At 43.9% G+C, this 72,089-nt stretch overlaps 1 long non-coding RNA gene across 1 annotated transcript; it reads left to right on the forward strand.

Moving 5' to 3' along the window:
- Positions 1-22,401: 22,401 nt before the first annotated feature.
- Positions 22,402-28,702, forward strand: LOC143840752 (uncharacterized). The gene is made up of 3 exons (XR_013232377.1): positions 22,402-22,483; positions 25,459-25,638; positions 27,091-28,702. It is a non-coding gene; the product is annotated as an uncharacterized LOC143840752 (long non-coding RNA).
- Positions 28,703-72,089: the final 43,387 nt, after the last annotated feature.

The raw sequence follows: 72,089 nt of genomic DNA on the forward strand, positions 1-72,089 counted from the left end.
GTCTATGAATTTGAATTGGCAGAAGAAATCTTGCTGAATTTAAGCTTTAGGAATATTGCAAACTAATTTGACCTTGTGAACTTACTAATATCCTTCAGCAGAGGTATTATTAATTGGGCTCAACCCAAATTCTGACAATTCATGACTATACACAGTCTGATTTCTGCAGTTTTGATGGGACAAACATTTTACCTTACCCAACAGCAAACATATATACCCTAAACCACGGGTTGTCAACCTGTGGTCGTCCAGATGTTCATGGACTTGTAGTCCATGAACATCTGTAGGACCGCAGGTAGACTACCCCTGCCCTAAACAACACAAGATGTAAGAGATCAAGATGTAAGAGAGAACCACTAACTGACTGATACAAAGATTATCTCCATATCTTTAAATTCATTATAATGACAGTAGTGTGGCAGCATGGGCTAAAAATATGGCCAGAAATTATGTACAAAGCTAGTTAGAAGAGAAGTAGAAGAGTTGGATTTTATACCCTGCTTTTCTCCACTCTGAGTAGCTTACAAACATATTCCTTTCCTCTTCCCCAACAAACTCTGTAACTCACTCTACGCTGGCCTGGCCTTATCCTTGATCCGGAAACTGCAATTAGTCCAAAATGCATCTGCCAGGGTCCTCACATCAACACCTTGGACGTCCCACATCCAGCCCATTCTCCAGCAGCTGTGTTGGCTCCTGATTGAATTCTGGATCAGGCTTAAGGTTTTGCTTATCACCTTCAAGGCCATATGTGGTCCGGGTCCAGTATACCTGAGGGATTGCCTCTCCGCCTACACCCCTCAAAGAGCCTTACGCTCTACCTCCTCCAACCTCCTGGTGGTCCCTGGTCCCAAGGAAGCCCGCTTGACCTCAACCAGGGCCAGAGCCTTTTCCCTTCTGGCCCCCACCTAGTGGAACGAGCTCCTAGAGGAGATCAGGGCCCTGACAGAACTAAAGCAGTTCCACAGGGCCTGCAAAAGGGAGCTCCTCCACCAGGCATTTGGTTGAGGTCGACCTGTCCATCGCTTCCAATTGGCTCCCAAGCTCTCCCCTCCTACCATAACTGTAAACAAATCCACCCAAACCCTGGATCTCAGTACGAGTTGAGCTAAGGCTCTGGCAATTGCAGTTTCACCTTCCTTTAATGCTATTGTTGTTATTGTTATTGTGTAAGTGTTGTTATCGTTGTTGTTACCACCTTTCTGTTACTTGAATGATGTTACCTGTACGTTTTTGTTGTTTCCTGTAAACCGCCCTGAGTCTTCAGGGAGGGTGGTATAGAAATACAATCAATCAATCAATCAATCAATCAATCAATCAATCAATCAATCAATAAAACACCTTGAGAGGTAGATGGTGCTGAGAGAGCCCTGAGATAATTGTGACTGGCCCGAGGTTACCCAGTAAGCTTCTTGGAAAGGAATGGGAAATCAAACCCAGTTCACCAGATTTAGAATACGCTTATGTTCTCCCTCCCCTATGGCGGGTTATTAGATTGCTGGGTGGTGGTGGTGGGGGGGTCAAGTTGTTTTTTCGCTTAGTTTCCTTTTTTATCATGTTTATTGTATTTGGAATGTCCTTTTAGTGGGGGTTAATGGGTTTTTATTGAGGACTTTGTGACCCATCACGAGCCATTGGAATGGGAGTGGCGGGATATAAATCACATCATAAATAATTAAATAAATAAATCACTACCTCAAAGTGGTTCTCAAAAGGCATCGATTTGGGGAGGAGAGACTCAGTGCATAAGAATCACATACAGAGCTGGAAAATACCACAAAGGGCCATTCAGTATAGCTTCCCACACCTTCTCTGGGATGTACAAAACACAAACTCCTGACAGGTGCTCATCGAGTCTCCTCCTAAAAATTTCCAATGAAGGAGACTCCACCACATTCTGAGGCAGCATATCATATCTACAAGCAGCCCTCACTGTCAGAAAATGCTTTTTAATGTTTAAGTAGAACCTCCTTTCCTGTAAATTGAACCCACTGCTCCTAGTCCTTGTCTCTAAAGGGGCAGCAAAAAAGTTGGCACCTTCTTCAACATGTCTACCTTTTACGTAGTTGATCACAGCTATCCTATGACCTCTTGCCCTCTTCTCCAAACAACACATACCCAGCTTTCTCAGCCATTCCTCTACTCTGATAACAGGCAAATACTGTGCATTGTAGAACAACAGATATAAGAATGTGAATTCCAAAAGTTCACTTAATAGGCAGTTCTGGAGAGTTAAAAACAGTTCTTTTTATCAAGAAGTGCTCCTATGAAGGTATTGCAGGAACTGCATTCAGCCTGCAGTTCAGGTAAAAAGGTAAAAGTAAAGGTATTCCCTGTGCAAGTACCAAGTCATGTCTGACCCTTGGGGTGATGCCCTCTAGCGTTTTCATGGCAGACTCAATACGGGGTGGTTTGCCAGTGCCTTCCCCAGTCATTACCGTTTACCCCCCAGCAAGCTGGGTACTCATTTTACCGACCTCGGAAGGATGGAAGGCTGAGTAAACCTTGAGCCGGCTGCTGGGATTGAACTCCCAGCCTCATGGGCAGAGCTTTCAGACTGCATGTCTGCTGCCTTACCACTCTGCGCCACAAGAGGCTCTGCAGTTCAGGTAGGACCATGGAAAAGAATTTTAAAAGGGGAGTGGGGAAGAGAGTGGGTGATTTAGGCAAAGTAACACTCTCCTAAACCCACTGAAGTCTACAGGCATAAAGAGGGAACTAGCCTGATAGTGGGCTGGATATGAAATGATTGAAGAGACTGATCAAACCCAGATTATTTGGGGGTGGGGGGAAGGGGTATTATTATCTCTCCTTTCGATGAAGTGATTCCAAATGGTGATTGGCGGAATGCTAACTAATGTACACTAATGTACACATGAGAAGGTCTCTCTCTTCCTGCCTTTAGTATCTTGGTAGCGGCTTCTCCTGAATGACTACGAGGATTGTCTCTGGGTCTTTCAAAAGCAATCCATTCATAGGGATGCTTTTTCTTCTTCACAAGACATGTTCTCAGCTTCAGCATGGCTTCCTGCCAGGAAAGCAATTTCCTCTTTTCGCCTTCCCTTCTTTTCGAAAAAAAAAGAAAAAGAAGGGGGGGGGGGAAGAGTCTGAAAAACCATCAGCTTATATCAAGGAGTATTTCAATCCTAAAGGTGAAATAACATTTGCTCCTTTTACACAATTAATGGAGGAAATAGGATCTACTAAGGAAAGTGAGCAGGCAAGGCAATTAAAAATACCCAGAGGGGATAGGGCCCCGGTCTATCCTCAAACAAATTAGGATGGGGATATTTTTAAGGGTGGGGGGCTTCATCCACTCCAGAAATGTGTTGGCTTTCAGAATTTGGTTTTCCAAGGCTGTTTCCATATGGATGCTTTGTTTCAATGAGTCTTATTTACATGGGTGCTGTTCTTGGGAGCATTAATATGATGTCCTACTTTTCTCCTTCTGTCATGCTCCCCCCTCTCACACATACACAGAAACTTTGCTTTTTGGAAAGACCACAGTTCAAGTGCATTTTGTTGCTATGTAAAAAACACACTTTTGCAAGTCCCGCCTAGATCAGTACTGTTTCATTTCTTTAACCCCTCACCCCAGCCACCAAGTCAGTGCTAGGCCACTATAGTGTAGAGTTGCCAGCCCTCTGCTGGAAGGAGGAATCCCCTACCCCTGGTCCTGGCCCTCCATTGCTGATCAGCTGGCTGTCAGGGAGACTTATGAGGAACATGAAGAAAGCCAGCAGTGTGGAGACATCACTTCTTGTATGTCCTAGAAATGTCATCATCATATTGGCATTGTCAAGGTGATACTTTGGCATTTGGATAAATCTCTATGGTAGAAGATATTTTTATCATAGAGGTTTTGTTGAAAAATTCTGGTAGAAGACTTTTTTATCATAGAGTTTTTGTCCAAATGCCAGAGTACCACCAGGATGTCCCAGGTTGATGATGTCACTTCTGGTACATACTGGAAATGATGTCACCAATTACCAGTGGCATGGCCTGCACCACCCTCTTGCTGCTGTTATCATGTGATACCCATCTAGTAAAATGACCAACCACCTCCTGGTTTCCTTTTCTTTCTTTTTTAAAGATTCTAGGCTGAAGACTTTTTTTGATCGTTTGTTTGTTTATTTATTTCTACACGGCCATTCTCCAACAGTCTCGAAGGCGGTTTCCAACATCAGTAAATACAACAAATCCCATAAAACATCCCATAAAACAATTACAAATGATCACAATTAGACAGATGGTGAATCAATCTTATAGGCGCCCTAACCCTCACTCCCCTCTGTTCAGTCCAACGGTCAGTTCTCTTATAGTAGGAGCGAGGGCTCCATGTCCTTGGTATCTCACTGGTTGATGGCGAGTAGTTTATGCTTTCCCCAAAAAATCCAGAAAAAAGATTGTGCAGGCTGCAGGGTAAACTGGTAGGTCGAAGCTCCATTATTACACAAAAGGCCACTGCATTCCGTGCAGCAAGGAGAGCTACACAGAGAATCACCTCTGTTTAGAATCAGCCCGGGAGCCCACATTATATATCTGAAACCTTAATAGTTGCCCTTTTCTAAGTTACCCTTTTCTTGAATTGGCTCTGTGCTAATGGTATCTTTAAAAGAAAACACCCTAGTAAATAAGGCATGGGCTTATTTTATAGATTCCTTCCTGTATTTATTCATGTGTTTGCTTAAAGCATGGTGCTACTTGGATGCAGCTTTAGGAAAGAAAAAAGAAGAAGAAGAAGAAGAAGAGTTGGTTCTTATATGCCGCTTTTCCCTACCCGAAGGAGGCTCAAAGCGGCTTACAGTCGCCTTCCCATTCCTCTCCCCACAACAGACACCCTGTGAGGTGGGTGAGGCTGAGAGAGCCCTGATATCACTGCCCGGTCAGAACAGTTTTATCAGTGCCGTGGCGAGCCCAAGGTCACCCAGCTGGTTGCATGTGGGGGAGTGCAGAATTGAACCCGGCATGCCAGATTAGAAGTCCGCACTCCTAACCACTACACCAAAAGGCCCCAACAGAACATCCTGCGAAACTATGGCACTCAGCTGAACACAAAGTAAAATCGAGATGCTTCAGAAGTGGCTGTGCAAAAGCCACAATGATTTGCAGGCGACCTCAACTGGGATTTGAAAATGTCTCTGGACATTTTAATTGCTTTTGAGGCAAAAAAAAAAAGACTTCCGAGCTGCAAGCCACAACTCATCCGGTTTTCATAAGCTATTCATGCTCAGTAATGCATCTCCGGAGCAATAAATATGGCATCTTCTTGGACCTGTTTGGAAAGTAGAGAAGATTACCTTAATGGAATCTATCCGTGCTTTGAAATTTTGGATTGGATGAGGTCTTCTCGCTTGGTGACACTTGCACCATTTATGCAGATAAGAAAAGTCCATGCTCAACATTCTGCTCCATTCCCTCAACATTCCTCTGCACACCATGCTTAAGCAAGCCCTAAGAACACAACAACAACAACAACAACAGTTCCCAGCAGTGAGCTGAGCTTGTGAAGAGCAACTTCATTTTTAATGGCTGGGGTCATCAGAGGCTTGGAGCAGGATTGCTTTAGGCACCAGTGGCTTTTGTTCATTCTTCTTGAAACAGGTAAATGGCTGCCATTCATTCCTATGGGGAGATATACTTAAAATCAACATTGTGCTATGGCAACGTGCCCCCATTACCTTGAATACTTACTGACCCAGCTACAACAATGCTTACTTACAATGCCTTGGGGACCCTGAACAGGTAGAAAGGAGGCATAGAATATTTCAAATTTTGGTTTTAATCTTCAAAGCCATGCACAGTCTAGGTCCAGCATACCTGAGGGATTGTCCCTATGCCTCTTGCAGAGCATTACACTCTGCAAATTTAAACAGGTTAGTAATCCCTGGCCTGTGAGAAGAACACCAGGTCTCAGCCAGGGTCCTTTTGGTCCTGGCTCCCACCTGGTGGGATGAGCTCCCAGAAGATCTAAGGGCCCTGCCGGAGCTTTCACAGTTCCACAGAGCAATTCCACCAGCTGTTTGGTTGTAGGCTGTGTGGTGGAACATTGACTGGGACCCTCCTCTGGCCACCCTGCCAAGAGGCAATGGGTGTGGTTCATGAAGTTGACAGGAGGGGAGAAAGGGAAGAGAAAAGTGGGTGGGGTTGTGGGTTGGGAATGTGAGTCAAGTTACTTTTAATTGATATTTTAGACTGATATAAACCATCTCAAGCCAGCTGGCTGGGAGTGGTGGTAAATAAATGCAACAATCAACAAACAAACACACATACATATTTCTCCAGTTGTGACAGGAATGTGGCCACTCATATCTATGCCACTGAGTGAGGCTACTAATAGACTCTCTCTCCCTTAGCAACTTAGAGTGCCTGTCTCAAATTCTAAATGAATACAGTGCCAGATATCTTCTGTGACAGATGGAACGTCCACGTGAGAGGTGTTTTTTTTCTCCCATGCTACTTTCCTCCCTCAATGAAAACCATGGGGGTGGACAGACAGCTGGCCAGGAGAGCCCCTTCCCCCCCCAATGTCCTCTAACAATGAATGGTCCTGCATTTTCATTGGTGACTCAATGGCTCAGTCCCCATTGGAGGATGCAGCCCTCTAGCAGAGACACCTGCCACCCTAGCGATCATGAACGTGACACAAACGTCAGCAGTTTTTAAAAACAAAACAATTGCTCACGAATGAAACATGTACTCATGTAAGTATTTTCATTTATAGTCTGCCTTTCTCACTGGGACTCAAAGCAGATTACAAGTACGATTTAACTATTAAGTTTATCGGTGGGCCGAGGGAAAAAATATGCCAACATTTTGAATGCTAAGAATATCTACATCCAATTATAAAGATAAAACAAACAAAAAAAACCCAGAACAAAACAAAGTAAAAATAAATAAATAAAACGATTCAGTCAACCAGTAAGCCAAATTGCAAAATATGAGCACAACCGTTGAGTTAAATACTAAAGATTTCTTCTTTCTCAAGCAGATCTGTCCCTGAGCCTTGGAAATGGGAAACAGGACCTTCGACATAGGGCAGTAGCTGCAGAATTAGTCCAGCTATTCAGCTTTCTCCACTGTTATAAAAAGGTGGAGCTTTGCTGAAATACACATTTATTTTCCTTAAACATGACAAGCAAATCATGAATAGATAGGAACCCCCATTTAAGGAACTCCGTTTTCCATTTCAAAACACATTTCAACAGTAGTTCTGGATTCGCCTAGCGTAGAACAACGAGGCCATTTCAGGGCTCGTGTTTCATGCTCTCGGTGTAATTAATTTTTCTGGAATTAATGTATTAAAAGACCCTTGGAGCCAGCTGTAATACATCTTCATATTAGTTCACCTCAGATTACATTCCTGTTTTCTCCATTTATTTGACTAATTTGGCTGTAATGGGACAGATCTTATCATGTTTCGCAGACTCTGTTTTGACACCGTGCAAGTCTTTGCTTGCAAAATATGACATTCCGTAAGCGCCCAGTTTATTGGTTTAGTCATAAATATTTTTAGGCCTCTCTTATAGATTTTTATGGATTTGAATGAGTTCACGCATATCTGCACACGATGGGCTTTTTTAGACTTATTTTTGGGGGGGCAGGGGGGATATGAAGTAATTCTTTAGGTGTTCCCCACTTGGGTTTCAAAAGCATCTTTTGATTAACGGCATCTAAGTCTGAGCTGAATGTTCTCTATCAAATATTCACAGAAGGAAGGAAGAGTTGGGGGAGGGGAGTTTCCTGAACACCTCCTCCAGTTTGCAACCAGAGAGCTATTAAGTTGCAATTTCCAAGTTTTTGTTTTGTTTTGTCTGTTTGAAAGCTGGCTTCTCCCGGCAACAGTGCAGCATCACCCAGCCAATTGCATTTGGCTACATAATGACATCACTGAAAACCTACCAAGTTAATTCAGAATGAGAGCAATGAGGACAGAGTGAGGGCCTCCTCAACAGGTATGATCCTAACTAGGTTAACTTTCCCTCTATGATGCCAGAACATGGCCAAATCCGGTTGGCTAAAGGATTTCACTAGGATGAAATTCTATTTTTCTGACTGAAACGGAGCTTGAAGTGGCATCCAGGTAGGGCTAAGGGAAATGGAGGGCTACGGCAGCCACCCAAACCCCAGGCACAAAGGTAATGCGTGTCACTTGAATATAAATCATCCAGCACCCCTTATCAAAATCATCTACAAAAATCTCCAGGCTGATCCATAGCCAAACAGAGAGGACAAAATGTTTGCAAATTCACTGTATCTAACAGTTCCTTGCTGCAGTGGAATTTAAATTTGTTTTTTTTAAACATCTTTTACCCTCAACTGCCCTCCTGTCTTGGATTAATTTAGAGCCCAAAAGTCCCTTTGAGGCCAACACATTTTTATTCAAGTTATGAGCTTTTGTGTGCATGCACATTTTCACTGATACAATAGGAATTGTGTGCACATGAAAGCTCATCTGTTCCACTTAATATTTCTGGTAAGGGCTTGGAGGAGGAGCTGGTCTCATGGCTTAAGTGCCATTCAGCACTTAACACCCACTCAGGGTGGCTGTCCCACCCCTGAGTACCTCCTCCTCCAGTGGCCAGCCAATCACCTTCCGTCCTCCACCCCGATGACCCCTCCTCCTTCCACTTCCCTCTGAGGCTCAGAGGCTACAGATCCCTGCTGTGTGAAAGCTGCCCCTGCTGGTGAGTTCCCTTCCCAGGGGCCTCTAGCCTGCAGCCCTTCCAGGTCCTGGGGGGAGGAAGAAGCCACCCACAGAGTTCTTCCACCCCATTCCCCCAATCTAATTTCCATGTATCCCTGAATGCAATGGGCTTTGCCCCTAGTACCTAGAATAAAACTTGGTTGGTCTTAAAGGTGCCACTGAACTCTAAATCTGTTCTGCTGCTTCAGACCAACATGGCTACCCACTTGAATCTGTCTAGGATTGCAAGAAAGAACAGCAATGGAGAACCTGTCAGGCTATAATATAAGATTGCTCAGTTGTGGAGGTTTTTTGCATATCTCCTTTAGAAGGTTGGCTCCAGGATAAGCCAGTTGGTTCCTTGAACCCATAGCCCTTGAGCTGATACAACTTATAACTCATCTCTTGGCTCCTACATGAACACGTGAGGCTGCTCTCTACAGAGTCAGACCACGGGTCCGTCAAGATCAGTACTGTCTGTTCGGATCAACAGCATCTCTCCCGGATCTCAGGACCTTTCACATCACCTAGGTACCCGATCCTTTTGAACTGCAAATGCCAGGGACTGAACCTGGACCACTCTGCTTGCAAAACAAACCTTTTAGCCATGGATCCCCAAACTCCTATGGCAGACCCAAAGATCTTTTTTTTTCCTTAAAGAGAAGCTTCATTCGGTGATGCACGAGGATCTTTCACATGCTATGCATTGCCATGACCTGTTTGTATTTGTTGTTCTTAAAAAGACAAATGATAAGAAAGATAGCGATCTAAATCCTTTCCTTATGGAAGGATAAGCACAGAGCTGTACAGAGCAATGCTGAACCGTATGTGATTCAGTGGCCACACATTCCTACCTTGACAACCCCCTTTTTTGGCTGCCCTTTCCTTGCACTGAGTTTTCGTTTCCCCTTGTAACATAGTTTGGAAAGAAAACCACTTGCAGTGTGGTTCCAATAGCAGCTGTTTGCTCTGACACAGGGACAGCTCTGGGAGTTCATGGCCATTTCCGAAAAGTGAAGTGCTTTCGAATAGCCACTCTCGCAGGACACCCGGGGCCTTTTCTCCAACATAGCTGAGCTTCTCAAAGGCAGATGTAGATCTGTAGCCACATCAGCATTTTTGCCTGATAGGGTGAAGAAGAAGTTGGTTCTTAAATGCCGCTTTTCTCTACCCGAAAGAGTCTCAAAGCGGCTTACAGTCACCTTCCCTTTCCTCTCCCCACAACAGACACCCTGTGGGGTGGGTGAGGCTGAGAGAGCCCTGATATCACTGCTTGGTCAGAACAGCTTTATCAGCCCCATGGTGAGCCCAAGGTCACTTGGCTGGCTGCATGTGGGGGAGTGCAGAATCGAACCTGGCATGCCAGATGAGAAGTCCGCACTCCTAACCACTACCCCAAACTGGCTCTCACCAAACTGGTGGGTCATTTCCCTGAATTAAATGGTAGCAATATGCCATGTGACAAGCTACAGGAAGAACTGTGAAATTAACAGCGACATGTGACCTCCAATTTTATTATTTTATTATTAACACAGAGGACTAGATGTGAGCCCCCCATCTGCTTTCTTAAATGGTTCAGTCCTGACGTAGCTATATCACGTGCCATTTCTGAACACGTCAATTATCCCTATGGTGGTGATGGTGGAAAGCATTGTCAGGCTGAGCACAGTGCATCAGCCATATAATGCAGCCTGACAGGTTGCTAATTTATGGCAATCCTGTAGGGTTTCTAAAGCAAGAAACATTCAGAGGTGGTTTGCCATTGCTTACCTCTGTATAGCGACCTTCAACTTCCTTGGTGGTCTTCCATTAATTGGAAAGGACCTCATTAGTCATCTAGTCCAACCTGCACTATGCAGGACACTCATAACCCTATCGCTCATCTACTGTAACCTGCCGCCCCCTTAAGCCTTCACAGAATCAGCCTCTCCGTCAGATGGCTATCCAGCCTCTGTTTAAAAAATTCCAAAGATTGAGAACCCACCACCTCCCAAGGAAGCCTGTTCCACTGAGAAACTGCTCTAACAGTCAGGAACTTTCTCCGGATGTTGAGAGAGAATTTCTTTTGAATTAATTTCATCCCAATAGTTCTGGTCCGTCCTTCTGGGGCAAGAGAGTACAACTCTGCTCCATCCTCTACATAGCACCCTTTTAAATACTTGAAGATGGTTATTAGATCCCCTCTCAGTCCTCTTCTCTCAAAGCAAAACAGACCAAGCCCCCCCAACCTTTCTTCAGACGTCTTGGTCTCCAAACACCTCACCATCTTTGTTGCTCTCCTCTGGACATACTCTAGTTTGTCAACATCCCTCTTCAATTGGGGTGCCCGAAACTAAACACAGTACTCCAAGTGAGGCCAAACCAGAGCAGAGTACAGCAGTCCCGTCACCTCCCTTGATCTGTATACAATACTCCATTTAATACAGCCCAAAATCCCATTTGCCTTTTTAGCCAATGAGTCACACTGCTGACTTATGTTCAATGTATGGTCTACTAAGACTCCTAGATCCTTTTCACACATGCTACTGCCAAGACAAGTCTCCCCCATCCTATATTGGTGTATTTGTTTTTTTCTACCCAAATGCAGAACTTTACATTTGTCCCTACTGAACTTAATTTTACTCAGTTTAGCCCACTTCTCACACCTATCAAGTTCATCCTGTATTCTGTTGCTGTCTTCAGTTGTGTTTGCTACCCCTCCCAGTTTAGTATCGTCTGCAAATTTAATAAGTATCCCCGCTAATCCCTCATCCAAATCATTTATAAATAGGTTGAACAACAGAGGCCCCAGGACAGATCTTCTAAGGTCTTATGAGATCAGGCTAGCCAGGTCAGGGCAAATTGACTCTAAGAGGAAATGGGACAACTGCAGTATTTCATACTATGCTTCTGGTTACCACAAATACTGGGAAATCCAGCATTCCTTCCCCTGCCCCCAAAGTATGTTCTATATCAAGATGGAGGATTAAATCCAGTCAGCTTTTCCTTCGATGAAAAAGGAAGGATTAAAGCTATACCAAATAGAATTTGGTGAAACTAATTGGATACGATCTACTATCCTTGAAAGAGGTGATATTTTAACTACTGTGAATTTAAGAAATCCTGCTATGAGTGTAATGGCCATCAGAAGCTAGGCCAGTGACTTCAAGGAGCAGGGTTTTCTCTTGCTGTCTTTTTTTTTCTTTTTCCTATCTTAGTCCCTCCCTTCTTCTTTCTTCTTCTTTCTTCCTTTCCTGCCATCTGCCTTCTCTCAAGGATCTGGTACCTGGAGGTCAGTTGACATTCTGGAAGATCTTCAGGCTCCCATTGGGAGGCTGGCAAGCAACTCAGCTGATGAGTGGGAGAATCAAACCTGGCTCTTGAGATTTGAGCCTGCTAATCTTTAATCACTGAGCCTCTTGTGGTGCAGGGTGGTAAGGCAGCCGACATGTTGTCTGAAGCTCTGACCATGAGGCTGGGAGTTCGATCCCAGCAGCCAGTTCAAGGTTGACTCAGCCTTCCATCCTTCTGAGGTTGGTAATATGAGTACCCAGCTTGCTGGGGGGTAAAACGGCAATGACTGGGGAAGGGAATAGTAAACCACCCTGTATTGAGTCTGCCAAGAAACTGCTAGAGAGCGTCACCCTAAGGGTCAGACATGATGCTGTGCTTGCACATAGGATACCTTTACCTTCAATCTTTAACCACTTAACCAAATTGGATCTCAAGATCAGGTGACAAGCAGGGGAAGGAGGGTCAGCATCCAGGAAGGACATAGTGCAAGCCTGCGTCTTAGGGCCCAGTGAATTCCTGGGTGCAATGGGCTTTACCCCTAGTCAATCATCAGTTCTATAAATACAACATAAAATTCTGGAATGCAACAGGTCACCAGTAACGTCACCTGAATATTCTGCAAAAAGTGACCTTGGGCCAGCCATAGTTTTCCGAGTTCCCTCAGCCCCATCTGCCTCACAAAGTGCTGTTGTGTGTGTGTGTGTGTGTGGGGTGAGGGGAAGGTGATTGTAAGCCACTTTGAGACTCCTTACTGCAGGCTTTCTCAATCATGGTTTCCTGAAACCCTGGGGTTTCTTGATAGCTCTTGAAGGGTTTCCTGAATGAATGGCCAGTGATGGGCCTGGAGGGGCTCTGGGCAGGTGTGTACACAGCTATGCTTCCCCATCATATTTTTGCATGATAGTACTACTTCTGATATTTCTTGAAGCCTGAAGAATGTCTCGGCGATTTTTCAGAAAAAGCCTTAGGGTGGAAAAAAGTGGGGTATAAAAGACAACTCTTCTTCTAGGCCCTGGAAACAGGCTTTTTGTCTCCAATAGTTTCTCATGTTTTGTCTTCTCCCTCACTTAACTTCCATGTGCACCTCTCTGCATCCCCGGAAGAGTCTTTTAGTCCCACTGCTTCCCTCCCTGTTCCTTAGTCAGATGTTTTATTTATTCCCACTATAGTTTCTGTTTCTTCCTGTTTCTTCCTGTCCCTCATTCTGGATACCTCATCACATGTGATGCAGCTGCAGGAATTTGAGACTCTCTCAGAGCTATGTGGAAGCTGGATGTGTGTCCCTCCCACACGCCATGTCTAGGAGGGTGCTGCATTTGCAACCCTTGAGCCAACTGTTTCTGCCAAAAGGATATGGGAATTTTATATTTCAGGGTGGAAAGTCCCATGAAAATTGGGACATCTGGTACATTCACATTCCATTTTCAACGTATCAGTGGATATTGTAGCTGCTCTTAAGAGTCAGGAAAAGGAGTGAATGCACTTGGAATACACAACAGATGTACGATATATGGGACTTGGGGACCCAAGCAAATAAGTTATGTGTGTGGTGGGGAGGTTTCATCCAAAGGCTAAGGGAAGAGAAAAGGTAAATCAGATTCTCTGGCTTAATTTCTGAGCCTGTGGTTTGGCACAGGAAAAGGGGTGGCACCAGTTTAGATGTCCTCACCCAGGCAAACTAATATTGGGGACTTCACAGAGACCTCTGAAATGGGAATCCCAAATTCTACTCACACTTGTATTTACCAGTGCAAGCTGTAACATATGAGTCAGCCTTCCATGAAGTATAACAACAGTATACAAATATTGTAGTATACCCTGACACCATAAAGTCTAGTCACTTTTTTCCGGAAAAGATTTAATTACAGAGGCTTAAGAATGTAATGAAGGATGAGGAACTACCGTCTTGAGTTTCTCTGGAGGCAACGTAGGCAGCTAAATTAAGAACAAAAGATAACAGAAGCTCAGAGAACACCAAAGCTCAAAGAACACATTCTGATTAGGGAGGAGTCACCAGATATTCAATTGCCCTATTTAGGGTTGCCCAGCTAGTGTCTGGAAACTTGGGGGAGGGCTGTAGGGAGCCAGTTTGGTGTAGTGGTTAAGAGTGCGGACTTCTAATCTGGGTTTGATTCTGCACTCCCCCACATGCAACCAGCTGGGTGACCTTGTCTTGCCACAGCACTGATAAAGCTGTTCTGACCAAGCAGTAAAATCAGGACTCTCTCAGCCTCACCTACCTCACAGGTTGTCTGTTGTGGGGAGAGGAAAGGGAAGGCAAATATAAGCTGCTGTGAAACTCCTTTGGATAGAGAAAAGTGATGTATAAGAACCAACTCTCTTCTTCTTCTTCTTCTTCTTCTTCTTCTTCTTCTTCTTCTTCTTCTTCTTCTTCTTCTTGGTGGGGCTATACAGAGAGGCACAACACTGGCTGTGCCATCATGTCAGGTTCAGTAAAAAGTTGGAAGTGATGTAGGCAGCTCTAGGAATCCATGGAAACTGCATGGTAAAATAAGTAATTTCCTAAAGCTACCCAGTGACATTTGTGTGTTGCATTGAGAAATATTGTGATGTTGCAGCCAGCATCACAATTAGAAATAAATTTTAACATCCCACTCATAGCAGAGATGAGCAACAAAAGAAGGGATCATCTCCGATATGGATCATTTGTGATATGGATTCCAAAGCATTATCTGCTTTTAGTGCTTATAGTTGCCTATTGTACTTTGTAAAGGCCTATGGCTGTTCAATAAACCTGATTCTGAAAACAAAAGAAGGGGCGGAGTCACTCTCATTCCATTCAGGGTTTGGCAGACCAGATTTTTCCTCAGTTTTCCCTATTAACAGAAATATTTACCAAGGTGAAATTCATAATGTTGGATTCTCAGTTTCTTCTGTTTACTTCTGGAATGCGGACAATAAAAATGGGGTGTATGTGGGGGGGGGGGAACAAATCTTGCTCAAATAGTTTTTAATTTTTTTTTAAAAAAAGCTCAAACCTGATAAGCTGAAAAGTTAACAGCTTGAAAAAAGAGGGTTCGGCACACAAAGAAAACAGTGTAAGGAGGCTTTAAAAAATTTCTATTGCATTACTAAAACATTTTCCTAGAATCAGTTTGTCACATTTTATGTGTAAACACGTGATCTGCAACAAACTGATTTTGGAAAGAGGATGGAGCAGGCCATGAAAGATGGGCAGTGGAGCTGGTGGCAGCTGGGCAGGGGTGGGACAAACAGAGGTCACATCCGTAGTCATTTCTGTTATGTTGCACCAGTAGATGTGTTTCCATGTCAAAAATCCCACAATTGCACTCCTAAGCAATATCTAACAAAATAAGTAACTGCTAACACGAATCCTGTGCTAAAATATTTTTTTTTGGCTTACAGGGAGGTCCAGATGTTCAGGGAGAGGTAGTCTTTCAAGTATGTGGCCCCCAGATCATGAAAGGCTTGAAAGATGAGCAACATCTTGAATTGGACCTGGAAACTAATCTGCCACCCATGAAGGGACCTCAGAATGACAGTGACATTTTCTCCATGGCTAGCCCCCAATAACAAAACACACTGCCCCACTTTCTAGCGGCTGCAGCTTTTGGACTGTCTTCAAAAGCAGCCCCTATTCAAGTGCTTGAATAAAGAACATTACAACTCCCAACCCAAGCTTGACTACTGGGAAGTAAGGATAAATCTACTCAGTAGAGTTATGAATTTGCATGTTTAGGATTGTGCTGTACATCTAACAACAACAACAAGAGCAATCATGCTTATTCTTATTCGTTTCTAAATAGGTATTAAAAAGTTAATAGTGGATGTATCCTCTACGGTAAAGAAACATGTAGCAGAAAGGACACAAACTTCTACTACTAAGGATTTGGGCATTCTGATTTTGAACGGCAAGTGAGAGAACACCTTAAATATTTGGGGTTTTGTGATTATGGTGGATGCGGATAGTGAGTTTGTGCTAAGGGAAACTGCTGAGTTTTTTTTAATTAACTTGTATTTCTGTTATGAAGAAGAAGAAGAAGAGTTGGTTCTTATACACCGCTTTTCTCTACTTGAAGGAGTCTCAAAGCGGCTTACATTCACCTTCCCTTTCCTCTCCCCACAACAGTCACCCTGTGAGGTGGGTGAGGCTGAGAGAGCCCTGATGACTGCTCAGTCAGAATAGCCTTATCAGTGCCATGGGTTTGTATGCCAGTAAAATGTATTGTAGTTAGGTTTTAAAATTATGAAAATCATTGTTAAAACCACCTGCCTTATAGTTTTGGCAACAGAAGGTCAATTGACATTTCACCCAGGGGGTTTAGGTGGGTTCTCAAGCAGGGAGGCCAGAATCTTCAGGTATCAATTCCTGGCCTGAACTATAGGCCTGGCAGAACTGCTTGGTCTTCGGAATTGTTTATAACTACCTAGCAACATTTACATCCCGTGGGACTTAGGGGGAAGCAAGGAAGAACTTGGGTGCAGCAACTACTGGCTGGAAACCACTGCCATGGACTCATCATCTGTCATAATTACCAGTTAATTGCCTCTGCACTAATTCTTTGCTTTAATTACTGTCTCGTAGGATATAGCTCTTCAGTCTTTGAATCATGAGCACTGACTAATGTTAAGTTCTCGACAAAACATCTGTCTGAGTTACTGTCTCATGTTTTGCAGTAGATCTCTAAAACATTAATAGTCTGCACGGTAACTATGATTGGATTTGGACTAATTATTGCTTCTAATTACTGCTTTGTGGGATGCATTAGCACTTTATGCTGCAAGTCACTAACAATTAATTTTAAGCTAATATTTTGTCTTGATAGTTACCCATCAGGATGTATTGCAATCCATTTTTTTTTTAATTGAGGTTTGTTGGGAGAGCTTTGAGGCACTGGGCACTTTAATTTAGTCAAAATATATGGCTGTTTTTAAATAAGTATCCTGGATTATTTATTGGTAATATATAAGGTGCAGCCTGAGAAAATGTCAAACACATTAATGTAGTGTTTTGGAGTCATAGGTCCTAAGAAAGGTGTGCAAAATGTAGTGATTCATCTCCATTATTTTGTTAACTGAAAGTTTATTTACAAGGAAATTAAAGAGATTTTTATTGATTAAAATGGAGTAAAGATAAATACCTAAAGGTCAGGAAAATTAAGATGGGAAACTTGTTGGGTTTAGAGTTGTAATGGATAACAGACCTGAAGAGCGGGGAGAAAGTGCAGATATATACTAGAGGCAAAGCCCGTTGCACTCAGGGAAACAATGGGTACTAGGAGACACACCTGCACTGTGGCCTTCCTGGGGGCTGGCTGTACGGCAAAAGCTGCTGCCCACCCCTGGACTATTGAGGCACCACCTCCAAACCTCAAGAAACATTCCTGACTCAGGGGTTACCAAACTCCAGGTGCTGACTAGAAATCTCCTGGGATTGGAGGTCATCTGCAGATTACAGAGATCAGCTCCCCAGGGAAAAATTGCTGTTTTGAACGGGGAACTCAGCACTCTGCAATGAAAACTCATCTTCTGGCTCCTGGAGATGAAAGGGCTTGCTTGGGTGGGTAATTCTGTGGCAGAGAGGGAGGGTAACTCTGTTGCAGGATGGGAGAGGTTGGGACCTGGAGATTTGCTGGAATTGCAGGTCATTTCCAGGCAACAGAGATCAGTCCCCCTAGAGAAGCTCTGACTTTGGATTCCATGGAGGTGCAGGGATGACAGATTCCAGGTGGGAAACAAAAAGAAATGCTGGGTGACAGTAATTGCTAATAATAATAAGCATAAAATAATTCATAAACTTGTCATGTTTCTAGGGGGACATTCAGGTAGGGAGTGAATTGTCTGAATGCAATTTTAGCTGACTGGTCCTCTTTGGCAGAGTGCAATTTGAACTGATTGGTCCTCATTGGCAAAGTGTTATCTCTGTATTGGTGGCACACTCCCAAAGAGGGCCAATCAGATAGGGAGTGAGTTAGCAACTTGAGCTTTATTAAGTTTAGTGAAGTAATATGTCAATTGCAATACTTAAGGCTGAGGACAGACTATTTATCTTCCAATAGGACAGCCAGTTTAGTATAATGGTTAAGAGCAGCAGACTCTAATCTGGAGAACTGGGTTTGAACCAGCAGTTCTGTCAGAGCTCTCTCAGCCCCACCTACTTCAGAGGGTGTCTATTGTGAAGAGAAGATGGGAAGGCAATTGTAAGCCATATTGACACCCTTTGGATAGTGAAAAGCGGGATTTCAAAATAATCTTCTTCTTCTTCTTCTACTTCTGCGGGTGATTAGCTTCCAGGATTGGGCTTGCTTGGGCTATTCAGTTAAGGGACAGTTCATCATTCCAGACATTACAAAATTACAATTAAAAAAATGTTTAGATGGGAAGGTCATGATGGCATGAGATGCTTGAAGGCTTGTCATTGTATCTGTTGCTGGAAAGAAGTCAGCAACCATGAAGGGTCATCTCACAGAACAAAAATAAAATTTAGGTGAGCATGGCTCAGTGGTAGATCATCTGCTCGGCATACAAAAGGTCCCATTCTCAAGGCACTTCTTGTAAAAAGGGTCAAGATCTAAAGAACCCTGGAGAGCTGCTGCCAGTCTATGTTGAGAGTACTGATCTTGACTAAAAAATGGTCTCTTTTAATTTAAGGCAGCTTCACATCTTGGAAAACTGCAGCACTTCCTCCTTGATCTCCCACTGATGGTGGAGGCTGATTGGGGACGTAATGTAGGTTGAGAAAGGTCTGAGAGAATGGTGACTGGCCCAAGTTCATCCAGTTGTCTGCATGAGGAGGAGGAGGAGGAGATCAAGTCCAGTTTGAGAGGGCAGCCCTCCAAGTCCTCCTGAATCCTTCCACTTGTGAAATTCTCAAAGCAGTGGCAACTAGCATGCTCCAGTAATTCCAATGTTGGACTGGGATCAGGGAGACCTAGGTGTGTGTATGCGTGTGCCTGCCAGCTAAGATGTTTCCACGTAGAGCTCACACGACAATCTGATTCCTGCAACCTTTCTTTGAATTGTTGCACAGAAAAGGGGGGGAATTTCCACCAATGCTAGTATGGCCGCCCTCAGAGGATTGTGAAGGGATGGCCGATCTAGAATTGCCCTTCCTGTTCAGCATAGAAATCAATGAAAAGATCTCCTTAAGAGAATAACATGTCCCAATAATTGGCTACACCTTGCCTTTGGGGCTGTCAGACACTCTTTACTTTGCTGGGGCAAACCTTAGCCCCTTGTCTGTTTAGGAATTCCGAAAAACCTCACAGACCAGATAGATCTCCCCCCTGCCCCCAATTCAACCAGAGCTTCTGCGCCGCTCACGGCTTTTAAACAGGAAGGAAGTATCGGTTTCCTCTCCTTGCACAAAGAGCGCTCTGAGCATCTAATTGCAGCTTTCTGTGAGTAAATGGGTCCAGCAAATCACTTCCCCCGTAGCTAAAAGGTTCATGCCAAGCTGCCTTGCAGACTATGGCTTGCACACGCACTCACAGAGAGTTTTTTTTGGAGGGGAAATGCTGCTTTTAAAATTATTCCATTGCTGGGCAGAGAGGAAGTATTAATTACATGGCTGGAAAAATGTAGATCAGGGTGGGATTTAATTACAGGGCCGGCTTTGTGTCTGTTGTCCAACCCAATTCGACAGGAAACGCTCCCGATGCCAGCAGTTTCAGGTGTTTGGGAGCCTGTTTCATTCTCTTGTTCTCACCAGGTCTGAAAGGTGGATCAGGTGACTCCGTCTGTTGCCCCATTGTCTGCAAAGCCACGGAGCTTCTGTTACCTCGGGGCAGGCACACCATTTTGTTTTACAAGGCAGGAAGTTTTTTTTTTTAAATATATATTTTTAATAGGGAATTTAATTTGATCTCAAATCCATTAAGGACGCTCCTCGCTTTCACTTCTCCCACCTTCTTGTTAAAACGAGATGCACAGTTTTAAGGCTGGGTTTGCTTTCGGCGCAGGACACGCCTGTTTTGACATCCTAACCCCAACCCCCATGCCTGTCATGGCTTCTTGCCCATTCTTTTATCGAGAATGGTAAGCGTTCTTCAATCGCTAGCAACCTCCGGATGTTTTGCTGGGGAAAGGAGAAAGTTTTAGCAGCTGCTTAAAGAATAAATCGCTTGATTGAGAATAGAAACAACTTTGGAAAGGCAGAGAGGAGAAAGTCCTAGCAGTCTAACTGACTTTTTTTTTTTTTTCATCTGAAGGCAAACAAGGAGGAAATGTGCTCAAAGGAGCAGGAAGTCTCCAGTTGAACCAATCAGGACACGGGAAAAAATTGTTTGAAAACACTAGGAAGTTCCTATCTAAGTATCACATCTCCCCAATTGTTCTTATAGGATATTCTTCACATCATCTTGAATCATGCACACTCCAGATATTGAATTTTCCAACATTTTTTTTCCTTTTTGATCAAGGTGTCAGCAATTTTATTATTTTTTTACATAATGAATTCATTTGTCTAGACACTGAACTGGGAGGGGTAGGAAATACAGCAGAAGACATAATGAGGATACAGGATGATCTTCATAGATTCGAGAAGTGGGCTAAACTGAATAAAATGAAATTCAAAAGGGATAAATGTAAAGTTCTGCATTTAGGTAGGAAAAACCAATTACACCAATATAGGATGGGGGAGACTTGTCTTGGCAGTAGTTTGTGCGAAAAGGATCTAGGAATCCTAGTATATACATTGAATATGAGTCAGCAGTGTGACTCGGTGTCTAAAAAGGGAAATGGGATTTTGGGCTGTATCAAACAGAGTATTGTGTCCAGATCACAGGAGGTCATGGTACCACTTTACTCTGCTGTGGTTTGGCCTCTCTTGGAGTACTGTGTTCAACTTTTGGGCACCACAGTTGAAGAGGGCTGTAGACAAGCTGGAGCCTGTCCAGAGGAGGGCAACAAAGATGATGAGGGATTTGGAGACCAAGACGTATGAGGAAAGGTTGGGGGAGCTTAGTCTGTTTAGCCTGCAGAAGAGACAACTGAGAGGGGATCTGATAATTATCTTCAAGTATTTAAAAGGCTGTCATGTAAAGGATGGAGTTGTTCTCTCTTGCCCCAGAGGGACGGACCAGAACCAATGGGATGAAATTAATTCAAAAGAAATTCTGTCTAAACATCCAGAAGAAGTTTCTCAGGCTTCTTCGGGAAGTGGTGGGTTCTCCATCTTTGAAAATTTTTAAACAGAGGCTGGATAGCCATCTGATGGAGAGGTTGATTCTGTGAAGGCTCAAGGGGGTGGCAGGCTTCAGTGGATGAGCAATAGGGTTGTGAGTGTCCTGCATAGTGCAGGGGGTTGGACTAGATGACCCAGGAGGTCCCTTCCAACTCTATTATTCTATGATTCTATGATTCAAAGCACACAAATGAGGGTAACGAAAACAGGCCCCACCCAATGACAGCCAGCTAGATGTAATTGTCTGAATGCTGCAGTAGAATTTGGGAAACCCAGGCTCAAATCCCTGCTCTGCCACAAAATATCATTGGGACTGACACTCTCTCAGCCTAACGTACTTCACAGGGTTACTTAGCAGGGAATTAGCAAAAGGCAGCTGAAATTATTTTATACTGATAACAGAGTTAAACAAAATAGATTTATCATCATTATCATTATCAATATCTTTAATAATAATAATAATAATAATAATAATAATAATAATAATAATCCCCCCAACCCTGGCAACAGACTCGGGTGGCTAACAACAATAAATCATATACAAAGTAGATATAAAAACATTTATCAAAAAAACATCTAAAATTTTAAACTAAGGACCCTATTGAGTGCTCTGGCTCTGGCCTCATAAGTTTGAGAAATCCTGGCATTAATGTTACATTCAGTATCCAGACTGCTTCCTGGTGCAGCCGTGGCAGGGGTGTGATTTGGCATGTGCATCTGAACAGATAACTTAAACAATTATGTCCTGCTCAGTTCCTATGATGGAAGAATAAGCTAGCTGTATTGTTTGTTCAGTAGAATCTACCAGTGGAGGACAGCTGTCTCTCCTTCTTCTGGTAGGACCGACGGATCATGGTGCCCTGGTGAGAGAAAGGAGCAATACAACAGACCTCTGTAGGAATGATTATGTGTACTACTATCTATTCTATCCAGGTCCAGAATTGCAACGTTGGTCTTCAAATTGAATGGATAATCCACAAACACTATCCTTTCTTAAAAAAAAAAAAAAGAACCATCATCTTCTCCTTGGCCTTCTCCTTCGATGGGCGGAATATCACTCCCCCCTTCTTCCAAAGCAACAAAGCTAGCAACTTATTCAGCACAGTTTGGGAACTCTAGCTTTTCCTTAATGTGTCAGGGACGCCTGATAATGGAATAGTAAAGTCGGAGAAACCATTAGCCAAACGTGAAGGGACATGATGTAACTTTCAGGCTGCTTAACAAAGGCCACCTTGTGTAGAATGCTAAAGAAACCCAATGCCTACTGACGGCCCAAGAGGTTTTTTGGGGGAGGGCGAAATTGCTGCTTGCCGTTAGACAGTGACCAGCGCCGGAACCCCTGATCGTTACCTGAACAGGTAATTCAGAATTATGTCCTGCTCCGTTCCTTTGCCAAGGGAGAATCCCTGCTGTGCATCTTTCCCTGCGATTTCTTTGCTTCTGTGCCTGTTAGTGTCCCTCTGTCTTTAGGAGCAGCCAGGCAACAACCTTTGAGCCTGAATAATTTTAATTTCATGTTTGTGCATGTGTAGAAAGGAATGTATTTAAACAAGAAAAGTCATGCCTGTATATCATTTCTTCTGTAGAACTTAGAAGGTGTGCGTGTGTCCCATTGGAGCACGTGCCTTGGCTTTATTTCCCCCCCCCCCATATTGTCTTTGTAGGGGGGGCACAAACCGTAAAGCCACGCGATAGACACGATGGGAGTCACGCATGCCAAAATTCAGTGCTCGTTTAGAATCGGAAACGTAAACTAAAGCTGAAAGCCATCAAGTGGTATGTTTGTATATAAATAATAATTGGGTAGTGCAGAGGGAAAGGTTTTTCTCTCATTGCTTCTCAGGCAATGGCCTTGATCCAGGAGCTATAACTTGATAATTTGACAAATGTAATGAACAGAGAAAGTAATCCTCACTATAGGGGAGAGGAGTGGAGAAAGATGTTCATTCCCTTTTATTAATTCCATCTATTTCTCCTACCACTTCATTATGAGTCAACAGTGGTGAAATTAACTGTACTAGATGAACTTTGGGGGCAGTCAATTTCATTGCTTGGTAAAGGTTTTGAAGTATTCTGAAATAGAGAACAGTAGCTCTGCTTTCTAATTTGGCTATCAACATCAAGAAAACAAAGATCATGGCATCCGGCCCTCTCAATTCCTGGCAAATAGATGGGGAAGAAATGGAGATAGTGACAGATTTTATTTTCCTGGGCTCCAAGATCACTGCTGATGGGGACTGCAGCAAAGAAGTTAAAAGACGCTTGCTCCTGGGGAGGAAAGCTATGGCAAATCTAGACAGCATCCTAAAAAGCAAAGACATCTTTCTGCCAACAAAAGTGCATTTAGTCAAGGCTATGGTATTCCCAGTTGCAGTGTATGGCTGCGAAAGTTGGACCATAAGGAAGGCCGAGCATCAAAGAATTGAGGCTTTTAAACTCTGATGCTGGAGAATACTCTTGCGAGACCCTTGGACTGCAAGGCAAACAAACCGGTCAGTCCTAGAGGAGATCAGCCCTGACTGCTCCTTAGGAGGCCAGATCCTGAAGATGAAACTCAAATACTTTGGCCACCTCATGAGAAGGAAGGACTCCCTGGAGAAGAGCCTAATGCTGAGAACGATCGAGGGCAAAAGAAGAAGGGGATGACAGAGAATGAGGTGGCTGGATGGAGTCTCTGAAGCAGTAGGTGCAAACTTAAATGGAATGGTGGAGGACAGGAAGGCCTGGAGGATCATTGCCCATGGGGTCGCGATGGGTTGGACACGACTTCGCACCTAACAACAACAACAAAGAACTATGTTGGTACTTCTATGGATACACAGATTATCTACTATCTTGCAAATAACAACAATAATATGCACTTTGCAACAGTTCAAAAACTACACTTGGAGTAAGGGGAGGGGGTATGGACACTACCTAATGTTACTCTTAACAAGTACACCAGGGTGTAGTCTGCACAGTGCTTTTTACCCACTCCCATTTTGACTAAACCCCTGCAGTCTACACTGAGTTCGATTTGCATTTTGATTTTGGGTGCTTTAAAATCTCCCTCAGCAACATGCATGATTGATTCGTGGTGACCCTACCTTTCCCCCGCGATATGCTGGAGTGGATATAAGCCTCGATATTTCAAAAACTGCCATGAGTAAATGTGCAGATTTTTGCTTTTTTCAAATTAACTCACTGCTCCATGCCTCAGAGCAAAACAGTCTTCTCTGATTGGCCAGGGCGTCAGTTCAAAGACTTCCTGGCTCCCGGTTGCAAGGCTTGTCATAAAGTGATTGAGCTCCAGAAGCCCTAACTTCTCTCAGCAGAGATTTGTCTCTTGGATTTATTTCCCCCTCCTCTGCTGTCTCCAATCCTCTCCCACTGCCCTGGCCCATTCAAGAAAGAAAGAAAGAAAGAAAGAAAGAAAAAGGACTCCTGCTGCAATTGGTACCCCTGTTCTGAGCTTCCCCAATCAAGATCAGAACACTTTCTATTTCACTTGGGGGGGCAATAGAGGAAGACCCGAGTTCAAATCAATCTGAATTCAGCAGGATTCACATTGGAAAAAACAAAGTAAGTGTAGAATCAACTCTGGTTCCCCAGATTGTCATCATAATGTGGGCCAGCCACTTGACTATTGGAAGATGTGATTGAAGCTGTTTTGTGGGCTCCAGGACTTTTTTACCCTGCAAGTGTACAGGACTGCAACCTAGCTGATCTTTGAAAGTGTACACTTCTTGATAAATATCGACTTAAGTGTGCCAGAGCAAGTGCTGAATGGGGGGGGGACACCCAACATGGATTATAGATGTGCAGCTTCAAGGATGACTTTCTCAGAAATTGACTTTCTGAAGATGAACTAATTGGGCTGTCTGAGTGTATACTAATACTCTGTTTCAAAACTCTACTTTTAAATTCCAGGAATGTGCATGGAGAATAGCTTTTGCAAAGCCTTCAGCCTGTAGCATCAAGGATGGAATTTAATGATCCATAGCTGAAGGATATGGCTAAATCTGACAAGGTCAAAATTAATTTTCCATGTGATACTCGGATCTGATATGACTGTTCCAAACTAGAAAATGAATGACCCATTCCACGTTCCCCAGACAAGATGTCCAATTAACAATTTATTCCCCTCCCAACCCCCGCTGCTTTGGGTATAATTACGGCAACGTACTGATAACATTCAGTTTAGTGGAACATGGATCATATGAATTACCCCAAGGGTATCTGAGAAGGGGAAATGTTTGGTAAAAAAAAGAGAAAAGGGTTTGTGCACAGAGTGTGTTGGAACATAAAATGCTAAGCATGTGTTATTTTCATTTTTTGCTGCTGTCTCTTCTAGGAAAAAGATACACATTGATCTGGTCCAGATGACCAGTGTAAAGGCAGTTTCACTGTGGACTAACCAGGGGGCATGTGAAACTCTAAACAGGTCTACTTTGAAGCAAGTCTCATGTTATCCAATGGGTTTACTCCCAGGAAAGTGTTCTTGGGAACACAGCCTGTGGCATCTTGGAAAGGGGTAAGGAACTGACTACACATGAAGAACAGATGTGGCAGGAAAAGGCCTGGTAGAATGTACAGCTGCAGAAAGCCAGTGTGTTATAGTGGTCAGAGTTTCAGGCTAGTGTCTGGGAGACCTTGGTTCATAACCCTGCATGGCCATGAAGCTTGGAGGGTAACCAGGGACCAGTCACATTTAGGGTTCGAAGGTCCTCCCCACCCAATGGTGGGGGATATGGTGTAAGGTTGCAAGATAGAGGTTGGGAAACTGATGGAGGTTTGGGGGCAGAGCCTGGGGAAGTCACTGGCCACCATGGGGTACAATGCCATAGACTCCACCCTCCAAAAGGGCCATGTTCTGTAGGGAACTTTATTTATTGCATTTTTATACTGCCCTTTCCAATGGATCAGGGTAGTTTACATACAAGTAAAAATGAGTAAAAATATACAGTTATACATCTGACTAAAAACATAACCGCAGTCTCACAGGAAAAACCAGAAGCATCTTTTCCCTTCCCTCAGTAGGGGTTAGGAGAAAGTGCCAACTTGATGTTTCCAATGTTTTGGCATTGGAAGATGTCAGTTTGAGTGCATAGGGAGTCCAGGTGTGTTGATGGGTTCTGGGCCTCAAACATAGGCCTGATCTCTGTAGTCTGGAGATGAGTTGCAATTCCAGGGGATCCCCCAGGTCCCACCTGGAGATTGGCATGTCTAGTCACACTCCTTCAGTCTACAGCTTCACAGGGTTGTCTTGGGGGGGGGAGGGGGAACGAGAATGGGAGAACCATATACATGCCTCTGAGCTCCTTGCAGATAGGTCAGGATAAAAATGTATAAAAGGATAGTTACAGCAGAGCTGGTTGACTGTGTGGGCTTATTGTCAGGCATAGAAAAATGGTGGGGTGCTTTCATGCTTTCTACTGCATAATTACCTCAGGCAGGTTCTCTGGGGAGACAGCCATGACATTCTCTGAATTAAACTAATTAATAAGTGGCCTAATTCTTGGGGGCCCTGAAACTGCTTGTGTGCACATAGAACTCCCCTCCCACCTGCACCAACAGCCCAGGGATGTGGACTGTACGATACATTATTTGCAGTAGACGTGACATAGGGAACTAGACACACAGCTGCCATTTTTGATGGCAGCCACGTGTTTATTGTAACATCTCTTTTGGCCTTCGGCCCAGTGCATGACTGTTTATTCCTTTGTGGGAAACGTCGAAGGCTGACACTACCAGGAAGTTCTGTGAAACCTAACCTTGCTTTCTGCAAGTTGCCCGCCCCTTTCCTTTGTGCTTTCCTGGCTCAGCCGCAGCTGCGTTTTATTCAGGGGTCATTGCATAATTTAATTTGAACACCTCCTTGTCAACAATGATTATAGATTTCAAATATCATCCAAAGAGGAAGCTTCTGATTATGTAAACAGGAAAGGAGACCAAATAAAAGGGGTTCTTTTTTTTTTTTTTACAGTTCGTTTTCTGACATCAGGAGGATTAGCTTCGGCCATTTACGTCCTCGGTGGATTCGGCCAACGATCCCGTGGCGAGATGGAAAAAGAAAGCCTTTCCCCCATGCCTGTGAGCAACCTTCACACATGCACTTCCATTCATCCTGCTTCTCAAAGAGGTGGGCCTGTTTTCTATCAACGCTCACTGGCCTGCAACCGAGATCTATCTTTGCTTGATGTGCAGAACGGAAGGTGCTGGAGGCAAATGGGTGTCGGTTTTCAGTGTAAAGACAAAAGTCATATGGGCGGGGGGAAAGGGCGTTGGAAGTTATAAAACAATACAGGACTATGAAATACTTTTTGTAGGGGGAAAATCAAGTCTTTAAGTGTGATGCAAAATATTGATTACGTTTTATGTGGAGCTAATGAGTTGTCCCTGAAAGATATGGCTCACTAAAAAAACCATTCCCACCCCCCTCCTGTATATATAGTGCAGTGTTTATTACAAACAGATGAGTGCCTCTTAGTCTTAACAACTGAACGAAAGCCATGGTGCTTGGTCCAAAGTGTCACAGTAGAGCTCGAGAGCTTTCCACATTCGCATCTGTTATACGAATTCTCTTAAGTCAAGTATTTCCTATGCGCTGTAAATCTAGCATAGAGTAACTGGCCTCTTCTTATTTCGGCTTCAGTTCAAAACCACGCCAGTTTTAGTGCTGCCTTCTGCAAAACCGAGCTGCAAAAAAGGAGTCTAGATTTCAGTTGTGCCAGCTGAACCTTGTCTGCAAATGTTTCCTGTTGGGGAATGGGGAGCAGGGTGGTTGGAAGAAATTTGGAAGTCATTAGTAAAATGCCAGCAGAACACTGTCATGCCACATGACGTAACTCACTCTGCTTCTCAACATGCTGCTCCTATAGGACAGGGGACATTATGGAAGAACCTAGGGTGCAAAAGATGAAGAGTTGGTTCTTATATGCCACTTTTCTCTACCCGAAGGAGTCTCAAAGCGGCTTACAGTCGCCTTCCCTTTCCTCTCCCCACAACAGACACCCTGTGAGGTGGGTGAGGCTGAAGGAGCCCTGATATTACCGAAGAAGAGTTGGTTCTTATATGCCGCTTTTCTCTACCCGAAGGAGGCTCAAAGCAGCTTACAGTTGCCTTCCCTTTCTTCTCCCTACAACAGACACCCTGTGGGGTGGGTGAAGCTGAGAGAGCCCTGATATCACTGCTCGGTCAGAACAGCTTTATCAGTGCTGTGGCGAGCCCAAGGTCACCCAGCTGGTTGCACATAGGGAAGCAGGGAATCAAACCCGGCTCACCAGATTAGAGGTCTGCACTCCTAACCACTACACCAAGCTGGCTCTCCAAAGGAGGTGGTTCTGCAGTGGGAGTGAGTTTTCAGCCAATGTCACACCCCCATACCATCTCCAGAGGACGTCTGGGGGCTCATCTCCAGTTGCAAAGGCAGAATCAGGGATTCCTCCTGTATTAATTTATTCAGGGCCTGCATACTTTCCCTTTCCCTCAGGGAGTTCATAGTAGCTTTTTACAGGGTTTCCTAGGTGGCCTTCCAGGCAGGCACTGGCCAGATCCAAATGAGCTTAGCTGCAGGAAGGATGTTATATCCATTTACTTTCAACCGTGCCTCAAGCTTTTTGCTACACAGGTTAGCATTCCGTGGGGGGAGAAAAATGCTGGCCAGAGCACTAATTCTGTTAACAGCTTTGTCGTGCTCTTTAGCAGGCTGCTCCCCCTTCACATCTGAAGCTGTAGCCTATGGAAGCTTTGGCTGGCATAATAATAATTGTATGAAAAGGTGCCTATTTGTTTACATAGTGTTTCTTCTCCCTGATTTGCTATTTTTAATTTGTGCTTTGAGATCTAATTGTTGCCTGATTTTAATACTCCTGAATGTCTTTTTACTACTCGTGATCCTTTATTGGGGAGGGGAACTTTTATTGCTCTTTATTCCTATTTTAGATTGTTACTGGCTAATTAATGAATTAACGAATGAACGAATTAATGAACGATTGTGACATTACATGTGTTGGCAATGTTTTCGTTGTTTTCCATAGTTGATGCAGACCAGTTTGAGTATTAGAAGAAGAAGAAGAGTTGGTTCTTATATGCTGCTTTTCTCTACTCAAAGCGGCTTACAGTCGCCTTCCCTTTCCTCTCCCCACAACAGACACCCTGTGAGGTGGGTGAGGCTGAGAGAGCCCTGATATCACTGCTCGGTCAGAACAGCTTTATCAGTGCTGTGTCGTGCCCAAGGTCACCCAGCTGGCTGCATGTGGGGGAGTGCAGAATCGAACCCAGCACACCAGATTAGAAGTCCGCACTCCTAACCACTGCACCAAACTGGCAATTTGGCATAGAAAAGCAAGATGCAGCTCTTCAGAAAAAGTATGCCTAAAATTCTGTTTCGCCAATCACTTGGCACTGAATAGTTGTTTGCCTTTGAGAATTAGCCGCTGACACTTTGGCGAACCTTGTTTTTGCCCTGCCAGGATGGGCTGTCATCTCAGGGTTGGGAGATTCTTGGAGCATTTCCTCACCCTTTAAAAGTAGTGAAATGCTTACCCAATGTAGTTGTTATATTCCAGCCCCTCCATATGACGTCACCAGCATCCAGCATCTGGGCAGTAATCAGCTTGCTATATCCTCCCAACTTGGGTTCAATCACCATTTTTGCATTTGAGAAATAGGCTTAGTCTCGGTGGCAAGCTAATATGACTTGGGAACAACAGCTTGTGAATACTCCTGTGCCTTTTCTTAGCAAAATCAAAACAAGCACTGCCTCGCCCTTGGTTTGTTCCACTTGGGAGTATCAGCTTGGAATATTAGCTTAAGGTAAAGGCTAAATGAGATTTCAGTATCATATTTATGATAGCACACCCTAGCTAAAGGATACTCTGACTAATTTACTCAACATAAATGACCAGCCCAAAGGTTACCTTAATATATACCCACCAGATGGACCCTATATGAATTCATGGGGCTACAAGAGCCCATAGCAGGTGATGCACAGAAAATCTGATCTGTCGGGCCTTCCTAACAGGAGTTGCCAATAGATCATGACAAAGAGGTCAAAGGGCATATTCTGGCTGGGCATCTGGGCATTTACATCTAACCATGTTGACTGACCCCATGATGATACCCCTGCCCCTGCATACACTTTGCTGCATCCTGTTTGTTATGTTATTTCCAAATTGTTGATCCAACTTTTGGGGTATCTGGGATACAATGGTGGTGTTGCTTTATGTTCATCTTCATTTGTATATTCATGATCCTGACTAGGAAAGGGGATGTTTATAAATTAGGTCCATTATGATTTTGCATACAGTGATGAAGTATCAGGATTTTTTTTTTCATTTTCTCCTTCTATCAAGCCAAACAGACCCCTGTTTTTTCTCTATGTTCATTTACTTAATAGAACATCTCTTCTGAGTGATACAGCTAATGTAAATACTGATTGGCAGAAAAACATTGGAGGTAGAACAATTACACTTTGACTGTGCAGAATGGAATTTTAGAACAGGGTCCTTATCTTGGTTGAGCCTGTGGATGTCCTAGGAGGAATTGTGAGAACAGCAAGTGGAAGCCACCACAAAATGGCTACCATGGAACCAAATACTAAATGGATGTCATGAGAACACAATCACAAAACATTTGTGCGTTCTAAGCCAAACTTTTTCCTATGAAGGGGACACCTGTTTCCAAATGGGCACTCTAAGGAGACCCAAAGGTGATGTCTCCTCAGGTCTTCTGAAGAACCTCCTGCTCCACTCTGATGGGGGAAAGCTGAGAATGGTTCTTTGCTACAGGGAGGAAAGCAGGAAAAAAGAATTAGTAGGCAACATGGTATCCATAACTGTCACACTGGGGAATCACCAATGTAGGCGACTGGGAATCTGGAATTCTGGGTACCGATGATGGTTCGATTGCTAGCTTCACTGCTTGCTTCTTAACTTTCGAATGTCTGCAAATGCAAATGAACAAATCATTATAAGGGGAACTAGCACTATAAAGGAAAAGACAATAATGCTAGGGAAAGAAGAACGGGTAGGAGCTGGATTGACTCAATGTAGGAATCCATGGCTGAAGACTGCAAGATTTGAACAAGCCTGCTAGCAATAGAACAATTTGGAGGTCATTACAGCGTAAAGTGGCATGCACGCACGAAGACACAGGAAGGTTCGACAATCTGAGGAACTGGCAAGCATGAAACAATGTTCAGCCATCCAACGCCTTCTGAAAAGCAGAAACAGTGCATTTACCAGACACGGAGTTGTTCAATTTCATCACTCTTTATTATTTTGCTGTTGGCAAATGAAAGAAAACGTCTTGATTTATTTTGTGTAAAGGTAAAGGTAAAGGTATCCCCTGTGCAAGCACTGGGTCATGTCTGACCCTTGGGGTGACGCCCTCTAGCGTTTTCATGGCAGACTCAATACGGGGTGGTTTGCCAGTGCCTTCCCCAGTCATTACCGTTTACCCCCCAGCAAGCCGGGTACTCATTTTACCGACTTCGGAAGGATGGAAGGCTGAGTCAACCTTGAGCCAGCTGCTGGGATCGAACTCCCAGCCTCATGGGCAGAGCCTTCAGACTGCATGTCTGCTGCCTTACCACTCTGCGCCACAAGAGGCTCTTATTTTGTTTTCACCCTGCCTTTCTCCCCAGTAGGGATCTGAAGCGGCATAAACCAGGGGTAGTCAACCTGTGGTCCTGGCTTACACCATCCTTCTCATCTTCATTTATTTTCACCACAATCTTGTGAAGCAGCTTCGGCGAAGAGTGTGTGACTGTCTCAAGGTTACCCAGGAAGTTCCATGGCAAAGTAAGGATTTGAACCTGGGACTCCCAGATCCAAGGCTGTCTAACCACCACACAACACAGTGTACCCCATGGATCCCCTCGCCCTCCATTATTCAGATGAAACGCAGCTCGTTAGACTTAGAGTAGCTTGGGGTGGGGGATATTTTGTTACTTAATGAATACAGCCAAATGCACTCGATAAATTAACGTTCCAGCTAAAGTGGGGCGTCTGGAATGCTGGATGCCTTCGACAAGACAGCCGTAATTTATGTAATGATTCGACACATTTCACATCCTACCTTGATACAATTAGGATAGGAAAAGCTTTCCTGCTGACATTAAGGGATGTCATTTGAGATCGCTTTTTTTTTTTTTTTTTGCTGCACTCAGACTGGAGGCAATCAGCAGCGAACGAAATTGCTTCCCCTCGAAGCCAGACATCTACCCTGCTCATCAAGGGCTGGACAAAGTATGTGGGAAGGGCTCCCTGTGGACTGCTACATTCACCGAAAGGGCCTGAATGGAATACAGTTTGTTGCAATCTTTTGGATGTTGATTTAGGTGTTATTGACCCTCCTGACTGTGGCTATCCCACATGGAAACCAAGGAGGTTTATGTCTTGTTCTGCAGATCTCTGCTTCTGGGGAACAGCACTCAGAGGGACGCTGCAAATCGTTCCTGCAGCTTTCGTCTGGCCAACAGCAATGAGAACGTATTGTTGGAGCCCTGCTCCGCATCCTCACACAGCTGTGGAAAGACTCAGACTTGTGTCTCCTTCTCTGACTATATAGATACAGACTGCTACAATCAGGGAATTATTCACTGCCACAAAAGCAGGTTTCAAAAAGACGGATAGACAAATGACATTCGTGGAGGATAGGTCTACCAACAGAGATAATCCATGAAAGCCAACTGGAACTTGCTATGTTCAGGATCAGTAGGGCACTGCAGACCAGATGATGGGGTGAGAAGGAGAGCTCTTGCAGCATTTCCAGGGGTCTGTAGCCGGCTCTTCTGAGAAATAGGATGTCTTGAACCTATAACCCGGCCTTATAATGAGTCAGGCCATTGGCCTGTCATGGTCAGAACTGTCTACTCTGACAGGCAATGGCTCTCCAGGTTCTCAGTCTTTTGCATCAGCCAGTACCAGATCCTCTTATTTGGAGATGGGAGCTTTTTATTGAACTGGGGGGGGGGGAATCATAATAATTCTTTTTGTCTCGAGCCTCTTTTGTATGACAAATCTTGAGGGAGCTGAAGTGCATTTTTTCAGTCTGTAGACTTTATATTCCGGGTCAACTAGCCATGTGAAATTCAGTTCAGATCATTTGAAAAGTAGCGGAATCAATGTTGATCTGGAGACTTTTAGGACTAATCCGGTCCAAATCAACCTCCTCCTGAAGTTAAACAGCATGAATCAGACTTGGCCAAATCGCTGAACTGAAATCCAGGAACAATTTGGCCATGTGGAAATCCGGCAGTTTAAAGGGACCAAATGTCCATGTATTTCATGGCCGGGGGGGGGGGGTAGGGTTTTAGGTAGAGGCACCAAATTTGCAGTGTAGCTGCAAGAGCCCCTCCTTAAAAGAACCCCCAAGTTTTAAAAGATTGGACCAAAGGTTCCAATTCTATGGACACCCAGAGAGGGTTCCCCCATCCAAACACCATTGCTTCCAAAGGTGAGACGAGGGTGTAAACTGCACGGAGCTTTTATTCCAACCCCAGATCGATTCAGACCCTGCCCTCTACACAGAATGTGATTTCCGTTTGGATTTGGGTCGATTTAAAATTTCCTTCTGCAGCAAGAAGGATTGATCCGGAGTGACCCTACCTTTATTGTGCGACATCGTAAAGGTAAAGGTAAAGGTAAAGGTATCCCCTGTGCAAGCACCGGGTCATGTCTGACCCTTGGGGTGACGCCCTCTAGCGTTTTTATGGCAGACTCAATACGGGGTGGTTTGCCAGTGCCTTCCCTAGTCATTACCGTTTACCCCCCAGCAAGCTGGGTACTCATTTTACCGACCTCGGAAGGATGGAAGGCTGAGTCAACCTTGAGCCGGCTGCTGGGATTGAACTCCCAACCTCATGGGCAGACAGCTTCAGACAGCACGTCACTGCCTTACCACTCTGCGCCACAAGAGGCTCTTGTGCGATATCGTAGAGTGCTTTTAATCCTGAATATGTTATAAAATCGCATTGTTTTGAATTGGGGCTCTCCTCCGTGGTAGAGGACCCGTGATTGGCCACAGGTGGTCATGTGATGAATTTACCTTAAAGAAGAAGCCCCTAATTTCTCTCAACTTCTGTCGGTCCTGGATTTTTTCTCCCTGCTCTGCCTTTTTCAATCTTCTCCCCCTCCCCTCCAAGAAAAGAAAGAGGCTTTCTGCTTGGCTCTTCTCCCCCCACCCTTCAAGAAAAGAAAGAAAGAGGCTTGGCTCCCCCCCTCCCTTCTGAACTACCCTAACCATGTGCAGAAGACTTTCCTGTTTCAATGAGAAGGAGGGAGGGGGAAGAGGAAGATCCGAGTTCAAAGTTATCTGAATTCAACAGGATTGACAATGGAATAAACAAAGTAAGTGTAGACTCTGACAAGAACAGGTAATCTTTATTCATCACTGTAGGAAACAAAGGAATTCAGATAGGGGCACCCTCTTTGGATGCCTGTAGAATTGGACCCTCTGGTCCCATGGTTTTCAAACTTGGAGGTTCTTTTGTAGAGAGACTCCCACAACTATACTACAAATTTGGTGCCTTTACTTCAACCCCGTACCCTCAACCACGGAATAGACCGAAAAGGATATTTCCTCTTCAACTTTGATAGCGCCATTGACTTTAATGGCGCTGAAACACTTCAGATTTGGCATAATCGATTTGGCCAAATCTGAGCCAGGGAAGAGTGTTTAGGGTGTTTCAAATCTGACCCAAATCAATTGAGGCCTAATCTGAAATGGTCTAATATCTTCGGACATGCCTACTCAGGAGCTGGTAAGCACATGTTTGTCATCTGTTTCATGGTGCTGAATCACTTTGGATTTAGCTGAATCAATTCTGTTAAACCTGAGCCAGGGAAGGGTGCTTTAGATCTGACCCAAATCAACTAGGGCCATATCTGAAATGGTCCATTTTTTGCAGATGCCTAGGAGCTGGTAAGCATATGTTCCCTGTCTGTTTCAATGTACATATTGCCATCTGCAGAGGGGCGTTTGTTGTGTGATTTCCAGAGCCTTGAGAACAGAACAATAAAATATAGAATCGTATCTCACAGCTCTGCATCCATGACATGTTTAAGAAAATTAAGTATGGGGATTTTTGAATTTAAGATTAATTGGAACGTTCACATGGCATTGATAGAACCAGGGCTGTCCACGCCAGCCATTAGTCTGCAATTGCTGTAAGTCGTTTGCTCAGCTTTCTAACATGCATTTGGGTATTGTATGCATTGCAAGAAGTCAATTGCAAAAAAGGTTTTCTTGCGGACCAAATAATCTGTTTGCAGTGATTGCTATCATACACTGACAATGCAGTATTCAGCATAACCAGAAGACATTGTGGTCAACCAGTCTTACGGCTGTATTTTCTGCATCACTTTTCTATCTTTCTAAAGACCTCCTTTGAGATTATTTTTGTCTGCTGTCCTGTTTGGTTCTTTCAAATGCTATGGAAACTTCCCAGGGGTGATGTACTATCAAGTTGGAGCCAATTTATGGCAATTCCATAGGGTTTCCAAGGCAAGGAATTAACAGAGGTGGCTTGACATTGCCTGTTCTACTTTGCTACCATGGACTTCCTTGGTGGTCTCCCATCCTAGCAGTAGCCAGGTCCAACCGTGCTGAACCTCTGAGATCTGATGAGAGCAGGCTAGCCTGAACCCTCCAGGTCAGGGCTTTCCCAAGGCTATTTCTCTTTTTAAAATGGTCTCTTTCCTCTCCCAGTCTGATTAATTGTCTGCCAGTGCTTGTCAATAATTGCTTGATTACCTCCTCTTCTTGTTTTGCAGGATGCCAAGGTCCTGACCTTTCCCATTGTTTGGATTGTTGTTGGATTAGATTGTTTCTTTTTCATGATAATAATGGAATATAAATATGAGTGGCAATTTTGGTGTTTAAAAAGCACCCATGCCTCATCAAGCCCTTCCCATGAACCAGGGCCCATGAACCACTTATTCCCAAATGTCAGGTGAGCTTGGAGAAAACAGGATGCACTGAATAAGTCTGAAATCAGTGGAGCCAAAGGGGAATTGCAGGGTGAAGCAGGACCTTTGCTAAAGGGGATTCTCTTCCAAGTAAACCCATAGTAGGCTCAGACTTATGGGAATGGATCTTTGTGAAATAAGCAGCACTGCACTGATACGAGAAGCCCCCATTTTAGTTCTCTTCACGGATAGAAGTGGAAGTCGAACAATGACAGTGTAGAAACATCATTTGGCAGAACCAGCTGGGCCCTTGACCACATTCCAGAAAGAAATGGCTTTCCTGACATTTCACCAACTTGATGTCGCTGGCAATGCCCCCCAAATAACCAGTTCTATCTTATTAATCTGTTTGTGTCAAGAATGGACATAGTTCCTTTATGCATCAATAATTTAATCCTTCTTTATGGCTACCTGATTGGGGGATGCAGTCATGAACACGATCGATTTATTGCATATTGTTTAAAATATTTATATGTGTTTGAGTTGATTGACATAGGTAAAAGGAAGTCATGATCTTCTTGGTATCCCGTCCCTCTCCGGTCACATCAAAACACGTGCATGTCCTCCTTTTCTATATATTACAACCATATTGAGTGGACTCCTGGCTCTTTGAATTCCCAGAAAGTGAAATGAAGAGGTGAGAACTGCTCATTTAAAAGGTGGGGGGCTGGTTTGCTTGGAGGGTATTTTGTGAAACACTCTGGTGTGCATGGACTCCCAAAGCTATGTCCCCCTGTTTTTGATAAGGCCTGTTCTTTTTATAATGAAATGTGAAAGGTTGGACAATCATTTGGATTTTAATTTGGAAGTTGGTATGGAAAAACAAAACAAAACCCAAGGTTTTTAGATGAAGACATTGATTCTCCCCCCGTTTTGTCCTTACTGACTGCTTTACCATTCCTTCAGCACATCTGCTTCTCCGTTTAAAGTCAGGGGGTGGGATGTAGAATACTGGCAAGCCATTCCGCCTTTAGGGAGAAGTAAAGAAAGACACACACATGCAAAATGCTGATATATTTTTTCCCCTTGATGAAGCCCTATGGCTATGTAGAGGCAAGGCTCTTAACATGTTTTATGGAAAAGGTGACATTTCTGGGTTTGGAACAAAGGGAAAATCCATTTCTGCAAACAGCTCTTCAAGACGAGGGCGCAAAACTCTTTGGCAAAACTAAGGAGAGAATGGGATTTCACTAGCAGCCACCTTGAAGAAGAGGAGAGATGGAAACCAGGGTTGGCATTCTGATGAGGCCACAGGATCTTGCATTCTCTGTGAATTGGGGTCTTCTTTAATTCCTTCCTGATAACGGATGTAACTACACAATGCACAGTTCTTCAGTTATATCTGGGTCTTTCACCAGGTCTGTGGTTGCTCAGTATACTGGTGTGTGGGCCCTGACTAGGACAAGGACAACAGTATACATGGAGAGGATACTCATTGGTTGGATCCAAGAGGCCTTTTCACCCCATCTTACTAATCCCTGTGTTATGAAACCGTTGGCCCATATAGATCCAGGCATGTCCCAGGATCCCCAGTATAGTCAAGAGGGATTCCCTCCTCCCTTTCCTCTCAGTAAAACAGCTGATTGGGTCCAAACCAGGTCCTGAATGGGGAGAGACTGGCTTTTTAACTTACTTTGAAAGTTCTCACCTATCTATCACAATGAATGACCTGCTGGGTCACTTCCAGGAAGTGATGAAGGAGGCAACTGGTTAGGCATATCATCTTCACTGTAGGCTAAACCCAAGCCAAATGATCCATACAGCATTGCCAGCATCTCAGGGACCATCTAGTTCAGTATCTTCCAGGGTTATTTTAATTTCCTAATCTTCCCCTGACCTGCAGGAAACCCTGTGGGAAACAGCTCCACCAGAAAATTTGCTACCAAGAAACTCTGTGTGGTTCTTAAGCATCCTCGCTGCACTGAAAGGATTAAATGGAATGTTGTGACACCTGGTTTGACTTCAGAGTTCTTGCTGCCACCAGCCTCTCAGTCAAGGTTGAACAAGGGTATATCAAGGATATATCAAAGGAACCTGTGTTCCATTAGATAGCATGATGAGAGGGCAGAAATTAGGAGCAGAAGCTGGAAGAAGCACAGATCATGTTTTCTTGAAGATTACTGAGAAGAAGATCATTGGCTGGTTGAAAGAGACCACCCAATTCTGTAGGGAGAAGGACTATAATTGAGTCTATAGAATCGTAAGGGATATGCATCGCTATGCCTGACTGCTATGGGTAGATTGCTATTTTACTGTGCTTCATTGCTCGGACTTTTATGCTGTGTTAGGAGACTTGCCAGCTGTAATGCAGATATGTAGTATATTAGATAGTTTTCCCCCCCTATTTTCTTGTGACCTAAACCGGATGAGTCTGTGCTTGCTAGCTGATTCTGTTTGTTCCTCTAATAAATCTTTAATTACTTTACAAAGTCTGGTTTATTGTGCACAAGACTACCTCGAGGAACTCAAGGTAAAATTAGTTTGGGTTGATGTCCATTGGGTTTCTTCAGTGGGAGCTGAGTATAACAACTTTGCAGGAATGACAACTGTTCCTTGACACCCTGGTTGGAATTCCCTCTGCTATACTGGACCTTCTCAAAGTCCAGGTAGAATTTTACAGAATTTTAAATGGAGCAGAATGATTACTGAACAGTGAACGCTTCCTTCCTGCCTTCTAATGAGTCTGATGGTTGGTCTATCAGGACCAGTTTAATCTGCTCAGACAAGCAGCCGCTCAACAGGAACTTGGGTAAAGGTATATGACCTCCTATTGCTCTTTTTTCACTGGAGAGGCCAGGGATCTTGGACCTTCTGCATGCAAAGCAGGTGCTCTGATGTTGTGCCACAGTCTCTCCCTTTTGTCAGCTTCCTCCCCTTCAACATCCTGATTTGTGATGCCTATTGTTCTATTGATATTCCATGCAGGAGATACTGGTCTTCACCCTGAACCATCAGTGTTGCAAAAGGGGAACACTGTGAACACAAAAAAGAAGGGGACTTCCTCAATGCAACATTTTTCTTTTTCAGAAGAAGCAGATTCACACATGACTCCACTTCCCCCCTCTTTTTAATTGCTACTAGGAATCATCCAGTTAGACTACAGAACATGCAGCTTCAATATCCCCCCCCCCCCGAAGATTGGTAAATATACCTTAGCAGATCACATAGAAAAAGTGCAGTAACTTTTTAAAAGTTGGAAACCTGGGATTTGTTGGAGGACTGCAATATACATCCCTTTTGCTCTCATTCCCATTCTGAAAAGTTTCTTGTGGCTTCCTGGACTTTGGAGACATTCCTTTCCCTTCCCCTTTGATGCCAAACTATTTTATGTAAGTTATGAGACAATCAACTTGGCTATCTCCACCTTTTTTCTTTGGATGCAATTTCCTTCTGATTTTAAATTTGTCACTGGGGAAACCTTTTTCTTCCCCTAAGCCAAACAGCTGTTTTTATTTTATTTTATATTTTGCTCTGATTTTTTTTTCCTCCACTGAAAAGGTCAAGTTCATTTTTGGGGGGAGTTCATTCTGTTCTTCTCCTTCATATCAAAATAATAAAACACAGATTACAAGTGGTATGAAATTTGCTTCAGTTACTTTACATTCTGTGGATTCCACCATCCTTACTTCCTCTTATAGGAAGCTGTGCCTCTAGTTAAACCGAAGTACTTGAATTTTTGACGTACTGTTTTTGAATAAACATTGTTGTGAAGGGAAAGGGAAAGTATTGTGGTTCTGTAAAACCATTTATTTATTTAACCATTTAACATCCCCCTCTCCCCCCAAAAGCCTTAGAATCATAGAGTTGGAAGGGACCTCCTGGGTCATCTAGTCCAACCCCCTGCATTATGCAAGGCACTCATGACCCTGTCACTCATTCACTGTAACCTACCACCCCTTTGACCCTTCACAGAATCAGCCTCTCTGTCAGATGGCTGTCCAGCCTCTGTTTATTAAATTTCCCAAGATGAAGAACCCGCCACTTCCCAAGGAAACCATTTGTTTCCTTAATTCCAGGGTAAATCAACAATTCTGAAAGATTATACCCCACTGGACAGATTTGTCCATCTAGCATGTTGTAATTGAGTCGTAAATTAACAGTGCCTCCTTTTTCAATCATAATATGGGGATAAGCTATTACTGTTGTGTTTGGGGAATTTTGAACCGCTGCTTCTCCCTTTATGGTTCTTTGGAACACAGGACTGAAAAGGTGTGGTGTGTTTACTGGAGCTGAGCATTTAACATGTAAGGAAGGTCATTAAATAAATTAAAAAGTGGGCCTTTTATGCACCAGTGTTTCCCTTTACTTTCACTATGCATTCTCATTGGAAGGTTGTTTTTTTTCCCGTTTCTGCTTTTCACCCCACTTTCACTGCACGCTTTTGTTGGGCTTTCATTTTTGTTCGGCTTGGAATTTTCTGCCTCCAAAGCTCCCGTCAGTTTCCCTTTGCTGTTTCCATGGATTTTTAAGGAGTGGTTTTATTCCAGTTTTTTTCCCCTTTTGCTTTGCTCAGAAGGTGAAGGCAATTCAAAACCAGAATGATTCAGATTTCCTTTTCTCCCCTCTTTTTTCACCTCACAGAAGCCACTCCTCCACCACCCACAATGTGCAGCCTGGCTGATCTCTCCTAATTGGTGAGTTTTGTACCGGGCATTTTAAAAAAATGTTATATTTCTTCCTGCTGCATTTACTGCCTGGTGGCCATCTTAGGAGGGAGTTCTCATTGCTTTATCATTACTTACTTTCCTCTTCTAGTTAATTTCATTTTTTTAAAGAAATGGAATAAGCCTAGTGATGCATCTGGACCTTGCAAAGCTCAGATCCCAGATGGAAAAAAAATATTGCCCCGTAAAACTTGATCAATGGTATGTGTGTGTGCACATGTGTGCAGTTTGAAGAGATGCATGGGGAATGCCTCTTTCTTTTTAACATGGGGGAAGGGTGGTAGAGCTCCTTGTACTATTTTTCCTGCTTTGGGGTGCCCCTTTTCTTCAGGTAAGGTGAGAAGGCATGGTCTGCTACTGCTGCCCACATCCATGTCCCTTCCTTACTTTTGCATCTTCTGCCCCCTCCCCTGTGTGCCTTTTCAGAGTGAAGAGGAGTGGGGGAAGATGAGGCAGCACCTCCAGCCACAGCTCTCTGGCTTTCAAATGCTGCCTGGGTCTCAATCTCAAAGCACGTGGTGATTAGAATGAGTCATCTGCATAGAGATGACCCAGAAGGGGGAAGGGAAAAAAGTAGTGCAAAATTATGTAAAATGGAAAAAATTAACAAAAAGAACGATCGCTACTTATAGAAAAAACTATTTAAATATGATTGGAATTTCTCTCAAAAAGACAGTAGGCAGAAATGCTCTCTACTTCACCCTGGAATTAAATACTCCATTAAATTTGATCTGCCTCTGGACATTGACATATTAACATATCCTAAACTGAGACAGTCATACATGATGCAACACATTACCGATGGCTCAGATTGAGGGTCATTTCTTAAAATACCTTCAAAGCAATGCTACCGTGGCTGCCAAATGGCAGAACTTGATTCATTATTCCTTGTTTTCTTTTACAGTCCAAAATATGAAGCAGAAAGAGAGGGTTTTTGTTATTGTTGAGAAAATGGATTTTGAAATATCATACTTTCCTGATAACTAAAACCTTCAACTTGATCCGGGACACAACCAGTAAACAATGCAGCTTCCTCAGCACTGGCTGGATATGGGCCCTCCATTCTGTACCAGCTGCAATTTCCAAGTCAAGGATAAAGGAAGGCCCACATAGAGCAAATTACAGAAAATACCATGGGTTGTCATAAATTGGCTGTGATTTGATGGGGGAAAAATAAAAATCTCTTGTCTCTCTACCCTAACAATCATAAATACATCTTGGTAGAAACAGACCCTTAAGCAAAAGTTACTAGAGAAGAAATCTTTCCCAAGATCAACAATACTGGTGGTTTCTAATCTGGAGAATTGAGGGCCATTCCGCATGAGTTAAAAGTAGCAGAAGGCTTGCATATGGTAAACACTACTAATTTGACGTTCCGCATGACGTTGCACACAATCTGCAACACTCCTGCAACAGTTCCACAAAAAACGATTCGTTGTAGCGCTTCTAGGGAAATCCAGAAAAGTGGATTCACCCTGCAGAAAGCGCTACACTCTTGCAAACAATCTGCAACACTCGCGAAAAAGACACATGCGTTCTCATTGTAGCGGTTCCAACAAAGTCCCTCCCCCTGGCTCTCTCCTCTGAACTTCCGGCGAAGCGATCGCCATTTTTTCCCCTTGGAGCGAGCGGGGAAAGCAACGAACCAGTGAGGCTTGATTCACCCAGCGAGGCTTCTCCGGCTACAGTCCCTCCACAGAAGTACTTTAAAGCTCTCCTAAATCCCCAAGCACAACAGTTCCCTTTAATTTTGGCTGAAAATCGCGCTCGTGTGGGGGGGGAATTTTTTTTCACTTGGGGGAGCATGGTAACAATGACTCGCCAGCTCACATGCCAGCTGGCATATTAGTTGCAACGTGTGTGTGTTTTTTTAAACTTGTGCTTAAAGGGAAAGGGGCTTTTTGGGAGCATGATAACAACCGCCCATTGGCTGTTCATTTGATTGACAGACAGGGGCGGGAACAAGCACAGGAAAAAATCACTTCCTTTCTAGCGATTCCTGCAAGACCGGAAACCTTTGGGGAACGAATGAAACGCTACTGGATTCCACTACAAATGCAGGTATGTGGAACGCCGAGATTCCACTATTTAAAATAGCGTTTCCACTTTGTGAAACCAATTGGCAACATTGGTCCTTGTGCGGAAAGAGCCTGGGTTTGTTTCCCCGCTCCTTCACATGACACCAGTTGATTGACCTTGAACTAGTTACTGTCCTGCTACAGCTGCTCTCACAGAGCAGACCTTTCAAAAGGTCTCTCAGCCCCGTCTACCTCACAGGGTGTCTGTTGTAGGGAGAGGAAGGGAAGGTGATTTTTAGCTGCTTTGGGTAGTGAAAAGCAGGGTATAAAAAACAAGTCTGCTTTTTATTCAGTGGCCCCCAAACAATTCAATATTGTTTTGTCTTTTTGGGGGAGAAAGGGGTTTGGAAAAGAAACAACACCCCATGAAAGACCATAGAGTAGGTGCTCTCACACACCTACACACAGACAAAATGCGTACAAACCCTAAATTATACAACTTTAGCTCAGAGCATTGGCAAGATGGATGCCCATTTCACAACCAATGTTACGCTCTAACAGTCCCACTGAAAATGAGCTCACAGTGCGTGCGATGAAAGGAAATGTTTCAAATGTCAGTTTCGGAGTTGACCCCTGTTAGTCCTGTGGCCTTTCGAGTCATGGGATTAAAGCTGTAAGAGTGTTGCCGATTGATCACATGTTTCAGCAACTGAACAAGCTGATGTTTATTCACTGGCCTTTCCTTTCCTATTCCTTACCAGTAGAATGTGTGAGATTTTTCAGTGGTGGGGAAAAGCAATGGAACCTGCATCCACCATGAGCAACAGGCACACATGCTGTCTCATGTCCATGCTTTTATGGTTTTGGCCGTGACGTTTGCTCATATACTGGTAATTTTGTCTTTCAATTGTAAACCATTATGAGCAGGACTCGGGAGAGATGGCATGAAAAATCTCTTAAAATAAATAAACACACAGACTTGCACATCCACATATGCTCCAGTGTGCCCAAACGTACATTCAAGGCGCACTGAGCACTTAGTTGATGAAAGGTTGGAAGTCCCCGGCCCTCTTGAAGTTGCCCTGGCCTTGGCCCTGCCTGGTGGAATGAGCTTCTAGGAGAGCTGAGGGCCCTGACAGAACTTTTACAGTTCCACAGGGTCTGCGTGAAGGAGCTCTTCTGCCAGGCATTTGGCTGAGGCTGGGTTATGGAAGATCTGGCTCGTCCTCTGAAACTTCTTCTGGTGCCTGCCACTTTGGTGCTGATGCCTGCCTTGTTACACCTTCCTGAGCACACATGACAGTTGTTGCTGTCTTGGTTTGGGGGTTTATAGTGGGACTGGGGTGGGGTTGTGAGGGAAGGTTTTTAAAGGTTATAATTTTGTTTCCTTGCCTTTTCACTGTATTTTATACATCTTGAAAGCCACTGCAAGCCAGCTGGACCGGGAGTGGCAGCATAAAAGTGGAACATAAATAAATATATAATAAAGAGTCGGTGGTGAAGTGTCCTTTGCTCTCATGCTCCATGCACCCAACCCATACAAATGCACAGGGAGCCATCCCAAGCAGGTGTACTCAGCAGTAAATTGCATGTTAGTCAGTGGTGCTTACTCCCAGGAAGAGATCTATGGGATTGCAGCTATGGCATGGAGCCCAATGGCTGTTGCAGTGTAGTGGTTCAAGCACTGGACAATCATTTTAAGTGTCATCATCTGAGAGGCTCTTCTATTTGCTGCAAGCAGTTTGCAAAACTTTTAGGAGAACTTAGCATCGCTATCCATTGCCGCTGACGTTTTGTTTTTAAAAAGGGGATAATCTGCAATACTTAAACTTTTCACACACACTATCTTCCTCACTTCAAACTGTTTCAGCAGTCTTGGCATGGAACTCAGCTTCCAAGGACAGCTCACAGTGGATTCTTTGCAAATAAACTTACAGTTAACCACATCAGATGCAGCCGGATTAAGTGAAGACCTCCTTTTGATACCTCATGTGTTATGCTTCCCGAAGCAATTTGGTGGCAGAGACAAATGGTTGAAAAAAAGTGCACAAAATTCACATGCAACCCAAGCAACGGCAGCTCTTTGGGCAGCGAGCATGGGAAATAGAGAATTCCTATTTGTGCTGCCCCCGACGCTTTGCCATGTTTCCTTGCCCAAGCCAAAAAAACTTCGCCGTTGCTCAATATTCCACGGTGGTCGGTGAAAGGATGAATGGAATTTCGTTCTCTTTTGTATGCTCTGCGAGGAAAGAGAAAAGGGCACAGTAAAGCTTTTATTGACCCAACTCCAAATCCAGTGTGTCTAACTAGGAAATTGTTCATTCAGATGGAAGCCAAAAAAGCATCCTTGCTTTAGTGCGGCTGAGACAGCAAAATCAATTCAGAAAACAACGGTGGCGTTGAGTATGTTTGGAGGGGAGGGGATCCGCAGGGCACATACTGCCTTCTGTAATGCAAAGGGCAAAATGGTTTTATTGCACTGGACCTTTAAGTACATTAAGTGCATCATTTTTAAGCACTTTATATTTTAAGTACATTATATTTTAAGTACTTTAAGTACTTTAAAAACAGAGAGAGAAGACCAAAACTGGAATCCTTTGCAATGTGAGTGATTCCAGGCTGCTTCAGTAGTGACCTTCCTGCTGCCTCCTTCCCACAGCAGTTTTCTGTCTCCTCAGATTGTGCCAACTTGAGTCAGTGGATCCCCAGGAACATCATAAAGAGTTGCTGTGAAAGGGTGGAATTGGTAAAAATTGCGTTCCCTCTCTTTTACCAACATAGATTTGTAAGCTTTCTCAAGAGGCTGAGGATACTTTTTGCTAGTGGATTTCCTTAGTCTTTGGAGCTTGGTTTTCTGTTGGGCAAGCAGCTTTTTCTAGGTCACGTTAGGTATGGCAGACTATCAGAAGGGGCCAGCTTGTGTAGTGGTTAAGGGCTTCTTAGCCAGGGGATCAGGTTTGATTCCCGACTTCTCCACATGCAGCCAGCTGGGTGATGTTGGGCTAGTCACAGTTCTCAGAGCTCTCAGCCTCACCTCCCTCGCAGAATGTCTGTTTTGTGGAAAGGAAGGGAAGGCAATTGTAAACCACTTTGAGTCTCCTTTGGGTAGTGAAAAGTGGGGTATAAAAATAATTCTTCTTAGGCATGGCAGTCTGCCAGTCAGAATCATTCTGGTTTGCATGGGACTGGGGGGGGGACTATTACAGTGGGGTTGTTGAACTCATAACACATTACTAGTCTTCCAAGTTCAGCTCATATGGGTCCCTGATTTGGTGACCATATCTGAAGATGAGGCAGGAAGGCAGAATGATATCATCAGATCTTAGAAGCTACACAGGGTTAGTATCTGGAAGGGAGAAGATCAAGGAAGACTCTGGAGAGGAAGGCCATGGGACACTACTACTTAATTATTTGCTTTGAAAACCCTATGAGGTTGCCACAAATTGACTGTGACTTGATGACATTTTACACACATACGTACATTTGAATGTGACTGTCTCTGGATCCAATCAGACATTTCTAAACTTCTAAACTAAGATGCCTGAAATGGTAGCTGCTGTTTTAGGCCACCCCATCTAATGGAATTTACCCAGTTCCTTATATCACAACTAGTGGGCCTCCATTCCACATCCTTGGCTATTACTGATGGGGTAGAGATCAAGATATATAGGAGGTTGTTACATCAAGAAAAGTGGAAGGTTATAACATTCGGCTACACTGTACAAAAGAAGGTCCCCAAATGGCTTTTGGCTAGGGCACCTTCCATATTCATTCATTCATTCATTCATTCATTCATTCATTCATTCATTCATTCATTTATTCATTGCACCACCCTCACGTAAGGCTCAGGATGGTTTACAAAAAACATAGGGGCATACATTGTAACCGTAATAACAATAATCATAACCTAACAGGAATAATAACAGTAAGAACCAATATTGAGTAATAATAATATAACCAGTAACAATCCTTATCCATTGTTGTTCCTCTATATATTTATGAAACAGCCTAGGGGGTGGGGTGTGTCTGGCTGTCCAAGTTGTAATAGGGCCAATCATGGTGCAGCCAGCTTTGCCCTGATTGGTCCTGGCCCTGCAGCTCTCACCCTCGACCCCTGGACTCTAGCCTCTTTGCTCTCAGATGCCTCAGTGCCTGGAGCCAGCAGCAGGTAAGGGGGAGAGGCCCTTGGCAAAGGGTGGTGGTGGAGGGTCTCCTAACGAGGGACTCTTGGCCTGCTAGCCTGGGCCTGCTGACAAGGGCCTCCCAGCCTGCTGACTGCTTGTTAAGGACTGCTAAGGAGCTATGTTGCCCCTGCTAATGAGTTGCCCAGCTCCCACCCACCTCACTTGATCCAGCTGCAAGCTTTACCCCAAAGCCACCTTAAGCTGCCTGGCCAGGGGCCAGGGGAGGGGACCCTTTCAAGGCCTGTTCTTAGGAGCGGGCTTTGAAGCTAATACAATATAATTTTTAAACAGAGCCTATAAGGGGGGGGGGGTCAGTTGGGTTTAGGATGTGGAAGGATGTCTGTGATGACTGGAGGGCCAGTTGAATGGTGTTACATTTGTCAGCCTCAGCCAAATGCCTGGCGGAGGAGCTCCCTTTTACAGGCCCTGTGGAATTGTGCAAGTTCAGGAAGGGACTGATCCAGCCTGCCACTCAAAGCCCTGTTCTCTGTGCTCTCACCTTCAGAGGAGAGGAAGGTGATGACTGGAGACTAGAACATTTTCTGTGGTGGCACTTGGCCCGTGCTATGCCTTCCCCCTTAAGGCTTATCAGGCACCTACTTCATTTGTTTTAGGTGTCAGGCCAATACACATCCTTTTACCCAGACATCTAATGACGGCATTATCTTAGCGGGTTCTCAATAGTCTGCTTCTGTTTTATGGATATAGTTTTTATGCTTCTCATATCCAATGTCTTGTTTTTTAATATAGTGAGGTTGGTTAAACTGCGAGCCACCTCAAGAAGGACTCTGAAGAGGTATCATAGCAATATCCTATAGCTGCCCTTATCAGCGGCAGCCCACTATTAGCCCTTTAGTTTAACTCTTAGCACCTGGATTATATCAGTTCCTGCTCAAGCTGGTATTTTTTTTTCATGATCACATCATATATTGCTCCAGTCAGTCCAGTTACATATATTTGCTTTTATTTATTTGCAGCCTGCTCTGAAAAACACAAGGGAGAGTTAGGTTTTCCTGTATGGCAAGACAGTCAGGAGGTGACTAATCATGCAATATCAAACGTGAAAAAGATTTGGTTTTTAGACCCCATATTTCACAATCTGAAGGAGTTCCAAAGTGGCTTACAACTGCCTTTCCTCCCTCTCCCTTTGACGGTCTGAGGCAGGTGGTGCTGAGAGACCTTGGCTAAATCAAGGTCACCCAGCTGTCTGCATCTAGAGAAGTAGGGAATCAAACCCAGTTCTCCAGATTAGAGGCCACCACTCTTAACCACTATACCATGCTGCCCCCAGGTGATGTTCTAGGGATGGATCCTATGAACAAATTTCAGGCACCCACCGAGGTTCCAGAACTTCAGGACCATTATTTCCAATGCGGCAACCAACTGAAGATTCTGATGGACTTTTTAAAGACAGTGGCAGCAAATATGTACGGACTGTAGTTTTTCTAATCTAAAGACCCACTAAACTACAAGAATAGTGGACAAAGGGATTCCTTTTTAAGGAACCGTGAAGTTGGTGCTCCTCAAGTCACTACTTTCCAATGTTTCCTATGGAGGAGATGGTAGCATTCTAGCAGGAGAACACTGACTTAAAAAAAAATTAAATCTGGTTGCACCTAGATTTTCAATGTAATGTTATGATATCTGACTGTCAAAACATGACTAAGTCTTGCCTCATTCGATTGTTGACTCCACGGAGGGTGGCTGAAGGCAGATATGAGCACCCCAGCAGCTTGTCTATGGCATGCACTGTATGAAGGCAGCACACACGTGCCAGGAGGCAGGGCTGGACCCAAGATGCCTATAAAGGCACCTTTTTAGCCAGGATGCCACAAATAGAAGCTTCCCTCCCACCCACCCTGAATAAAAGGAAAACCAGCCTTGTTACAGTGTCTGAAGTGGAGCCTTCAGAGTTAATAAATCATCACAGCTGCAGGTTTGCATGGGATGGAGCCTGTTGGCAGGGAGTCCAGTGTACGATCGAACTCCCTGGGGTTTGGGGCCTCCATATGAGGTAGAATGTAAATGAGTGCAGCTGACCCTGCTGGGTAGGCAGAGGCTTGTTGGCTGGCAGCCTAAGGGCAGCCAACTGAGGTCACATCTCTTAGCGGTGGACTCCAGTAGGCAAGGGGATCTGCTCTCCTAGCTGGGAATGGTGGGGATCCCCAGGGCACCTCTGGATTCAATGGGATATTGGGACAGTCTGCTGACTGCTAGATCAGGCTCTCCCTCCCATGCTCCCATGGGGAGGTAATAAAGCTGTGGCCTTGTTTATACCCCACATTGGTGTTGCATCCTATTCCAGCTCAAAATACTGTCCTGCAAATCAATGTGTTTTTTTAAGCCTTACAGGTTAAAACTCTGCCTTTGCCATCCACCCATGTGGTTTATTGTCTTATTACACAAATACACAGATTTAAAAATATAGAGCATATATATGTGTGGTTGCATACAAAGAATCAATCACTCAAAGTTATAAAGACATACCTTAACACTTGGCATCCGCTATAGGGGTGGGGTCTTTCATTCCTCTAAAAATATTGCCAGCTCACTGCAGCAACTGTGGGCTTTAAGAAAATTTCTTCTCTGAAGTTTTTCCCCAATGATGATTGGCTGAGAGTAGAGACGGTAATCAACCTGCTCATGAACTAAAGTTCATCATGGATTTTGGTTGGTTAGTGGTTCACAAAGTGATGTTAATGAACTAAAGAGCTAACACAAATGTCCACAAATTCGGATGCACTTTTGTGGTGGTTCATGAAGAGCAGAGAATGCAAATTTTAATGGCTCCAAGACACTTAAGACCCTGCTTTCTACTCTTCATACAAAAGTTGATACGTTTGGTTTAAATAGCTTGGAGCCATTTAACTCCCTGCTTTCTGCTCCCTATGGCTTTTCACAGGGAGCAAAAAGCAGGGGGTTAAACTTTAAATGGCTCACAAACTGATGTGGTCTGGCCTACCCCTCAAATTTATTTTCATGTATAATTTTGGTCTTGGAATTTCAGGATGCACACTCCTAGCAGAGACTATTCAGAATGTATGGAAATTGTTCATAGGATTGAAGATTTAGTATCCTAACACAAATAATCTCCATGATTTCCACCATTCTCAACTTGATGTTTGCAGTGAGAACTTAAATTAGCATCTGAACCGAGAGCACAGCAGATGCATGTCCACTTCCCCATTTTCTGACTCTGTCCACATAGTTCTTCAAAGTTCAGTTATAATTCTCTGGCATGTCCCTTGACTGTTAACTCTTCTTCCTGCCTTTCAAGTTACTTCCTTTGGCAACTCTTTCCAACTAAGTGCCAAGGAGATATAATACACCTTGGAGAGAAACATATATTTTAAATGTTGCCAAGATCTACCCTGATCAGATCTGGAAGATCAAATTAATATTTTTTTGTACTTTTTCCATTCATAACACTGGGCTCCATTTGAGATTAAATCCCCTCCCCCTCTTTTTAATCAACTTTGTTGAGTTCTATCTTGGAAGCACATTAAACTGTATTCATATAAGGTCATGTCTGTCGGATTTTTTTTAAGCATTTAGTTTGTAAAACTTGGCATTCCAGTTTTCATGCTAATATATATATATCCATAATTACTGCTGAATTTTAAGGTCCCATTCTTCTCCGCTAAGTGAAATAAACTTGAAACCATTCATCAGTTCATTGCAGAACAATGCAAGCTTCATTTAAACTAAATAGCAGTTTCAGAATGCCTGAATTCGGCTGAATGTTATCTTTAGACAGTTTGGTGTAATTATTTAATTAACGGAAATGAAGGATTGCAGTGCGGAAAGATCTGAATGAGTGTTGAAGGGCACAGCAAATAGCTTATGGTGCAGCTCCATTTCAGAGTAATTCACATTTTCCAATAATGAAACGGGGAGGTTTTCATGGCTTGCTTCTCTGTTCCTCTTTCAGCTTTGCACCACAATTCAACCAAAGAAAGCCGTCTTCTGCCAGATACCAGGAATGTTGGTTGCTGAGGCAACAGGTTGAAAAGGGGGGGGGGGGGGAGGAAGGCCTTGAAAATAAAGATGGCTCCTTTCCAACTATTTCCTGTAGCAAGACAGAAGAACTGGGGCCCTGTAATCAATAAACCTGTTGTTTTGTGCTGGGGGAGGGATTTCTCAAACTGAGTGTTAAATAGGGGAAAACTTGACTTTCATGCTCATATTTTAAGACTTTGAGAAATGGGATTTGCAATGAAGCAGAATTAAAAATAAGTTTGAAGCAACAAGTGAAATGTTTATTAAGGACCTTACAAGGGATTGATATACAGCTGCTTGAGCTGTAAGATACCAGTTTCTTCAATCTGATATATGCCTTGTAAGACATGTCCAACGTCTGACCCACCATATGAAGCCCAGCCCACAAGATATTCATTAGCCCTTTTCATTTCTTTTTCAGTTCCTGGCAAGTATCTAAAACAAATTCAATGAGTTATTTTTGTGCTGCTTCTGTTCATAGATGGGTGAGTTGCATTTGGTTAAGTAGGCCACACGTTGTGTTGGCTTTAGAGTATTGTGATCTTTCATTCATCCAGATATCCCGACATGCTGTCTATACTTGGAGTTAAGCAACCTAGTTCACATGAGCAATTCTCCAGCTATGTAAGGTTACCAGGCTCCCCTTTGCCATGTTTGGGGGGCAGGGTAGGCCACCCTAGGTTGGGAAACACTTGAAAATTTGGTGGTGGAGCCTGTGGAGGATAGGGACCTCAAAGAGGTCCAATGTCATAGACCTCACCCTCCAAAACATCCACATTCTCCAGGGGAACTGATCTCTGTAGTCTGGAGTTGAGCTGTAATTCAGGGGAGTCCTGGATTACCTGGAAGCTGGTATCCCCACACCTATAAATTACTACTGGCATATATCCTACATCAGATCTGAGGAAGTCCCTCCATCCTGACAAAGCTTTCGCCTACTTAAGTGCCCCTTCTATTGGAGGAATGCTTCAGAATGGCAGTGATGTAGGCGTTAAGAGAGGTAGCTTCTAATCTGGTGAGCCAGGTTTGATTCCCTGTTCCTCCACATGTAGCCAGCTGCCTGAACTTGGGCTAGTCACAGCCCTGATAGTGCTGTTCTGACTGAGCAGTAATATCAGGGTTCTCTCAGCCTCACCTACCTCCCAGGGTGCCTGTTATGCGGAGAGGGAAGGGAAGGCGATTGTAAGCCACTTTGAGACTCTCTTTGGGCAGTGAAAAACAGGGTATAAAAATCAACTCTTCTTCATCTTAGTGAGATGTTGCTTTGTATAGCCACCTTGAGGGGTTTTTTTGTTTTTAATGATGGGACACATTATAGATACAGCACAGTTATATACATGAACAATAGACAGGATTATATAAATACTAGAGGCAAAGCCCATTGCACCCAGGAATACAATGGGTACTAGGATACAAACCTGCACTGTGGCCATCCTGGGAGCTGCCTGCTTGGCAAAAGCTCCTGCAGACCCTTGGACATTTGAGGCCATACCTCCAAACCTCAAGGAACATTCCTATCCGAGGGGTCACCAGCCTCCAGCTGCAGCCTGTAAATCTCCAGGAATTGGATTATAGAGACCAGCTCCCCAGGGGAAAATGGCTGTTTTGGAGGGGGGACAGAAAAACAACTCATCTCCAGGCTCCTAGAGATGAAAGCGCTTGTTTGGGAGGGAGGAACTCTGTGGCAGAGAGGTTGCAGGATGGAAGAGGTTGAGATATGGAGATTTGCTGGAATTGCAGGTCATTTCGAGGCAATAGAGAGCAGCTCCCTTGGAGAAAAGCCCTGGCCTTGGATCCCAAGGAGTTGCAGGGTTGCCAGGCTCCAGGTGGGAAATAAAGAGAAATGCTGGGTGGCAGATGATCGCTAACAACAATAAACAATATATAATCCATAAACTTTTCACAGTTTCTTCCTTTAATGAAAATATTTAATTGATAGCAAAATTTGCTTAAAGAACTGAACAGCTTTCAGTCAGTACATCCTTCAGTTCAGTTCAATATCAGAGTAAATCAAAAACAGTTGTATGTCCTGGGTCCTGGAGGGCTGGCAGGGAGGCATTTCTGTGCCTTCCACTGCCCCCTTCAAATGGCATTCAGAGGCTGCATCAGGAGGGGGCTTGCTCCCCTCCCCCCATGTCCTTGCTGCAGGGGAGCTCCCTTTCCACCCAGCAAATTTCTGACACTGGCAGGAAGTTGCAGGCAGAGAGAAGACCCCCTATTAGTTTTTCCCGGCTGCAGCTCCCCATCTCCAGAAGGCTCTCAGATGCTACCCTAGCCCCCTGCATGTCCTCTGAGTTGAAAGAGGCCAGGAGGCCAGGGCAACTTACTGGGAGCAAGTCATGCTCTTAGGCTGGCTCCTCCATCACCCAGCAAACCTCTAAAACCAGCAGGAAGGAGGTGAAAAGCCGACTAAAAACATACTGATAAAAACAAAGCAGCTTTCCCTTGCCCCATCCCCCAAAACACTTATAACACTTCCTAACTAACCACCTACTACTACTACCAATAATAAGAGCCTCTTGTGGCGCAGAGTGGTAAGGCAGCAGACATGCTGTCTGAAGCTGTCTGCCCATGAGGTTGGGAGTTCAATCCCAGCAGCTGGCTCAAGGTTGACTCAGCCTTCCATCCTTCCAAGGTCAGTAAAATGAGTACCCAGATTGCTGGGGGGTAAACGGTAATGACTGGGGAAGGCACTGGCAAACCACCCCGTATTGAGTCTGCCATGAAAACGCTGGAGGGCTTCACCCCAAGGGTCAGACATGACCCGGTGCTTGCACAGGGGATACCTTTACCTTTACTTTTACTACCAATAATAATCAGAATGAATCAAATCAGTATGTAGTCTTGGCAAGAGACATTTGCTTCAGGTTTTCCTTCTTTCTGCTAGAAAGGAGATGGAGAATGACTCTGAAGTCAGGGCAGGGAACGCTGGCTTGAAAATTCATTCTTGCTTTTGGGTACAAAGAAAGGGAGCAAGCAAAAAGGAATCTCCCTTGAAGTTCTGTGCCACCACTGTACATATTTTGTTATTTGGGGGTTTTCTTTCTAAGTTGATTGTTTTTGTATGCACTTTAACTTTTTCTTGCATTCTCTTTTGTTTGTGCTCATTTCTCATCCAATGTGTTAGATGCCCAGTTGCCCCAATTTAGCAGCTTTAGCAGGCCTGGCTGGATGCTGCAAGCCTGGTTCCATTTAGGATCTTTTACCAACGCCTATTATAACATTGGGGTTGTCTTTGTGTTTTTCATTGTTCTTTCTTGTACTGTATTTGGGTGGTGACCAGAGCCACTGGGATTCCATAGAGAAACTCCCAAATGGAATAGAGTCAGTTCACCAGAACCAGGATGACCAGCAGCCTAATCAGGTGTGGATAACTTGGCTAATTCTTGCCTCTTTGGGAAGGAAAACCAATCATCCCTCATGAGAGTCCTGCACCTACATAGACTTGGAATCCTTGCAAACTAGGCAAATGTCCATCCAGGTTCTCGATTACAGACCTTCTGTATTTTCCTTGAGTCCTCACCTTTTACAGCTTTCTGTACAGTCATAGCATTCAGCTAACACCATTTGATTTCTGAGTAGCTTTAGAAAGGGTCTTTTTTTCAAAACCCAGTTCTTTTTTTCAAAAATAACAATAAAATATTCCCCAGGTATTTCTGGGTCCTTTTCTACCCTTTTCTTTACATATTACAAATTTGCATGGCTAGGAAGCCAGGCTTGCTCAAGTCCCAGCTTTCTCAGACTCGATGGCACCAGTAGCCCTTGACATTTTTGCTGCACCCTAGATACCATTGACATTTAACCCCAGAGAGTGACAGCTTGGCTTTTTCCAGCTCTCTCCTAGGGCACTTTTGCTAGCTGTGCACTGGTGGAGATCCTGTTGTTACCCCTCTTGCTTGCCGAATTCCTCAACGAAATAGCTCATTTGGGGAACAAGTTATATTCATGGGTTTCTGATCCAAAGTCTGACTCCCTTGCTACATGGCAAGTGGTCAGGCAAAGACTGCAGTGGCATACGACACTTTAATATTTCTAAATGACATGGAGCAATGGAATGTACAGCAGAGCCGTTGTACAATTTTATTTCATTAATTTTTCAAAAACTGCAATTGCTCAAGCCCCGGCTTTTTTTTTGTTTGATGTCAAAAGGAATAACTTGCGCCATATCTTATACCTATAGAAAAGATGGTAATGATAGGATTGTTTTCTACTTGGTACAAGCAGGCGGGGAGGCATAATTTGAATGCTTCGGTATATCCAAGGATCTACTGCATCCAGGATAACCTGTACCCAAAATAGGTGTGGTCCATCTCCAAGTGTGCCCCCAAGATAAATGCAAAGATGAAAAGGAATAGCCAAGAAGAAACACAGTGACCGGGACCCAGCTCTCCTCGCCTGCCACTGAGTGGCAGAACAGGCATCAAACAAAACTGTATATCTTGGGTTGGATTCTATTAAACCATTCTGTGAAAAGAGATGTCTTCGTCTAGTCTGTGCAAGGCACCCTTCTCTTGCTGCAAGAGGAAGAAGGCAACTCTGTTAGATCAACCACTATAGACCCAACCCACGAGCTACAGTTCTTGTGTCTCTTATTCTGTTTTCGAGTTATTAGATTCACTCAGAGGAATCCCATAGTGAACCCTCCAAAGATATCACTTGTTCAGTAAACTTAAAAACAAACTATGCCGCCTTTTGCTCCACTTTCTAAAATTTGGTCCAATGCCTTCTTTGCATCCTCTGTGTGTGTGTGTGTTTTTAACGTGCCTTCCTATACCTAGAAGAGGGACTGCAGGCTCAGTTACTGTGGAGACCTCAATGCATGCAAGGAAAGGGATTAGGCACTGATTGATACAGACAGTCAATTAGGACTTCAAAGGGAAGCTGATTCCTTGTTGTATACACACAGAGCATGGATGAAAAGGCTGGAGTTTGATGTCTTGTAATCTCTGTTGCTTCAGCGTTGACCAGGACAGCACGATACTGGAAAGTTTCTCGGAAGTTAAAAGGACCCTGCATTGGCTTCCAATGGTAGGACAGCATTAGGAGAAACAATGACATTGTGTGATCTCTGAACACTAGCTTTTCTAAAGTATTTCAGACCGAACTGGCTCTCGGAGACTTTGTTCAAGTCAGAAAGTGTTCTTAATCTCTGTGATGTGCTGATCCAACCTTACACTGTCAGGTCACATTACTTCCACAGAGCCAGTTCTGTCGGTGATTAATTTAAAAAAATCTTCTTGATTGCACACGAGACTTTAAAACATAGAATTCATGTATTGTGTCACTTGGTTGGCCAGTGACATTGCTAGAAATCATCAGGGCCCACTTCCCTGGTTGTTCTACAGGCCTAGTCTTTTTCTCCACAATGGAAAGGATAAATGATCTGTTGGTTGTCTGGCTCCCATAGCGTACTTCCACGCCCACTTCCCTGAAGGAGCATGTCACCACTTACGGGGTTCCTCGAAGCCTGAAAAATATTTGAGGGTTTTCCCCATGGTCGAAAGGTTGAAAAAGGTTGGCCTACACAGACTGGGAGGGGCTCTCCAGAGCTTCAGTTTCATCTCATCCTGATCCTTTCAACTGGAGGTGCTGGGAATTGAACTCGGGACCTCATGTATGCAATACTGACACCCTGCCACTGAGACACAGCCCCACCTTTACCTTTGTCTTTCAGCTGGAGATGTCAAGAACTGAACTCGGGAAATTCTGCATGCCAAACAGGTGCTCTATCACAAACCCATGAGCTTCTCTGCTCCCAATAGATGATGTTCTAAGCTGTAGTGAAAGAAACAGTATGATGCCTAGAAGAATAAAATTCCAGGAGGGCCAGCAGCTGAGCATTCTTGGTATTTTGGAAATGTCTTATTTTCTCAGTTTAAAAATAGGTATGCATATAATTAGAATGTAATGCAGCAATATAGTAAGATGGTAACAAACCTAAAGGAAACCTACTCCTCCCTCTCTACTAAATACCTTTGTTTCAGGAAAATTGGACAAATTGGTCTGATTTTATGGATCCCTAAAGGCAGTGCACCCAGGTATCCTTCTCTCCATTGTTTTTTATGGTATGAAATCATGGGTTTTCCAGAACAAAGCAATTGCACCACAGTTAAAATCCTAAAAATACAGTAATAAAAACAAAGCAACTTCTCCGTGGCCCCACCCACCAAAACCCTTGTGTTCCTTTTCTAACTACCCTCCCCAGAAAATGAAAAGTTAGCTACCGTATTACTACTAGTAATAATCAGAAAACCAAGTTCTAGGCCAGGGTCTGTGTACTCCAGACATGTTCCAGCCAGGGTGTTAGGCAAAGAATGTAAGAATGTGCCTACTGATGCTAATTTCTCAGTGTTAGGTAGTTAAGCTAATTAAAAAGAAATACTGTTGCTTCAGTGCAGGCTTTCTCAACCAGGATTTTGTGAAGCCCTGGGGTTTCTTGATGGCCCTGGAAGGGTTTCCCAAATGGGTAGGAGTTTATTCTTTATATATTTCTTAAATTTGTTAAGCATTCTCTCCCAAAATGGCCAATGATGGGCCTTTGAGGAGGAGGGGTCCTGGGTGGGTATGTACACAGCTATGTTTCCCAACCATATTCTGCATGATTGTGCCATTTATGGGGCTTCTCGAAGCCTGAAGAATGTCTCAAGGGCTTCTCAATGGTGAAATAGTTAAGAAATGCTGCTTTGTTTACTTGTTCTGCTGAATTAATATTTTCAGCTTTCTTCTTCTAATTAGGTGTTTATTTGCACACTCTCCCTGAGGACCCACACAGTTCAGCAAGGAATTCCTTGACACAAGGCCTTTGAAGTAATCCAAGGCTTCCAAACCAGTAGTAGTGAGGTGGGGGAAATTTCTGTATGGGATGGCCTGATTGGCCAAGGCAGCTGTCCTAATCCCTCCCTGGGGTCAGATTGTCTGGAGATCCACCTCCCTTCCAAGCTGCAAGGAGCTGAGAAGCCTCCTGACCCAGTTTTGGATTTTTACAATAATCATCAGATGAAAATTGTCAGCGTTGAGAAATAATCAGCAAGCCTTTTTATGCGTTGGTGGCTGGTAGGCCAATCCAGTAATGGAAAAATCTAACATTTTACTGGATCAGTAATCTTCAGCTGCCACAATCAGAATGAGAAACACCAAAAAGTATGGTGGGTTGGTTCTTATTGGGGTTCAGCATCTTAGAACTGTATGTTACCGGGAACATATGGTTGCTAGCAGCCTGCATGCTTAACACACATGTCCCTGGTAATAAATGTGACCCCATTCTCTGCCTAAGGAGGTGGTGAGTTCCCCCTCATGGGCAGTCTTCAAGCAGCGGCCACGTGTGCCCAGGAAGGTGTAACAAACTCTCACATGCAACCTCCTAACATGAGTTCCTTTGGGGAAGCCCCTTTACATCTGCACTCTAAGACATATGTCTCCATGATAATTAAAAATGCAGCATGTTGCCCATAGAATTTTAACATTTATACAGACATTCAAGCCTTGAAGGTCTTAACTGTCACCAGTTGGGTTTTTATGGTTCCAGCCCATATCCTCCGCCAGACGTCTGGTACTCCAATTAGATATTTGGCTTGGTAATGTAACTAGTGGGAGGGGTAACAATGGGGTCTCCATCATTGTATACCTGGGTATTTCGTTGAAACTCTTAAAGTGAACCAGACTGAAATAATGATATTAAGAAGAACAATATAAAGACAATTACCAGATTTGCCCACCAAAAATCTACGAAACACACATACAAGGACTTAAACTGAAGAAAGCAGATTTGAATCGGTACAGGAGCACTGGAGAAAATACAGCTACCTTCTCAACCAAAAAGAAGTCTGCAAAAGAAACAACTAGCCTCTCTGGAAAAAGAAGGTGTTGCCTAAAAGAAGAAGGAGAAGGAGAAGAAGGAGAAGAGTTGGTTCTTTATGCCGCTTTTATGCCAAAAGAGGCTCAAAGCGGCTTATAGTCGCCTTCCCATTCCTCTCCCCACAACAGAGGTGGGTGAGGCTGAGAGAGCCCTGATATCACTGCTCGGTCAGAACAGCTTTATCAGTGCTGTGGGGAGCCCAAGGTCACCCAGTTGGCTGCATGTGGGAGAGTGCAGAATTGAATCCGGCTTGCCAGATTAGAAGTCTGCGCTCCTAACCACTACATCAAACTGGCTCTCCATGTAGGGATGGAGCATATCAGATCCAAGAACACACACACAGGGAAGATGAAGGGTGTTTGCGGTGTGTGTGGCCACTAACAAACTGGAACTCCACCATACATCCATCAGAAGGGCAATGCAATCTTTTAAAGTTATTTCTTAATTCAACTTTACCTGAGCAGTAGAATCTTAGGAGGGCTTGTAGCCATCTAATCTGGGAGACAAAGGGGGAAATCTTAGTGTAGTCAAGCATTTCCAGTCTTCAAAGGGAGAAAGAAAGGTAATTGACAACTCACCCCATATCCCTCCAAAGTAATAGCAATGCCCCAGTGAATTTATTCAACTTTCTCTCAGATTGATATTTTTATCCCCTTAGCGGAATTCAGTCCCACCAGATGGTGACAATGTAGATGTCCCTTATTCTAGATGAATTCTAAGCCTCAGCAAAGAAGCCATTAGCACCCCCAGTATCCCCCTTCTCAGGAAATACATCCCTGCACCACTGTTATTGGAAACATCTGGCTATAATCCAATCCAGTTTGAGGAGCATTCTATTTCCTCAACTCTATTTGGGGTCATATAGATAGTCCTGAGATCCCCAGTACAGCATTCCAACCATTGGTCCCACCTCGACACCAGGTTCCAGGACCGGTGGGAGTGTAGAATGGGAAGCTGCCTCACCCCAGCAACCAACACAGACTCCTTGACGACAGCACCATTTGGTTCCCTGTTGTGTTGTGTTGTTCCTTCCAAGGAAGCTTTGGACGGCATGTATTCACTGGTCAGGGGTCTATGTCTACTAGCCCCTCCTCTATTTCTCTCTTTTGACTAACAGAACTGCTTAGGTTGGTTAGTTATATTTATTTATTTGTAATTTGATGTATGGCCTACCACTGCTGTAACCAGCTTGTGGCAGGTAACAAAATATAGGATCAGTAAAAGCATTAGTAGGAGACAGTATTGGTGCATGTGATTTTGTCACCCTGTACTCTGTTTGCTAATTCCTTATACTCTTCGCTCGCTTAATAACTTCAGCTTTAAACTTATGTCTGTTCATTTCCAAGAATGTGCACACTTTAGATGCGGTTAGATTCAAGTGGGTAGCCATGTTGGTCTGAGTCAGCAGAACAAATTTAGAGTCCAGTAGCAACTTTAAGATCAACAATTTTTTATTCAAGGTATGAGCTTTCATGTGCACGCACGCTTTCTCAGATATAATATGAGGTGTTATCTAGATCCTAGACCAGGGGTAGTCAAACTGCGGCCCTCCAGATGTCCATGGACTACAATTCCCAGGAGCCCCCTGCCAGCGAATGCTGGCAGGGGGCTCCTGGGAATTGTAGTCCATGGACATCTGGAGGGCCGCAGTTTGACTACCCCTGTCCTAGACCCTTGTATACACTAAGCAGAAAGTCCCAATAATAGTTATCCCTGGATACACATGTATGTGGGTTCTGGACATGTGAAGGGGGACACTTCTATAGTGAAGATATTTACAAGCATAGGCCATTTGGATTCCACATGTGGAATCACGCTAAAAGCATTTATGTTCACACATCAGTGGACTCACATGCTTACATTTGATTAGATTGTTGAACATATATCTGCTCCATAGTGATCACACTCATGTCTCACTTAACTTCAAGCCTTCTACCAGTTGAGTGAATGTGCTGTTTTTGCCCCTGTGCAAACCCCACCGTACATCATGTTAGCACATGCTCAGGGACAAACTAATAGGACCATTGTCATTTCTCTCTGAGTCTCAGCGTGATTTGTTTTCATCTACCTTGTCTTTGTCATTCACTTGAAGCATGTTTTAAAGCACAGTGATTGTAATGGAAAAGTGAAGTGCCTTCTACTGAAATCAATGGCTTTCCAAGTGCCAAACTTTGATCAGGTAATGCCCCAAATATGTAACATTTAATTTAAAAAAATGATGGTGTGAATTTCCAAACACTTCAAAGTTTGGGATAAATGAAATGCTTCATATACTAAAAACCAGAAAAAGGCACAATTGATCTTAGGCACCCCAGAGATGAAGCAAGAGGAAGAAGCAACTATGACATGATTAAAGACAACCAGAGATATATGGAATCTGGAACATAACATTGCTTGGATTAGCATCATCCTGAGGCTTCCTTGAGGAATGTTGGCTTTTAGCCAGCAAATCACTTTAACATGAGAAAGGTAGATAAACAGAAGTGACCTTGAGTTGTAAAGAGCAAGGATATTTTCCCCCTTGAAGCTATTGCACACCCTGTAAATTGCAGGGTATGCTGGCCTTCTCAAGAGGCAGCCGAAAGTACCAGTGGACTCCACCCACTCAGACGGGCAGGAGACAGCAAGAGGTTGACTCTCTGATGACATTCCAGCTGTGCAGCTCCAGGAGCCTGGAGGAAAGGCAGGAATGTGGCTGGATTATTTCCGGCTCACAATACAATACTGGTGGGGTGGGGAGGAGAAGAGAATGGGGAAGAGCATGGCATGGGGGAATCCTGCGCAGATGTTTGGCAGCAAGCCCCCAAATATTAAGCACTGAGTAACTTGCAGTGAATGCTGAGAAAGTTGTGAACCCACCTTTTGGTTTTCCTGCAGTAATTTCTGTTCCCCTTGAAGAACTGCAAAATGTTCATGCAATCTTTTTTAGTATGCATTAAATACATTCTAGGGGGACAGCGTTCATCACAGTGCTTAAGAAGCTGTAGTCCCCTGGGCCTATTATGCATGTATCAGTTTCCAACACACTCAGTTTGCCAACCCTTTTAAATTGTCCTTTAAAAAAATGTTATTAAAACATTCCCATTTATGCATAAGCTGTGATACTGTGTTGGTTCCCCCCTCCCCCCAGGTATTATGCACCTTAAAAAAGTTCCTACAGTAATTCTGGAAGGGTATGAAATTTGAGAAGGAAATTCCATTGCTAGGCAACATCATTTACATTCCAACTAATGTTGTCCGCAATTAACATTTCAATTGCAGCCAGTATCTTTAAGTCTTGGTCTGAGGCAATCAAGCTATGAAGGACTGATTTCTGGGGAAAATCATTCTAAACTGGCTATCAGAGAGCCACCCAGAGTTAAAACCAAGCCCCTTCCTTCCTAAGAAAAAGTAATGCAGAACACCCAGGCTGTCTTTGGGGTATTATGGCAATGGGAGACTGAATCAGATTGCATATTCACCTGATCGCTGACACTAAGGAAGCAGAAATCAGCATCAGGCACCTTGAGCTCCCCGCTCCCCAATGGTCACTAATCAGGGGTAGAGTTTTGTAGCCTCAGGAGTGTTCACAGAAGGCTGTGGAGGAAATGCACAATTTCTACTAATTTACAGAGCAATAAAGTTGGCTGGGTTTCCAGGGCAAATGGCAAGTTCACATGATCACTGACAAAGGCAAAATATCAGTAGCAGGCACTCAAGCTCACATTGGCAGATGAGGGACTGTGAACAGAAAAGAGGAGGAGGCCAAAACCACGCTCACATTTATGCATAAAAAAAAGAGACTGTTCTTAGTGCCATCACCCAAGAAAAGTCATCATAGAGCTAGTTTCAGAAGCTTGGCTGATAAAATGCTGCCAGAACTGTTGCCAGCATTTGCAATGCAAGAACGAAAATAACATGATGAGTTTTGCACCATGAAAATGGTGCCATGTTAAGAATTATAAACTGTCATTTTTGGCAGTCTTTTTGAGAGGTTTTTTTGTGATTCATAATACACCCAGGTCAGGCATGTAATTTTAGGCATGCCATAATCTCTCAGTTTTGGCTCCTGTTTTGTAATCCAGAGACACTGGTTTGCATCTTGCCAGGCAGTTCTGGAAACCTATGAGAACTTTTCTAACCTTTGAAGTGGGCTCAGCAATTTCAGATGATTTCCTGGTTTTACTACAGACTCCCTGTGCCCTGCCACACTGTTGCTGGGGGGTCACCGATTGCCAAAATAAAAGGAACTTGATAGGATGAAACAGGAAGGAGTAGTAGACAACTTCAGCTCCCTATGGTCTATTCTGTGAGTAGATCACATAGACTGTCTGCTATTCAATTAAGGCTCACTTTATGTATTTATTTATTTCTAGGAATGTATATCCTGACATGCACCTTCACCCAAATATCCCAGGGCAGTCACAACAATTCAGAATAAACTAAACAAAAATATATTAAAAACATAACCCTACGTCCTTCCCTGGCAGGGCAGTACACAGAAGAAACTAGATATCAAAGGCCTGAGTGGAGATGAGTTTTTACGAGGCACCAAAAGCACTATAATGTAGATGCCTGGTGAATCACCGGAAGGAGGGTGTGCTAAAGTCTGGAGACCACCACAGAAAAGGCCCTCCGAAATGTCACTGACCCTTGCCATCTGGAGGGAATGGAGCTGCAGAGAAACCTGGGCTTAGATTCAAAGGTTTTTGCAGGAGCTCCTCATTCCAATGCTCAGCCTCCAGCTGCAGCTCCTTGCCTTGTCAGCCCATCTGGCTCATCTGAGCCAATTAAGCAATGTTCTGGAAAAGAGCTCCCATCTAAAAGGCACCACACCATGTTAGGAAGGCAGTTGCTGACTGCAGAAGAGATTGAGGACTGAGAGGCTGCTGACAGCCTATATTAACTTGAGTTGGGAAGTCTTATTTGTTGAACTGTTCCTTCTGCTGATGTCCTTGGACTGCCTGAATGAACCCCTGATTCACTAGATTTAGTTAAGACATTCATTCCATTCTGTCTGTTCCTTGGAATTCAGTTTTTGAAATACTCTCTGACTTCCTGGTAAGCTCATCTGTGTTTTTTTTTTCCAGCAGAGAGCTGAAACATGTGATCAACACAGGAGGCAAAGCAAGCAGTTGTCTTCCCTCACTTGCTTGGAGGAGATGGAAGGTTGTGAGAGGCTGAGGATGGGGCAACTAACCAGCAGCAGGGCCCTTCAGAGAGGCAAGCATCTCTTCTACCTGGCAAGAAGGAAGAAGAGGACACATAAGCTTTCATTGGCAGAGTGCCCTCTCCCTATTGGTGACACACACCCAGGGAGGGCCAATCAGGTAGGGAGTGAATTGTCTGTGTGCACATTGAACTGATTTAACCTCATTGGCAGAGTGCTCTCTCCCTATTGGTGGCACACCCTCAGAGAGGGTCAATCAAGTAGGGTGTGAGTTGTCTGCATGCACATTGAACTGCTTGGCCCTCATTGGCATTGTGCAGTTTGAACTGATTTGCCCTCATTAGCTAAGTGCTTTCTCTCTATAGGCAGCACATTCCCAGGGAGGGCCGATCAGTTAGGGAGTGTGTTGTCTACACGCAACTTCAACTTTATAGTGTTTAGTGATAATGACAATCCTGCTACGTATCTGGGCCATTTTGAATACCGGTCTCAATGCAGACAGCATCTTAGAAGGGCAAACAAAAAATCATGTTTTTTTTAAACCCTATGAGTTTGATTCAACCTTCAGTTTATTGTCCTGAAGAATTCCAGAACTGAATAAAACCAACTGGGATCAGATGCCAAGAATTTATCACTCTCTTGAGCAACAGGATGTGGGACAGTCATCTATTTGATAAGCAGACCCAGTTATGTAGGGCAGAAGTAGGCAGAAGGCAGGGAACTTTCAACCTGTATCCTGGCTGCTAGTTACAGCCTGAAAAAGACTGAAGGGCATTGGACTATGGGTGGGTTTGTGAAATGTCAAATCTTTGGGTATCAACCTTAATACAGAGTTGTAAAAAATGATTAATGGAAACATGGCACCTAGCCAAGAAAGAACATTACAGTTCTCCAGTCTGATCTCATTCAGAACATATAGCACACCAAGCTGCTCAGTAGGCCCCAAACTTGTGATAACAAGGTAAGTCAGGTATAGTTCCAAAACCATGTTTTATACCTGGCAGTATGTGCTTGATTTTCATAAGGATCTTGTAAAGTAGAGATAGTGGGAGAAAAATTGGTGATAGTGTCAGTGCTTTCTAGGAATTGCCAGAAGTGATTCTCCATACCCAGGAGGATGGAAATGTGTCTATGGACACTTAACCTATGAGCATTAATCAAACTTAAATTCATTTTGAAAGTTGTAATTTTTATACCCAATACCTTTGTGGGGAGGTATTTATCCTTGACACTCTGAAGCCAGAGTTCAGGAAGCATCTCCCTTTGGGTCACCCTATATGATTTGAAGGCAGCGATGCATAAACATATAATTTGTTTCCACACATCATTAGATATGGTGTTATTGCATTAAAGAAATCACTGAAAACTTTATTGAGAAATTGAGTTGTGAATGAATGCTGTAGTACAATCATCACAGGATCACATGTATGCATGCAGACCTATCTAGGTATTATTATCATGCTAGAGCAATCTTTCACAACTACATTGTCTTGTCCACACAGGAAAATCGAATTATGAACTACTGCTGTGAATGATAACTGCAGTATTTGATGATATATTGAGGCATCGTCATATATCATCAATATATCGTCAAATATTGCAACATCATCTTGTTTAGCATATGGCATATGTAGTGTGGCCAGGAGATCCAAGGATTGTCTGGCAGCCTGGTAAGGGACATACAGAGCTGCTTTGCCATTGCCAGTCATCATCCCTAGTGTTTCTTGGAGGAGCTACCACCTATATCAATTGAGGCCTCCCATCCATATACTAACCAGAGTTTGCATGAGCTATTCAGGTCAAATATTTATTGATGATAACATAATCTGGATAGCCAGACAAGCCCAATTCCATCAGATCTTGGAAGCTGTACTGGGACAGCCCTGGCTAGCACTTGGAAGAATGACCTCCAAGGAATACCAAGATCATGAATTGGGGGGAGGCAATGGCAAAACATCCCTGAATGTCTCTTGCCTGGCTGTATTACACACACGCAAACAACAAAAGAGGGGAAACAAACTCAACTCAAATCTTCCAGTTATATCAAAAGTGTCAACTACAACAAATAACATGGCCTTATATATAAGAAATTCTTTGCCTAACCACAAAGCATAGGAGGCAAAATAATTCTTAATTCTTATACATTTCTAATAAAAGGTGAAAAATTTAAGACAATTTTCAACTTTAATAATTTGGTTTTAAATTTCACAGAACAACACCTGATTGTAAAATATATATAATACTCTCTGAATGTATGTTATGTATATTGAATGCATTTTCAACCATTGAGGAAGGTCATAGAAGGCGTCTGGTTTTGTGTGGTTCAGAGGACATACTCATCCACCAGGAATGCTTGTAAATTGTACAGTCTGATATTCAGACCCCTCATGTTTTACATTTTATACGTGGATACTATATAATAAATATTTGATTTGCTATTTTATTTGTTGTAGCATGACCCCTTTTGACAAAATTATATTGCACACATGCCATATGATAAAAAGATTAAATAGTATTGATGCAACCCAAGTATGACTGGTCACTTGCAAAAACAGATGTCATGGTATGGTAGAAGTGCTCTGCTCATTTTCAGCAGTATTCAGTGGGAAAGTAACTCTCTGTGAGACTGAACAAACAATGGATGGACAGAAAGGTGTGATGTTCATCTGGGATGGTGGTTTCCTTGCCTCTGGATCATTTGAACATTCTAGTGGCTACTTCAAAGCCTGTCAGGGATCGCCTTTGCATGTATTTAAGACAGACAAAAGGCAGCACTTGTTCACTCAGACCAATTCCACATGGGTGGAAAAGGCTGAGAGGGCAATCATATGGAAGCAGGGTTAATCCCGACTTAAAAATGATACAACTGCCAGGCAGACCCCCTCCTGGGCCTGCCATGGATCAGGCCCTCAGTTGCCCTAGGCTAGGGGAATGTGGATTCTTCCATGTTCCCTCAGCCAACTGTGGGGGCCAACATGGCCCAGCTCCTCCCTTCTCTATGGTGGCCCAGAGAGGGTAAAAAATGCCAAAATCGGCTTCGTGGTGCTTCACTGTACCATAGCGCAGACTGGGGCATTTGTTTTTATTTTGTAGGAAGATAACCCTCCACAACCCCCCCCCCAAACATGGTGGAGCCATTCTGCCATTGTATTGTTTCATGGCGGGACACATTTCAGAAGGATGCCAAATTTCCACTGAAATGTGTCCCCTGTGGGGACACAGAAAGCTGAAGAGCATGCAGTTCCACAGCAACACATTGGAGGCAGCCTGGAGTGACCACCACTATGTGGAATTGCCCTTAGTGAGCAATTGTGGAATTCACTCAGTAGCAATTGTGGATGTAGGGATGACCTATAGCTTTAAAAGGACATGAGTTAGATTCATGGAGGATAAGTTTGCTGATGGCTGCTAATGCTAATCATAATGACTAGCAGGAAGTGGTTTGAAGGCAATAAAACTTAGGGAGAGGCCTTAGTTTATATTACTTGTCAGAACAACTGATAGGCCACTGTGTGAAAGAGCATTTGGGACTAGATAGATCACTGGTTTGGTCAAGGAGGTCACCTCTCACTTTCTTAACAATAACTTTATTTGGATTGTTGGGTCGTTTTCAGTGTTGCGCCACATCTTTAACTGCCCGTGGCGCCAGGGGCACCACGGACTAAATAAAATGCTAAGGGGTTCTAGGGCGGGATGTGTCCATGATGAGGAAGGGTCCGGATTGGACCCTTCCTATGAACAGACAATCGGAGGGACTAATCGGCAGGCGCTGCGCGCCTGCCGATTGGTCCCTCCGATTCCCAGCCCCAGCAACTGCGAGCCGCACACAGCGCGGCTCACAGTTGCTCCCTTACCTGCTGGCCTGGTGTGTTGGAGGCGCGAAGCGCCTCCGATACGTCAGGCCGCCCGCAAGGGAGCCACCGGCCGCACGAAACGCGGCTGCTGGGGGCTTCCTGCCCGGCGGCCTGATGCGGTGAGAGGCGCGAAGCGCCTCTCACCACATCAGACCGCCGCCCGAGGGAGCCCCTGGCATTCACGCGCTCCCTGCCCGGTGGCCTGACGCGGTGAGAGGTGCAAAGCGTCTCTCGCCGTGACAGGCTGCCGCCCCAATGAGCCCCCAGCAGTCGCGCGGAACGCAGCTGCCGGGGCCTCCCCGCTACAAGCCTGCCCGATGGAGCGGCCTGCGCGCCTGGCCAACGGCCCGCCGGACGAACAGGTAAGCTGCCGCGGCCCTCCTCTCTCCTTTCCCCTTCCCTCTTATCGCCTTTCAAGGCCCATTTTTAGAAATGGGCTTTGAAACTAGTCTTTTATAATTCTTCAACTCTTTTCTTACTCAACCATCTGCAGTTGCATAATTGAATTTAGAAGGCATTTTGTCCTTTTCAGCTCCATGTTGGGAAAAAGGGTTGCTAGCTCCATGTTGGAATTTTGGGGGGTGGATCCTGAGGACTCTTCAATTGGGTATTATCCCACAAAGTCCAGCTTCCCAAGTGGCCATTTTATCCAGGTGAACTAATCTTTGTAACCTGAAGATCAACTGTAATAGCAAGACCTCTACAGCCATCACCTCTTGAGGTTGACAGCCTACCAGGACCTTGATGTCTCAGGTCTTGGCTCCTGAGCCTCACTTCAGGAATTGTTGCTTGAAGAACATGGCCACCAAGCCTTATTCCCAGTGTTGCTTCTCCGAGATTTCAGCCTGACCCAGGCTCCTCCCCATGGAGACCCGCTAAAGGAAACATGAAAATGAAGATCATGACACACAAGCTATTCTAGAGATGTCAAGATACTATTCTATGCTGTTGAATTTTGCTCTTCCAATCAGACGTCGGGTCTGACTGTTCCATCCAGGTGCCGTAGATTGTCCCACAGGTAAACGTAATCGGCAAGGCAAACTTAATGGTGAAAATAAGCCCCCTTTCCTCTTTCCCTTCTGCTGGAACGTTACCAATACCCCCTAGTTGGAGTCTAGGAATGTGGCGCAATATCCATGCACTAGGGCTTTTGAAAGCGATTTACAATTCTAAATTAAACAAATAGTTTCAGTAAGATTAAAATACCGTGGAGCAACAGAATTCTCCTGTGCGCTTGCCGCCACTTACATAAATTACTGTTGTCGAAGTCTCGGCAGGCTTGTAGAAATTGGTCAGAACAGGCCTTTCCTGTTTCAGTGGAGTGTGCAGGATCGCCTGAAATTGCACTTGTGTCTTTTAAGACTCTCCTAGAAAGGAAAATTCCACCAGGTACAGCTTTCTTCACCAGGAAAGCCCTGTGATTTTTAAAAAAAGAAAGCCACACACACCACTACCCTAATTTTGGACTTTTAAAGGCAGAAAAGGCTGTTCAAGGGCCAAAACTTGTGAATCCCTTTGTGATTTGCGTTTGTACAAATCCAACCTTAACCTATTTTCTGTAACTTTCAAGTTAATTTTAGCTTTTTCAGGGCTAATGAAAGATGCACAAACTGACGTGTATAAACAAGTTGTGAAAACAAAGCAATATAATTCATTATTATTATTATATTCCACTTTCTCCTTATACTCAGGATATCAGGTACTCAGGATCGTGATGTAAATTAGTTTGAGAGATTCTGTGATGTTGGCCTCTCTAGTCCTCGTCCAATGTTCAGCAGAGCTTCCCGTCATGTGAAATACCTTTGAGTAACATTCAAATTAAACAATCAGAATCACACAAAGCAGGAAGAGTCCACAAAGGAGAATCCAGTCGAACCCCCAACCTTCTTTTAGACTTAAAAAACACACTCTCCTGACAGGTGCTCATACAATCTTAAAAACCTCCTACAAGGTAGCACACTCTGAGATAGTATTCTCCATCCATGAATGACCCTCACCATCAGAAAATGCTTTCTCATATTGAAGTGGAACCTCTTTTGCTATAATTTGAATCCATTGCTCTAGTCCTCATCTCTAAAGCTGCAGTAAACAAGTTGGCCCTCTCTTCCACATGTATCATAGCACCCCTTGCCCTCTTCTTCTCCAAGTCACAGAAACACAATTCTCTCAATCTTTCCTTGTAAGGGACGGATTCCAACCCTTCAACTATCCTAATCACCCTTCTCTGAACATGTTCCAACTCATCAATATGCTTCTTGCAATGCAGTACCCAGAACTGTACACAATATTCCAAATGATGTCTAACCAATGCAGAATAGAGCGATATTATAACTTCCCTTATGAGCCTCTTGTGGCGCAGAGTGGTAAGGCAGCTGTCTGAAAGCTTTGCCCATGAGGCTGGGAGTTCAATCCCAGCAGCCAGCTCAAGGTTGACTCAGCCTTCCATCCTTCCGAGGTCGGTAAAATGAGTACCCAGCTTGCTGGGGGGTAAACGGTAATGACTGGGGAAGGCACTGGCAAACCACCCCATATTAAGTCTGCCAAGAAAACGCTAGAGAGCGTCACCCCAAGGGTCAGACATGACTCGGTGCTTGCACAGGGGATACCTTTACCTTTTTATAACTTCCCTTGCTCTAGGTTCTATGCTCTTGGCAATGCCACCTAAGAGCATATTAGCCTCCTTAGCTGCTATATCACACTGGTAGCTAATATTCAACTTATTGCCCACTGGAACTCTTAAGTCCCTTTCACATGCACTACTGGCAAGCCAGGTATTCCCCAGCTGATATTTTATACATCACATTATTATTAGCCAAATGAAATACTTTACACTTCTCCCTATTAAAATTCCTTTTCTTGGCTATGCCCCAATTTTCCATTCTATCTAGATCTCTTTGTATAGCAGTCCTTTCCACTGGGGTATTAGTCAATTTAGTGTCATCTGCAAATTTGCCTCATCCAAATAAAAAGTGATTTGGACAACATATGTATAAATGTATAGAACATGAGTTCCTAGCATGGTGCATGCCAAGCCCTCTCATCATCCCTGAAAGAAAGAAGGGTTACTGTGTTTGGAGCCAATATCTGTAAATCAAATAATCTGTTGACATCAGTAGGTGACACACCTTATCCCTACGCCATTAAAAGCTTTGTCTTATCAGGTCCCGCTCCACTGTCTCCTATAAAAAGCACAAGAGCCAGGCCACACTGTTTTCCTTTTGCCCTGGTCAACTGGCAACACATAACAGGTGGCCTTTGAGAGTTCTTCCCTCACAACCGCTTCCCTTCTGCAGCTTCTTGACTTCTCCTGGTTTTATTATTCTGTTGTCCGTGCCCTGACAACACTGCCGTTTGCCAAATGAAGTGTTGTGTTTTGCAGGGTTGCCAAGAAAACCTTCCATGTGAAACCACCCAAAAGGATTGAGTTGTGGTCGAATTGCCATTTGAACACAAGCTGTGTGGAGTTACGGCCTTGGCGTGCTAAGCTCCAGCTGCGATACTGATCAAAGAGCAGCTGAAATTAATGGTATATAGACCATGATTGTTAGAACAGTCAGGTGTTTTTATAAGCGTAAAGAGTTCTCCAAAGTAATTGAGGAAAGAAACAGATGAAACAGACTGGGACCGCCGTGGATATACATTTATAAATGGACTAGGAATTGTCAACTCTTCCCTGTTTAGTACGATAAAGTAATAGGATGCTTAAAACAGTGCCGCCTTTGATGAGGCAGGGCTGTGGACAATGGGGTGTTTTATTGCAGAACAGCAGTCCTGGAAATCATTTGACTTTACAGGCTTTTTATAAGAGCTAAACAGTCGGCTCAACGTTACCGTAATGGTTCTTGGGCAACAGAAGTCTCTGGAGAAGGTTTGTGATGCAGGCAACATCCTGTCAAGGAAACTGGAATAGGCTCATGATCAGAGAGTGTTGCCACAACCAATCTGCCTCCATTTTGTGGCTCAAATTGTCACCTCCTTTTAGGCTGTGACCAGCCCACCTGTCCTGCCCTATTGGAGAAATCATGCCCACCTGAGTCCAAAGTTGTCTTTACCTGGAGAGTTAGGTGAATTTTCATCAGGGAGTGTACACGTGCAAGATAAAGAAGGTTAGATTAGCCAGGAGAAAGGCAAGGGTGATCCAGTGTTTGCTGAGTAGAATTTCAGTTATGAATATAATGCCCAGCTGCCTTGGCCATGGAAAGGTCAAATTTTAGAACACCAGGACAAGCCAGATAAACTGATCAATTTGTTCCTTAAGTAGAATCATAGAATCATAGAGTTGGAAGG

Source organism: Paroedura picta, chromosome 6 (genome assembly GCF_049243985.1).
Source record: "Paroedura picta isolate Pp20150507F chromosome 6, Ppicta_v3.0, whole genome shotgun sequence".
In the NCBI taxonomy this organism is placed as follows: domain Eukaryota; kingdom Metazoa; phylum Chordata; class Lepidosauria; order Squamata; family Gekkonidae; genus Paroedura; species Paroedura picta.